Genomic DNA, 71,621 nt, shown 5'->3' with positions numbered 1-71,621 from the left:
AATAAATAAAATCTTTAAAAAAAAAAAAAAGAGGTCACAGGCAGTAACCTCTTTCACACTGGCCTTTACAATTTCTTCCTAGATATGTCTCCTGAGTCAAGGGAAACATAATAAAAAATAAACTACCGGGATTTCATCAAAATAAAAAGCTTCTGCACACTGCTCTACTGGGTATTTACCCCAAAGATACAGATGTAGTGAAAATAAGGGCCATCTGTATGCCAATGTTTATAGCAGCAATGGCCATAGTCGACAAACTGTGGAAAGAACCAAGATGCCCTTCAACGGATGAATGGGTAAGGAAGATGTGGTCCATATACACTATGGAGTATTATGCCTCCATCAGAAAGGATTAATACCCAACTTTTGTAGCAACATGGACAGTACTGGAAGAGATTATGCTGAGTGAAATAAGTCAAGCAGAGAGAGTCAAGTATCATATGGTTTCGCTTATTTGTGGAGCATAACAAATAACATGGAGGACAAGGGGAGATGGAGAAGAAAAGGGAGTTGAGGGAAATTGGAAGGGGAGGTGAACCGTGAGAGACTATGGACTCTGAAAAACAATCTGAGGGTTTTGAAAGGGTGGGGGTGGGAGGTTGGAGGAACCAGGTGGTGGTTATTAGGGAGGGCACATATTGCATGGAGCACTGGGTGTGGTGCAAAAACAATGAATACTGTTATGCTGAAAAGAAATAAAAAATTTAAAAATAAAAAGCTTCTGCACAGTGAAGGAAAAAATCAAGAAAACTAAAAGGCAACCTACAGAATGGGAGAAGATATCTGCAAATGACACAGCCAATAAACAGTTAGTGTCCAAATATATAAAAAACCTATCAAATTCAACACCCAGAAAATGAATAATCCAATTAAAAAATGGACAGAAGACATAAAACAGACATTTCTCCAAAGAAGATATACAGGTGATCAACAGACACATGAAAATATCCTCAACATCACTTGTCATCAGGGAAATACAAATCAAACTACATTGAGATATCATCTCACATCTGTCAGAATGACTAAAATCAACAATGTAAGACATAACAGTTCTTGGCAAGGATGTGGGGAAAGGGGAACCCTCTTTAACTGTTGGTGGGAATGCAAGCTGGTGCTGTTTCTGTTCTGTTACCTCCATTCTGTTACCATGGGAAACAGTATGGAAGTTCCTCAAAAAGTTAAAAATATAACTACCCCTATGATCCAGCATTTTTTTAACAGATTTACCAGAAAAATACAAAAATGTTAATACAAAGTAATATATGCTCCTTATGTTTATAGCAGCATTATTTATAATACCTAAATTATGAAAACAGTCCAAATGTCTATGGACTGGTGAATGGATAAAGAAGATGTAGTGTGTGTGTGTGTGTGTGTGTGTGTGTATACAATGGAATATCACTCAGCCATAAAAAGAATGAGATCTAGTCATTTGCAACAACATGGATGGACCTAGAGAGTATTATGCTAAACAAAATAATAGGAAAAAGACAAATACCATATGACTTCACTCCTATGTAGAATTTAAGAAACAGAACAAAGAAACACATGGAGAGAAGGAGGGAGAGAAAAAGAGAGAGAGAAAAGATAGAGAGAGAGAGACCTCTATAGTAAACAAACTGATGGTTACCAGATGGGATGTGGGTGTGGGTGTGGGGATGGGCGAAATAGTTGATGGGGAATAAGGAGTACACTTGTCAGGCAATGGGTGTTGTATAGAATTGTTGAAGCACTATATTGTACAATTTAAACTAACACAACACTGTATGTTAACTATATTGAAATTTTTATTTATTTTTTTTTTAAAGATTTTTATTTATTTATTTATTTGACAGAGAGAAATCACAAGTAGATGGAGAGGCAGGCAGAGAGAGAGAGAGGGAAGCAGGCTCTCCACTGAGCAGAGAGCCCGATGTGGGACTCGATCCCAGGACTCTGAGATCATGACCTGAGCCGAAGGCAGCGGCTTAACCCACTGAGCCACCCAGGCGCCCAATTTTTAAAAAAAGAATATCCCCTAGCAAGGGGCCCCATTACACAGTGACATATTGTGTACCAGTAGGTCAAAGGCAGACACTTTTTCCCCCCATTCTTTAAACAGCTAGTAACTTTAAAATGTTTAACTTTAAAGTAATTTAAATACTATTTAAAAACTTTAAATAGTTTTTTAGTACAGCACCAATGAAATACATGCCTGTATCTGGAATCCTGATGTACAAAGGGGGAAAAAATGTATCTCTACATGCTAAACTCTTGCATGGCATGTGAGGTACTCATAATTCATTCATTCATTCATTTATTCATGAATTTTTATCTCTCTCTGCTCCCTGTTGCTTTCTGAACATCTTTGATCACATTTATATAAACTAAAATTAAGGTGAATATATATACCAGTTTGTCCTGTATAGTCCCATTATTAGATTCCTTTTACTCTCAAGGTATATTCCAGTTTGATCTATGAAGATATAATACAATAGACATCCTCAGGATGAGGAGACAGCTCTAGAGTTCTTCTATTGGTGTTCATATATATCCATGTGGGTAACAGAGTATCATAAATTATACACAAAGAAATGATAATAATAATAATTATTATTACTAATGGTAATAATAATAATTCCAGTTCATTGTGATGTGCTAGTCAATTTCCTGGTTTTGTTAATGTAATCTAGTTATATAAAGTGGTACCACTGGAGGAACCTGGATGAAATATAAATTATCTTTCTGTACTATTTTTTAAATTTCTTATGAGTATATAATTATTTCAAAATAAAAATTTTATATATATCTAAATTCCAGTTTGGACAATAAATTATATGACCTCTCAGCTAAATGTACATAGTTTTGTCACACTTAACCCCCTTTCTTGACTTTACAGTTACTTCATGCAACTTCCCTGATAGTGCAGCCACTCTGGAAAACAGCATGTGGTTTCCTCAAAAAGTTGAAAATAGAGCTACCTTATGAACCAGCAATTGCACTACTGGTATTTACCACAAAGATACAAATGTAGTGATCCAAAGGGGACCTGCACCCCAATGTTCGTAGCAAAAATGTCCACAATAACCAAACTATGAAAATAGCCCAGATTTCCACTGATGGATGGATAAAGAAGATGTCACACACACACACACACACACACACACACACACACACGCATATACACATACATATATACATACACTGGAATATTATGCAGCCATTAAAAATGAAATCTTGTCGGGGCACCTGGGTGGCTCAGTGAGTTAAGCCTCTGCCTTCAGCTCAGGTCATGATCTCAGGGTTCTTGGATTGAGCCCCACGTCGGGCTTTCTGCTCAGCAGGGAGCCTGCTTCCTCCTCTCTCTCTGCCTGCCTCTCTACCTACTTGTGATCTCTATCAAATAAATAAAATCTTTTTTAAAAAATGAAATCTTGTCATTTGCAATGACATGGTTGGAACTAGAGGGTATTATGCTAAGCAAAATAAGTCAATCTGAGAAAAACAATTATCATATGATCCCACTCATATGTGGAATTTAAGAAACAAGGCAGAGGATCTTAGGGGAAGAGAGAAAAAAATAAAACAAGATGAAACCAGAGAAGGAAATAAACCATAAAAGACTCTTAATCATAGGGAAAAAGCTGAGGATTGCCAAAGGGGAGGAGGTGGAGGGATGAGGAAACTGGGTGACGGACACTGGGGAGGGTAAGTGTTATAATGAACACTGGTTATTATAAAAGACAGATGAATCACAGACCTATACCTCTGAAAAAAATAATACAGTATATGTTAAATAACTGAATTTAAAGTTAGAGAAAAAGAAATGGTTTTTAAGTTTTTGGAGTCAGGATTTAAACACAGATTGGATGGCAAAGCCAGTGCTCTTTGCCTTATGAGTGAGACCTCCTGACGACCAGCTTGGGAAACAATGGAAAGGATCCAAGAAACTGTATTTAAGTTTTGAAAATTAAAGTAACTCTATTCAAAAAGGTGCACCACTTTGGAAGACATTTTGGCAATTTTTAAATAAAGGCAAATATAGGCTTGCTATACAGCACAACAATCTTGCTCCTAGCTAGTTACCCAACTCATATGAAAATAGGTCTATTTGATTCTTTTTGATGCTGCATCAATCTTAAAACTTCTGCATGGCAAAGGAAACAACAGAATGAAAAGGTATCCTATTGAATGAGAGAAAATATTTGTAAATATTTAATGAAGTTACATATCCAAAGAAATGATATCAGGATCTCAAAAGGATATCTTCACTTCTGTGTTCATTGCAGCACATTATTTACAATAGTTGAGATATGGAAACAATACAAAAGTCCATCGACAGATAAATGAATAAAGAAAATGTAATATATACATACAATGGAATGTCATTCAGCCTTTAAAAAGAAAGAAACCTTGATATTCAAGACAACAGGGATGAACTAAAGGCCATTAGGCTAAGTGAAAAAACCCACTCACAGAGGGACAAATACTGCATGATTCCGTTTTAGATAGGAGGTATTTAAATAGCCATGCTAGCAGACAAGAAAAATTGAATAGTTCTTGTCAGGGGCCAGGGGGAGAAGGAAATGGATAATTGTTTTTTTCCAATGGGTATAAGATGTTTTTGTTATATAAGATGAGTAAGTTCTAAAGATCTGTTGTACAATATAGTGCCTACAGTCAATAATATAGTATTGTACACTCTAAAATATGTAAAGAGGATAGATTTCACATTAAGAGTTCTTATCAAAAAAGAAAAGAAAAACCACAAAGGAACAGAAGGAAATCCTTGGAGATTAAGAATATATGTAATATCTTGATTATGGTGATAGTATCATGGATATAGGGTAAGTCTATACTCATCAAGATGTATACATTAAATGTGCACAATTTTTATCACACTTCTGTAAAGCTAAAAAACAAATGGAGTATAAGGGCAGTGAAAGCTTGGGGATATATAGAGTTCATTTTTTTGCAGGTTGATTGAAGTTCTCATAGAGCACCAAGGGGAGGTGTCTACAGTGAAGATGAAAGTAAAAATTGGGAACTGGTGACAGATCTGCAGATAAGGATGTGGAGGTAAGCAGAATATATGAAAGGATTAAAATAATGGATTTAGATGCCATCAGCTAGGGGAGACAATAGGAAACAAATCATCAAAACTGGGTTCTAGACAATGCCATACATGGGGTTAAGACTGAAAAATCAATGGCTTTGTCCCTTATTTCTGAGATGGGGGGAAAAGGAGAAGAAACCCTAAAAGTAGACAGTCCAAGAAATTAAGCTCAGTATTGACCAATTCTGGGACTTTGGCAAGTCATCAAATTCTGCATTTTCAATCTTTAAGATGGTGATAAGATTCCTTTGTGGAATCATCATAAGAGTAAAATAAGAGCATGGATGTAAAACTTGCTTAAAAATTCCAAAATACTAAGCAGAAGGGAGACACCCTTAAACAGTAAGGCTGTTAACCAGGCTCTGAGTTTCCCATACCTGTGGGAGTAACCTGTAAGGTCCTAGGTATACACTAGCTCCCAGGTAAAGACAGACTAAACTATTGTAGCAAATAAAAGGTCCACTTTAGGTTCAGGCCAGGTCAGAATGTAGACCTGAAGATAAGTCAGAGGAGAAAAGGTTAAAAGACAGAATGATGTGAACTGTGTTTGGGAAGAGGTAAGTAAAAATCTGCATTCAATGATGAAAATCCAGTTTATCAGAGGTAAGCAGAGGGGCAAGATGCTTGAGTTTTAGTCAATATTGACCTGGGAGAGCAGGGTATTATTTAAAGCAGAGTTGTAGTTAAAAAAAAAAAAAATAAGCACATGACATATTAGTTGTTTAACAACTGGAGACAGAAAGATCAATTAAAGGCTTAAAAATAATGCTTCTTCAGTCACCTGGGAATAACAAAGAGAAAGACCTTGTTGGCAGGTCACTGAGACCCCCTTTTGCAGTGCAACTACATAACTCCACTTCTTTTATGTATTGAACCATTATTATGTCATTTTATTTTATTTATGTATTTTTATTATGTCAATTAGCTAACATATAGTACATCATTCATTTTTGATGCAGTGTTCAACGATTCATTAGTTGAGCATAACACCCAGTGCTCATCACAACACGTGCCCTCCTTAATATCCATCACCTGGTTACCCCTTCTCCCCAACCCTCTCCCTTCTGTAACCCTCAATTGGTTCCCAGAGTCCAGAGTCTCTCATGGTTTGATTCCCTCTCTGATTTCTTTCCATTCAGAGCTCCCTCACTGCCCACATGATTCTCCATGCTATTCCTTATGTTCCACATACAAAGTGAAACCATATGATAATTGTCTTTCTCTGCTTGGCTGATTTCACCCAGCATAATCATTTCCAGTTCCACCCATGTTGATGCAAATGGTAGGCATTCATCCTTTCTGATGGCTGAGTAATATTCTATTGTATATATGAACCACATCTTCTTTATCCATTCATCTGTTGAAGGACATCTCAGTTCTTTCCACAGTTTGGATATTGTGGACATCACTGCTATGAAAAATGGGGTTCATATACCCCTTCTTTTTCACTACATCTATATCTTCAGGAAAAATACCTAGTAGGGGAATTGTTGGGTTGTAAGGTAGCTCTATTTTTAACATCTTGAGGAACCTCCATACTGCTTTGCAGAGTGGACGTGCCAGCTTGCATTACAACCAATAGCATAAGAGGGTTCCCCATTCTTCTCCACAGCCTTGCCAACATTTGTTGTTTACTGTCTTATTAATTTTTGCCATTTTAACTGGTGTAAGGTGGTATCTCATTGTGGTTTTGATTTGTATTACCCTGATGGTGAGTGATGTTGAACATTTTTTCATGTGTCTGTTAGCCATTCGTATCTTTTCTTTGGAGAAGTGTCTGTTCATGTCTTCTGCCCCATTTCTTGACTGAATTTTTTTCAGGTGTTGAGTTTGACAAATGACATTACAGATAAAGGGCTGGTATCCAAGATCTATAAAGAACTTATCATGGCTAACAGACACACGAAAAAATCACTACAACATCACTAACCATCCGGGGAATACAAATAAAAACCACAATCACATACCACCTTACACCAGTTAAAATGGCAAAAATTAACAAGATATCAGCCCTTTATTTCTAATGTCATTTGCAAATATCTTCTCCCATTCCATAGATTACCTTAGTTTTGTTGATTCTTTCTTTTGCTGTGCAGAAGCTTTTTATCTTGACGAAATCCCAAAAGTTCTTTTTTGCTTTTGTTTCCCTTGCCTTTAAAGAGGTGTCTTGAAAGAAATTGCTGTGGCCAATGTCAAAGAGGTTACTGGCTATGTTCTCCTCTAGGATTTTGATGGATTCCATCTCACATCAAAGTCTTTCATCCATTCTGAGTTTATCTTTATGTATAGTGTAACAGAATGGTTCAGTTTCATTCTTCTGTGGCTGTACAATTTTCCCAGCACCATTTATTGAAGAGACTGTCTTTTTTTGCATTGGATATTCATTCCTGATATGTCAAAGATTAGTTGACCATAGAGTTGAGAGTCCATTTCTGGTATCATAAAAACCATCTATGAAAAGCCCACAGTGAATATCATTCTCAATGAGGAAAATCTGAGAGATTTTCCTTAAGTTCAGGAACACCACAGGGATGCCCACTCTCACCACATTTGTTCAATGTATTACTAGAAGTCCTAGCATCAGCAATCAGACAACAAAAAGAAATAAAAGTCATTAAAATTGGCAAAGAAGAAGTCAAACTCTCTCTCTTCACAGATGACATGATACTTTATGTGGAAAATCCAAAGACTCCACCTCAAAATTATTAGAACTCATACAGCAATTCAGCAATGTGGCAGGATACAAAATAATGCACAGAAATCAGCTGCATTTCTGTATGCTAACAATGTAACTGAAGAAAGAGAAATTAAAGAATCAATTCCATTTAAAATAGCACCGAAACCATAAGATACCTAGGAATAAACCTAGCCAAAGAGGTATATACAGTAGAAACTACAGATCACTTATGAAAGAAATAGAGAAAGACACAAAGAGATGGAAAAACTGTCCATGTTCATGGATTAGAAAAATAAACATTATTAAAATGTCTATGCTGCCCAAAGCAATCTATACTTTCAGTGGAATCCCTATCAAAATACAATCAACATTTTTCACAGAGCTGGAACAAACAATCCTAAAATTTATATGGAAACAGATAAGACCTCAAATTGCCAGAGGAATGTTGAAAAACAAAACCAAGGCTGGGGGCATCACAGTCCCTGACCTCAAGCTATATTACAAAGCTGTGATCATCAAGACAGCATGGTATTGGCACAGAAACAGACACATAAATCAATGGAACAGAATAGTATGTCATTTAAACAGAAAATGTCATAGTGAAAAAAGGCCTGGGTCAATATTCTGATATTAATAACAATGTATCTACTTGATAAAACAATGTAAAAGTCCCTGGCTTTGCCATTATACAGGCAAGGTAATTTTTTTCTTGAAAAGAACTCTTCCCAGGGCCCCCTTCATGTCTCTGTTCCTTAGGCTGTAGATGAAGGGGTTCAGCATGGGGGTGACCACAGTGTACATCATGGCCATGACAGTTTCCTTAACGGTAGAACTATTAGTTGATGGGCACAAGTAGAGACCAATAACTGTCCCATAGAAGAGAGACACGACAGAGAGGTGGGAGCCACAGGTGGAGAAGGCTTTGTGAATACCCCTAGCAGAAGGGACCTTGAGGATGGAGGACACAATCCGTGCATAAGACATGATAATGAGCAGGAATGGGATGACAAGAATGAGCCCTCCCATGATAAATATCACCAATTCATTAACTCGAGTGTCAGAGCAGGCCAGCTTCAGCAGAGCAGACATATCACAAAAAAAGTGGGGGACTTTGTTGTCTGCACAAAACCACAATCTGGCCATGAGCAGAGTGTGTAACATAGCATGGAACATGGTCAGCACCCAGGACAGCACCACCAGGGAGAGACAGAGCTTGGGGCTCATAAGGCTGGTGTAGTGCAGGGGGAAGCAGATGGCCACATAGCGGTCATAGGCCATGGCCACCAGAAGGAAGCTCTCTAGATCTGCAAAAAACAGGAAGAAGTACATCTGGGTCAAGCAGCCAGCATAGGGAATGGAGGAGACTTGGCCCTGCATGGTTTGTAACAACTTGGGAATGGTCACAGAAGAGAAGCAGATATCAGAGAAAGACAAATTGCTGAGAAACAAATACATGGGCGTGTGGAGGTGGGAGTCCAGGCGAATGAGGATGATGATGATAAGATTCCCTAGGACAGTGGTAACATACATGGCCAGGAACAGGGCATAGAACAAGTCTCGCTGATCTGGATCAATGGGCAGGCCCAGGAGGACAAATTCTGAGATGACAGTTTGATTCTTTCTTGTCATGCTCTGTGTCCAGTATCTTTTGTCCATTATAAACCTGAATAAAAATTAACAACTTCTATGATACAAGATAAGTTGTTCTGCAATAATTGATTTCACTCTCATTATCCAGAACAGCATTCTGTAACCACAATATAACAAATCACTAAATCCAATCACTTTCAGACTTTTTGCATTTCTCACTCCTTACCATTTAACAATGGTTGTTAAAATGTCAAATGTTTGACTCTTCCCTCTCTTCTGAAACACTCTTATCTCTTATCTTCTGTGTGATAATCCTGGTTCTCAGCCCTTCATTCTCAGTAACTGTGATTGGTGTCCTCTATAACAGTATCTTATGTATCGGTGTTTTCTTGGGCCTTTCCCTAAATACTGTTCTCTCTTTTTTTTTTTTTTTAAAGATTTTTATTTATTTATGTGACAGACAGAGATCACAAGTAGGTAGAGAGGCAGGCAGAGAGAGAGAGGAGGGGAAGCAGGCTCCCCGCTGAGCAGAGAGCCCGATGCGGGGCTCGATCCCAGGACCCTGGGACCACGACCTGAGCCGAAGGCAGAGGCTTTAACCCACTGAGCCACCCAGGCACCCCTAAATACTGTTCTCTTATAACACCACATATACAGCCCTAAAAGAATGGCCTATTCCCATGGCATAAATTACCATCTAAATCTCATTGATAAATCTCTATCACCTCAGAAACTATATCATCAATCTCTTCATATACAATCACAAGCATCTTTGGTTCAGTAGATCACAAATAAAACTCATGATCTCACCCTGCCCCCCTCCCAACCTGTACCTCTACATCTCTCACGTAAAAGAAATCCAGGCACAGGTCATACACATGAGAGTTTTCTTTCCTTCCATCCTCTCTCATCCTCAATATCCAATCTGTCAACACATCCTAAAGATTCAGCCACATTAAACCTCTTTCTCATTCATCCATTCCTTATCTCAACCTTCACTATCCTGACTGGGCTGACATCATGTCTGGTCTGTACTATTGGAACAGCCTCTTTTCTCTTCACTTTTCTCCTTGCTTCCACACTTGAACAGTTTCTCCTTCTGGAAGCCTGAGTGGCTCTGTCCATTAAGCATCTGCCTTCAGCTCAGGTCATGATCCCAGAGTCCCAGGATTAAATCCCACATCAGGCTCCCCACTCAGTGGGGTGTCTGCTTCTCCTTCTGACCTCCCCCACTCATGCCCTCTCTCTTTCACTCTCACAAATAAATCTTTATGAAAAACAATCTGAGGGGTTTGAAGTGATGGGGGAGTGGGAGGTTGGGGGGACCAGGTGGTAGGTATTGGAGAGGGCACGGATTGCATGGAGCACTGGGTGTGGTACAAAAACAATGAATACTGTTATGCTCAAAATAAATAAAATTTTTAAAAATGTTAAAAAAAATAAAATCAAATCAAATAAATTGGAGGTGGAAAAAAAATAAATAAATCTTTTAAAAAACAAACAATAACAAAAAAAACACTCTCTCCTTCAATATCCTTCATTAATACTGTGGCATTCTAAGATGAAAATCTGAATCATCATTCTCCCTAACATCTTCATGGAATTCTCATTGCTCTTAAGATAAAAGTCAAGGGATGCCTGGATGGCTCAGTCAGTTAAGCGTCCACCTTTGGCTCAGGTCATTATCCCAGAGTCCTGGGATTGAGTACTGCATCAGGCTCCTTGCTCTGCAGGGAGCCTGGTTCTCCCTCTGCCTCTCCCACCTGCCCATTCTCTTTTTCATACTCTCTCTCAAATAGATAGATAAAATCTCATTTTAAAAAGATAAAAAGCAAAATTCCTCTCAAAAGAATTGCACAAAAGATGCTTCAACAACTTGCTGACTTCAACAGCGTCACTTGGCCCCATAGTGACACTCACATTCACCTCTCCAGAAATGCTGGGCTTGAAAGGCACAATTTCTTGCCACCAGTCTTTTCTACTTGCTGTTCCCCCTGCCTAGCATCTTCCTCTCTCTGCTCCCTCTTCATCTGGTTTGTTCCTACTTACCCTTCAGTCATATTACATGTCATTTACTCAGCTGTATCTCTTCTGGCCCCCTTCCCCAGACCAAGTAAGAACCTGCTACTATGTTTTCCAGGCATCCCATACTTGCCCCTCAAGCACTGAATGCCTAGGAGATTGGTTACAGCTGTTCTCCCTATTGGATGGTAAACATACAGGAGAGGCCACGTCTGCCTTCATGACTGCAGAAGTGTCAGCACCTGGCACAGTGCCTCGATATAGCCAATGTTCCGTAAATATCCGTTGGCTGTGCTTCAGGCTGAGACATGCATTCCTTCAACTTTACAGACAGCAAACTTCTATTAGAATATTTACTTCTACCAAATCATCTTATAACAAAAATTAATAACTTCCAGCACTTTATTATAGAATTGCCTGACATAACCCTGTTACTCATGGAAAATTTGAACTTCAACTATGCTGCTCTTTAACCAAAATAGCTGACCCAGTATACATCCACACCGTCACTATTTCCTTTCGCTGTATCCACAAGATTCAGTGATATTGCTGTAAAAAAAAAAAAAAGAAAAGAAAAAAAGAACCTGATGGATCTCGAGATTTAGTAACTTGGGGATAAAAGGAAGAAATACAGGTAATTTCTGGATTTGAGATCTTATATAGCAATATTTATGAATATTATTATTAAAAAAAGACAAAATGTAACTGGTGAACTGATGTAACTGGTTTAACAGGTTACACCAGTGTAACCAGTTATGTAACCATATGATGGTGTAACATCAGACAAAATATTTCTAGGGAAGTCTCAGGAGGCAGGGAGATGAAGAAGAGGAGGATTATCATACCTGAAGAACCTATCCTGAAGAATGTCATACAACATGGAAAAACAAGACTCTTGGATTAGAAGGACCCTAATGGATCAGCTCATTCACCCTTTGCCCAACCTACCCAGTATGCCTGAGGGTGACACCAGCACACTGTTTCCCTTTGTTTACTAAGACATGTTAGTGCCAGCTTTTGTAGTCATCACCTGTGTCTGCAACATCCCTTCTCAAATCTCCCATTCTATACATCCCTAGGCCTAAGGGGCCCTAGATCCCAGAGGAGTCTAGATCCTAAAGGAACTCATTAAAGACACAGAAATTACCCAGGACCCTTGCGACAAATGCTCTGAGTCCTGGAGCAGTGACTGATTACATCACTGATCATACCTCACTAATCTTTGGGGGAAGGTGGGGAAGGAGAGAAGTTCATAATATGGATGTTTAATCACTCCCTGTTTAGGGAATGGATAGTAGTCCCATGGGGCTGGAGCCTTCCTTTTGGAAGGTGAAGGAGGATGCTTGGAGAAGCCATAGAAAGGAATAGGGACAAGGCTATGAATTCCTAAAATATCTTACAGGGTAAAAGGCCTTATTGCGGGCAAGAAATCGTCATCAGTGGTCTTTGAAGAAAGTGCCATGAAAGACATATTTTGGAAAAATTCCCAGGGTGGCATCACCTCTCACTACAACCCAGTTTCTCATAAACATACTCAAGGGGAGAGATAAACCTGCAGCTAATAAAGATTAGATCCCTAAGACCCAATCATATGCAGATGCATAGGAAGTACTGGAATAAAAGGTAACTCTCCCAGATCATTTCAATTTTTCCTCATGCAGTGATGGAAAAGAAACCCAGATTTTCATTCCATTGAGGTATGTTTAGCTTCTTACAACTGTAGGAAACCTTAATAGCACCCTGCCACCACTATCCACATGTGTCAGATTACCTCCTAGTTTCCAGTTGTTTCTTACTCTGTATTGGTCATAAGGCCATAGCTAATATTTATAACTCCTTCTTCCATATTTCTTCTATGTGTATCACTGTAGCTATGTGGTTTCTTCACATTCAACTTTCATTCCTTGCGAGTCCAAATCCTCAGTGTTGATGTCTTTATTGGGTCACTATGGTTTTCCATTATCTTTTACTAAGTAGTACTCTAAAGAACCTCCTGGATATCAGGCATGGTCTTTCCTCATTGTGTAGAGAAATCCAATTTTCTATTGTTAATTTAGACTTAATGACTCCCAGACAGTATCATAGCTCCTTTCTTTGCCTGTTGGTTCATTAACACAAAAAAACCTAAAATGGCCAAGCGGCAGTCTCAGCTTCCCATAGAATAGAACCATTAAAGCAATCCTGGTAGAAACATTCTTTAGGAGATGTACCAGAAACTTCTTGTGCAGCACTTCAGATTCTCTCAGACATCTTTGATTCCAGCTACAGCTGCAGTAACTAGTTCCGCAGACTTTAACCAGCTTCACAGAGATATAATCTAACTATATTACTTCAGGCCTGCTCCACCTGATTATTGCATCTTGTCATAGGGTTTTTCTGCTTCCACAGAGTAGAATATCACAGGTAGCCAGTTTAATACTGATAATACTGATGTCAGGGAATCCAGGACCCATGTGTCAACCCTTAAAAAAAAACAAGTGGTGGGAGGTAAGGAATATACGCTTCCCATTTTCACTACGCTGGACAGTTCTATGATGCATTTCAACAAGCCTTATTCACCAGTAGTGGTCAACTTAATAAGCCACCCCACCCCACTTATTGGTTGTCCTTTCTTCATTATTTATACCCTTCTGTCTCTTCCTGTGAGATAACAGTACCAAAAAAATACTAGCAAATAATAAGATTTTGTTTGCATTTTGAGCAACCCAGACTATAACAGAAAGTAAGATCACTAAACCAGAAGCCTAAAATTGTCGGGGTGGGAAGCAAAATTTTGTGAGGTCATCATTTGGTGTAATAATGACAAAAGTCAGTCCTGCTACCACCTCTTGATTCCCAGACCCATATATCATGGCTATGGGAGAAGTAGCACCATGTGTGGGTTCCTGGTTCATATTCCATACAAGTATACACCAATCATTTTGGGATGTGATCTCCCAGCTGGCATCACAACTTCGGTATAAGGCAGTAACTGCGAAGCCAGACAAGAACTTGCTATCATCCTCTGCATCCCCCTTCCATGTACCTTCCAAGGGATTTCTCCATCGTAACTGATTGCTTTTGAAGCTGGAGACTATTACTCCCCTCCACTTATTCGTTTTATAGAGTGGTGAGCAATTGCGATCTTAAACATGAGGGCAGGGAGAGGAGGGAGGGAGGAAAGACCAGAGTGCAGATGCATTTTAGAAGGACAGATATAGGAAAATAGAGAATTAAGTGTAAATTATATATGAATATACAAATATATATTACATATGCACACTAAATATTTGAAATAATTAAATAAACTGCATAGACAGTTCTTACATAATTCTTTTTTTAATCTAGTATCTATTTTATTAGCATTTTTGGAAATCCATTTAAGACCAGTTTTTTTTTTTTTTCCTGCTTACATTTTTTAAAAATTTCTTTTCAGCATAACAGTGCCCCAAGGCACCTCTTGATACACCCCTCCCTTCAAAGACATCTTCCCAAGGGCTCCAGCCTGCCTGATCTCTGCCTGTCCCTGTCTCCTCCAGGGGTCTGTCTTGTCTGAGCAGCTCCCTTTGATCTGTTAGGTCTTTATCTCAGGAGCTTTCACACCTGCTGACACAGACCTCCTCTGTCTCTGGCCTCCTCTGGAGTCCTTGCCTTTGATGCTGTATCTCTATGTTCTCTACCACCCACTTTCTTTCTTTCTTTTTTTTTTTTTAACTTTTTCTTTTCAGCATATTCATTGTTTTTGCACCACACCCAGTGCTCCATGCAATACGAATTCTCCCTAATACCCACCACCTTGTTCCCCCAACCTCCTACCCCCTCCCTTCAATACCCTCAGGTTGTTTTTCAGAGTCCATAGTCTTTCATGGTTTACCTCTCCTTCCAAGTAACAGTACTGATAGTGGGCACCCTTGTCTTATTCCTGATTTTAGTGGAAATGTCCCTATATTTTCCCATTAAGCTTGATGTTGGCTTTTGGGCTGACTCAAATATATTATTATATCATGTTAAATAAGCATCTATTCCTACTATTTTGAGGATTTTTACCTAGAAATGGTTGTTTAATTTTAGCAAATGTATCATTTTCATTTAAAAAAAACTCCACATTTAAAAAGATTGAAATGTTTTAATCAACAAATGAACTTCAAAAAACAGCAGCTATAAGTATGGAGATGATCATTTAAACAATAAGAAAATGCTTTAAATTATAATATTTAAACTTCCCTTATTACTATTTAAATTTCATTCATTGTATCAGTATAATATTTCATCTCAGCATCTACAATTTTAACAAAGGCTTGGAAAGTTTTTTGTTCAGAAACAGATGCTGGTCTAACAGAAACACATTTGAAAATATTTTTTTTCTGGTCATAGTTTCCAACACACCTATGAACTCGGCCTCTAATCAGTCTTGGAAGTTCACGATCCTGTTTTTTAAAAAATAAATATCAAAGAAGTTATTATTTACTTCATCTGAATTTCAGTTTTTTAAAAAACTAATCATATGACCAACTAAATATGAATCACCCCAAAAAGCTGTAATTCCCTCAACCTGATTTAGGGCCCCACTGCCTGTAAGACCAAGATAGCTAGGCATATATGGGTGTCCTGCCACAGAAGAAAGACATTCACTTGAGTAGGGCTTCTTACAAGCTGGTAAACTATTGGTCTTAAAAGACTGAATAACTCCCAATGTAATGGCACATGAATTATTCACTTTATTAGACTGCTAGAGTTCCACTTCCAATAAACAGCAGATCAGGTAGTTCAGAGCAACTCTCTAGCTAAGAACAACTCAAATAGGTGGATGAAATATTTTTAAATCTCCTCATAGACATTAGAGAGCTACCAATGCAGTGAGGGAATAGAGAGACTCCCATCTGGGAAAAGACAGAAGTGCAAAGTGGGGCTTGACATTTAGGAATGTTTCCCCTTGAGATTATCTGTCAAGAACAGCCAAGGCAGTTGAGAGTCTAAGAAACTGAGCAGAGGTTTTGACAGTCTCCTAGGACTGGGAGAGAAAAAAAGGAATCAGAGGCTCCCAAGGAAAAGAGATTCTGGTCACCATTCTCACTCTCACCCTTGGCCTAGGGTTGGTACCCAAAAGGGCTACACCTTTCATGGGATTAGTAAAATGGAAAAAGACCAGCAAGCATCAAATCTTCTGAATCATTAATTAAAGGTGAGTATTCTGGAATTCCCTTCACCAAATGGTCATTAAAAACACTGGGTATAAAAGGTAGCATTGATAATTGCTAAAAAGGCCTTATTAAAAAGCAGAATTTCTGTTCCTCAACAGCCATCACTATAAAAAGCAGCCCCCCCCCCCCCTGTGTGGCTCAGTCATTAAGCATCTGCCTTCAGCTTGGGTCATGATCAAGCCTGGCATCGAGCCCCACTTGGGCTCCCTACTTGGCGGGAAGCCGCTTCTCCCTCTCTCACTCCCCTGCCTGTATTTCCTCTCTCACTGTGTCTCTGTCAAATAAATAAATACATCTTTAAAAAAAATAAAAGACTGAAAAAGCAAACTATGGAGTATGAGAAAAAATTTGCAATACAAATAATGGACAAAAAATTGTACCCAAAATAGTCACACACAAAAAACCTCTGATAAATCAGTAAGGATAAAACAATAATTCAATAGAAAAGAGTAAGAGGCCTGAAAAGACTTTACAGAAGAAGGTGTCTAAGTGGCCAGTAAACATACAAGGTGTTCAACCTCATTAGTTATCAGGAACTGCAGAAAAGTAAGGTAGCACTAAAAACCTACATAGCTGAAATAAAAAAGACTGACAGTACTAAGTGTTGATAAGAATGCAGAAAAACTTAATTTGTCTACACTGATTGTGAGAGTCTAAATAAGTACAAACCTTTGGAAAATTCTTTGGTAAATAACTACTATATTGGAACATACACATGAACTATGATGCAGTGATTTTACTTCTAGGTATATGCTCAACAGAAATATGTGTATATGCACAAGAGATATATACAAGACTATTCATAGAATATTATTCATAACAGCAAAAAATCTGGAAACTTGGATATCACCAACAGTAGAATAGAAAGCTAAATTGTTTTACAACAGAATATTGTACATGGAAATATAAATAAATAGACTATAGCTACACAAAATATCAGATGAATCTTACAAACATTGTGTTGAGGGACAGACTTTAAAGACATACCATATAATACTATTTATATAAGGTTCAAAACTAAACAGATTTATTTTGTGATATTAAAAATCAGCATAGTAGTTGCTTTTAGGTAGGAGAGAGGAGGTAGAGAATGGGAGGAGACACAGGATGCATGGAGTGACAGCAATGTTCTTTTTCTTAGCCTTGGTAATGTCCACTTTGTGATATGTCATAGGCACATCACAGAACTGTACAATTATGATTTGTATACTTTTAGGTATATGTTCTACTTCAATAAAAGATTTTTTTTAAAGATTCTATTCATTTATTCATGAGAAACAGAGAAAGAGGAGGCAGAGGGAGAAGCAGACTCCCGGCTTGAGCAGGAAGCCTGATGCGGAACTCAATCCCAGGACGCCGGGACCATGACCTGGGCCGAAGGCAGACGCCCAACCAAGTGAGCCACCCAGGTGCCCTCAATAAAAAATTTTTAAACTTAACAGACTAGAGAAAAATAAGCATTAAAGATATTATAGAAATTAGTAATATACTTACTTTTTTTTATCTACTATGTGTCAGAAAACGTACATTCATATATTTTATTATCTAATCTCCAAAACAACCTTTCAGTAGAAATTGTCTTCCCATTTTACAGATTAAAAAAAACTCAGGGAATTTGAGCAGCTTACTCAAGGTCATAAAGCTAGTAAATAGTGGGGTAAAAGTTGGAATCCAAATCTGATTTCAGAATTAATACCAAACTCTTCTACAAAGTATCTAAGTTTTACAAAATCTCCAGCCTCCTTTGTCACCTGCAGCCTTATTCGTCACCAAGAATCTTTCCTAAATCCCAGCCCACTCCCTGCCTTCCTCCAACTTCAGAACCACTGTCCTTCCACACTCTGTTGATTATAAACTATGTGCAGTTTCCTCTACAATCCATGCTCTCAGCTTCATGTCCTTGCATATGCTGCCCTCTTACCTAAGAATTCATTCCTCCCACCTCCCACACACTTTGGCTTCATTTATTACTCTTTATTTATTTATTTATTATATATTATTATTATTATTATTATTATTTATTACTCTTTAAACATGTAAGATAAGTTACTACATTCTTGAAAAGTCTTTCTCTGATCTGCCCCATCCTGTCTATTTTATAGCACACTGTACATACCTCTACCTACCACTTATACCACAATGTAATATTTATGTACCTCTTTCTATCTGAGACTACAATAAATTCTAAGAGAAAGAGCTGTTTAGCACCTGTACTCTACTTTGTATCCCTTGCATCTAGTACAGCACCTGGCACACAGTAGGTTATCTCTATTAGCTGAACAAATAAACTTTAAAGTCAGAATTAGAACCAAACAAAATGTTGAAAGTAATACCAAATTGTTAACAGAATTTCTACTATGACGGAAATGTAGCCAGCCTTTGTATGTTTGGTTGGCACAAGCTTTGCAAAGAATATTTAAACAAATACTCACTATTTCATAAAATACACAAGGCAGAGTGTTTTTCCCATCTCTCATAAGGAAGGTCTTTGAATAATATGGACCAGGTGTAACAGCTGAATCGAGAACAGCTAAGCAACATTAAAATAGGGGAGAAAATCAGTGCTGGTAAAATGCAAGCAAATAAAATTTAACAGTGGGAACTAATATTTAAATAACTATTCCTACACAAAGCTCTTCTAGTTTTATTTATACAATAATACAGACTACATCTTAAGCAGGAACAATATCTCTGAAACTGTTAAATATTAAGGAAAACTAAATTTCTGGCCCTATTCAACTCAGGAGTTAAGACAGAGCCCCTGTAACAATCTTTCCCGTTTTAACATTATGAATCAGAAGAATACTATCAAAAATAACTAAATACGTCTTAAGTCACACAAATCAATAACAAATCTAAGAAATGAGGAAAATCCTAATAAACCTTAATATCCTTTTCCAAATTTTATTTTTAAGATCCCCTAGGTATTCCTATAGACATTTAAGACTATTGTCCAAATAGTTTGAGGTTTTCCAAAGTACTTTACCTACCCAATATTTCAAAAAGAAGTACAGTTTTCTGTGCACGTTCACGCCAGTACTTCATGCTTTCAATAACTGCAGATATAATTCTTAAAGAATTATCTTTTTCCTTGAGCTTTAACTGATAAAATGAGCTTTCCTTTTGAAAAATAAAAACATAGCATTAGAAAAACCTTTTTTTTTTTTTTACACTTATCTTAGCCAAAAGGCTGAGAAGCTATTCATTTTTTTTTTTTTCTTGTCATACTCCTTCACTTTCCATGTAAAGATCCTAGGTCCTTATGTATAGAATATATAAGAAAATATTGAAAATTTTAGTAGTTACTCCTTAAATTAAAGATATCATTAGCAGTTTATAGGAGGAGAAACTAGGATATACTTGAAGACAATAAACCAAGAAGAAAATTATCTGTATGGACATCCACGCACTCATTTATTTATTCACTGAATATTTTTAGAGCTTTGTGTGCCAATCCTCTGATAAACACAGGTGCATAGAACACAGTTCCTTTCCCTAATGTGTTCATACTCTAACAGGGGAGCCAAACACACTCACTTGTTCATTCCAAAAGTACTTACTGGCATTAACTATGTGCCAAACACAGCTAATGAGGAACCACCACTGAACAAAACAGACAAGATACCTCACCAATATTGCCCTCTAATGGAGTATTCAGAAAATACACAAATAAAAACATAATAGAATGTCAGAAATTAATATATCCTATGAATTCAAGAAAAACAGAGTAAAAGGATAAAGAGAAATAGGAATTATTATTTTAAATAGGTTGTTAAGTGAGGGTGGAGGTAACAACAAAATATAAAGGCCCTAAGATGAGAATGTATTTGGCATTTTTAAAGATCAACTAAGAATAAAGTATGTCAAGTACTAATTTCAGGGGGCAAGAGGGTACTTTCCCTCGTGAGGGTGGCAGTACATCAAAGAACACTTGATGGGACATTTTTTTTCTAACTACAGTTACCTTCCCTCCTCCTCCCCTTCCTAACCAAGATACGAATACCTCCCATTGAGAGCTACTGCCATAATGAACAATTGTTACTAAGGTAACTATCATTCTTTTGTACAAGGAAATATAAGGTTGAAAGCCACTGTGATATAAGCTACATTAGTCAGATTTCTAGCAAAAAAAAAAAAAAAAAATTACCCTAATTGTTGAAAAGACTTCTTAACAGGTGTATGGGCAAAACAAACAGGGTACTGAAGCCCTGAAGACTAACAACAATAAGAGACTTCCATTATTCTTAGGCTGAAAGGACAAGGGAAAGAAATAAAATTATCACACCTGTGAAAGCTGGACTCATGGAAGAGCTGTACCATTTGGGGACAGCTACTGCCCACAATACAACATTTAAACAGGGAGAAAATAGGAAAACCCAACCTCTCTCTCTCCCTCTGATTTCCGGCCAGTGACTACCATTGGCTGACCCCTAACAAGAGCTAGCCTGGGGACCTCAGGAGGCTACACTACGTAGGACAACTCAGCCTTCCAGAGCACGGAGAGTGGAGAGTAAAGAATCTTTTTTTTTTCCTATTTATTTATTTATTTTAAATTTTTCAGCGTAACAGTATTCATCATTTTTGCACCACACCCAGTGCTCCATGCAAACCATGCCCTCTCCAATACCCACCACCTGGTTCCCCCACCTCCCACACTCGCCCCTTCAAAACCCTCAGAGTGTTGGGCCAGGGTACAAGGAAAGGAAGGTAGTGAACAACCAGCACACAAAATATATAGAACAATTAGAGCAAAGGGTGGTGAGAGGAGGAAGTAAGGCTGATGTATAGATATGGAAAAAAAATAAACCAAAGCAGAGTCATATTAGAGTGCATATCCTGTTGAGAATTGTGAAAGGTCTGAAATGGCTAGTATATATTTGTAGATTATAGAATATGAAGCTGAAAAAGTAAAATAAACTCTGGCTTGCAGTCCAAATCGAACCTGCTGTCTGTTTTTTGTAAACTTTTATTGGAACACAGCCAAGTCTATTATTTATGTATTGTCTATGGTCGCTTTCAAACTACAATGGTAGAGCTAAGTGGTATACTTGAGACAATATGACTTTAAAGTAAAAAAATATTTACTATCTGGCCCTTTAAAAAAAGAGTTTGCTGACCTCTTACAAAAAATTAGACTGACACATAAGGAACTGGGAGAAATTTCTGTAAGTAATGGATAAACTCTCATCATCTCAATAATGAGTCAACAGTGAGATTCAGAACCCGTAGGACACTCTAAGGCAACTATGAAAAGGAACACTCATTCATAATCACAAAGAAAATATTTGAAACCTTTATCTACACCAGGGACCAGGTATTTGTGTTAATCATGTAATGCATGCCATGAGATTGATTTTTAAATGCTCTTATCTCTGTAATTTAAGTATTTATCTCATATTTTTAAATGTAAATGATCCATATTTATAAAGTTTACCTTAAGACTACTTTTTTCTGGAATATCATCCAACATTTTCTTCTTAAATAAACTTTGTTGAAAACTTGGTTTAAATGCCTGTAAAGCACTGCTTCTGTCTAGACCTCTCATTGTGGAGCCAGGTATTTCTGACGAATGTGTTTGTCTGAGTACTTTGGCTTCTCTTTGGTGAGATAAGTTAGGAGGTTCTGATATTCTTAATTGTTTCCCTTGCTGAGCTCCCCAACAGGAATTTATTCCATCATTTGCCACCAGGTTTGTTCTTTTGCATTGAGGCCTAACATCATTTCTGTCCGATGGTTTCCAGCTGGTATTTTTGCTGCCATCCTTGTAGCTGTAATAGATTTTTTTAAATTAATATTGGTTTTTTGTTTCTATATACATCTTCTTTTAAAAAATTAATAGTGAAAAATTATGATTTATAAAGTACTTTGTAACTATTGATTAGTTGGAACTTCCAAATACATTATCACAACAACTCTACAATAGATCATACCTCTCTTTTTAGGTGATGAAACCTAGGAAGTAACTTGCCTGAAGTTATACAGCAAGTTATTGTCAATCTGGAACCCAGAGAATCCTAGTCTCCCAACTCAGAGCTTAGTGTTATAAAGTATATTTTTTAAACTATAGGCTTTCATTTGACAGTGGTTGTCTCTGAGTGGTAAGATTCTGAGGATATTTGCCTGCTTCTTTATGCATTAATTTTTTAAATTTTCTACAATAAAATTTTAACAAGTTAAGTTATAGCTTATAGGTGATTTTAAATCACAAGGAGAATAAATACAAGCAGTGTAGATAACTTTGATTAGAAATTTTATGCTTTTACTACATAGCTTAAAAGTCCAATTAATCAATCTGTTGCAACATTTTAGTAACTACATTAATCTAAGTGAATTATATTAACTGATGAGAACATGATGTTAATGAGGCCAAAATCCAAAGTATAATTTCTAAGCAGACCAGTTAAGAGTTCAACAGGGAGAAACTAATCCAGGTCACAAATTCTTATTTCTGGGTAATTTTCCTGAAAATATCACTGGTATTACAAGGGGGCAAATAATACAACTCATCCCTTGTTAGAGAAAATAATAGAGGCTCCACAGTGACCAGGCACAAGTCCAGATTGTATGGGGCCTGAAGCTTGTTAATGTGGGCAGCCTTCTTAAGTAAATTGGGTGCAAAATTAGGTATGAAAATAAGGACAGGAGAAATCATGAATAATTTCAAACCTTTAAAAGTTGATAAATCTCACAAACTTCAAAATATCCAGAAAAAAATTACTTGTGTTTTTATTAATTAACTGTCTGATACACCTCTTTAAAATTTTTTCTACATTCACCACCTCTTCATATGACAGCAATTTTATTTTCAGTAGAGAGAACAGAAACCAAACTTCGCCTGTCTCCTCTCATGGCTATAAAAATTATGTTTATTATTCAATTTAGAAAAGCTTCTTTGTTTCACAACTCCTTATTTTTTTTTTTAAGATTTTATTTATTTATTTGACAGACAAGTGGGCAGAGAAGCAGGCAGAGAGAGAGGAGGAAGCTGACTCCCTGCTGAGCAGAGAGCCCAATATGGAGCATGATCCCAGGATCCGAGCCAAGGGTGGAGGCTTTAACCCACTGAGCCACCCAACCACCCCTCACAGCTCCTTATTAATAATGCATTTTAACTTCTTCCCACATTTTTGTCTAGCAGGCGCTCCTGGCCTGGGAACAAGCCCTGGAAGAACCACAGTCCTTTGACCTTCCTGACTGAGCCCACACAAGGATGCTGCTTAAGCAGCCAATCTAGCTCAGCCACGTCCTCAAATCCCAACCAGACCATGAAAGGTACTAAAGCTGTAGTGGCTTCTAAAAAGGGAAGGGTAGTGTCTGCTTTGGATCCTTCTCTTTGGATCTAGGTGTTCAATGAGATCCCAAGAACAAGCTGTTAACGGGGGCTACATGGATGTGAAGATAAAGCAGAGATTCTAAACCTAAGCAGAGAACCAGAGCTTCAGCAGATTATCAGCCACCTACCTGGGTTTTCAAATGGTTTTTGCTCCTGGATTATCTGTTGTTATAGTCCAACTGTCTGATAGATTATCTATGATTTCAAATTGGAATATCTAATACTGACTGCCTGTCCATATTACAATGTTACCTAATTCTCAATTGCCAGTCAGAAGGCATTTTCTTACAGCATCTGCAGCTGAAACTGTGCCTCTGAGGACGATCTCAAACCACTGAATGGCCTAGGTAATAAGCCCTGGTTCTAAAGAATGTAACTAACTGGTTCTGAGGAAACCAGCATGAGCAAAACTAATTTTAAAATATATATATTGTTTTGATGTACTTATTAAGTATTTTATTAATGTTTCTCCCCTTTAAAAAATATGGTATCTCGAATAAAAGTGAAGGTAAGGTTAACTTTACAGGATTGCTGTAAGGATTATTAAAATAATGTACCATAGCACTAAACAAGACTGATAGAAGATATATGTTTGATGTTGTTTCTCTAATATTTTGTTCCCAAAATTATTTCCTTCGGTAGTTACTAGTTACTCAAGAATACTAAAATCCTCAACCTAACAAATAACCCATGTCCTTTCCCTAACTATTTATTTTTTCATCATATTTAGGGATTAAACTTAGACTCTTACAGCAATAATCCAGGAGCATTCTCACCATCTTCCTTAACGGTCATCTTCATTTCCTGAAAACCTACCACTGTTTATGTACACACATTTTGGTCATCATCTTTCTTTCTTACTCTGTTCTGTTTATGGAGCTGACTGTCTTACTAGGGTGAAATTCACCATTCTATTTGGTTGGCAATTCCTAAATATATCCAACACTAAAATACAGTTATTCCTGACTCTTTACCTACTGCCAATTAGATTATTAATGATCTGTAGCATGATGACAAATATAGGCATAAATTTCGATATAACGTGAAGAACGCTTTGGAAACATATTCACTGACAAATCTGCCCATTTTTTAAAAATTTGCCTATTTTTAAAGTCTTATATAGCATTTTAAAACTTCTTTTATAAAACGTAGCTAATACTGCTATGGGGTTAGTTACTATTTAGCTTAAAAATTTCCTAAATGTAATTTTGCCTGAGGAAGGAAGAGGGAATGGAGGAGAGAAAAAGAGGGGAAGGAGAAGGATAGAAAAAAGAGAAATCTTAAGTAAACTCACCTCCAGTGACTCTTGCTTCTTTCAGTATTTAATTGAATAGACTTAGACACGGAATCTTGACTTCTCGGAGGATGAGAAACTGAATGTGGTATTTGCCTTTCAAAGAAATAGGTCTTATTAAATATTAACAGTTTGTTTCCAAACTGAGAAATGTAAAATATACAATGAAGAATAACATCAGTCAGTAACAGACACATATAGTCAGTGGTATATATTTTTCCACCTACCCTGTGTTCACTGTTTTCACTGAAGGAGGAAACTCTGGATTCACAGCTTCCCAAGCCCAATCTCAAAAGATACAAATAGCATAGACAAAAGTAAGATATGTATCATTTTTTAAAAATAATCACTTCATATTTATTTAATAGGTGGAAAACTAAAAGCCTAGAGAAGAAAAGGACTTGGAAGATATGGGTATGTTCTTCAAACAGCACTTTATTGTGGAATTTGTTACAGCCTGCCTTATCAATTTTCATAGATGTCTTCCTTTCTCATTATATTTTAAACAAAGGTAGTAGTTTAATCTGTATCTTTTCCATGATCAGTTCTAGTGTAGTACCTTGTACTTTGTAGCGTGAATTTAGTGTAATCAATGTTTCTTCAATTTTTTTGAACCCAACCCACAGCAAAAAGTACATCATAGCCCAGAATATATGCACACACACACAGACATACACACATGCATGGTGTACATGAGAGAGAGAGAGACAGAGAGAGAGAGAGACAAAGGAGAGAGAACATAACAAAACTGAAATATCAATTTGTATCCTTACCATGTGTGATGCTCCCTGACATTTTCTATTCTACTCTATTCTCTTCTATTTCCTTCTTTAAAGATTGTTTCCCATCCAAACTAATGGATCAAGATGAAAATTTGAAAAACACTGAGCTAGCCATATCTCTTACCCAATATAAGAATCATATTACATCTCTGACAGATTTTAATCCTGCTCAGAGCTTGGACAGTTCAGTATTTCAGGAGGATGAACATTTCCCTATGGAGGACTACATTCATGCTATTTATAAAAATACTTTAAATGTCAGAGAATTTTTTTAGATGGCAGACGATAATCAGATAAATGCCAATTTATGCACATCCATATGGATTTTTTTCTTTTGTCAATAAAAATGAAAATAATATAAAATTCCTACTTTGAATTCCTCAAATGTGGAAGAAAAGAAAATAATTATAGATTTACAAGCAGACAAAGGCCTGGAGGGGTGAGGGAGAGAGAGGAAGGGAGAGAAATTTTAAAATTCTAGTTGCAAAATATCTTATTAAAGATTTTTAAGGTATCCTCAAAAATATATAAATGTATACAATCAGCATATGCCAAGTATATTGCAGAATACCTGCCTGGCCGTGCCTTTTTCTGAAGAGGAATAAAAAGTCAGCAAACATTAAGACCTCTCAGCACCCACCACCACAGCTAACTGTTGCAGAGATGAGAGGCCTAATCATAAAGCTAAACCAGAATTTTAGTGACCTTACTTAAAAAGATGTGCTGAACCAAAGGCTGTCTTTAGAATTTAATCAAAAGATACAGAAGGCAGTCAACAGTGGACTCTGGGAACTAGAAGTAAAAGGCTATGTTAACTTCCAGCAAAGATAATTTAGTTCATGGGCTGGCTGAAGTTATAAGGAAGCCAACTGGATGAGAGAAATAAAGTAACAAATGAAGAGAAGCAAAAATGCTCAGAAGAGAAAAAAGCCAAGCAGTAGAAATTTTAGGCTTCTATCCTTCCTAAAGTCTAAATTTTCTCCCGTTTTTCCTGTGTTCATGTGTACACAGATCCCAATTCCTGAGGCAACTTGAGTTTCACCACTCTTTATCACCACATGCCTAAGTTACAATATCCATAGATCTTGAAAAAGAAAAAAACAAATCTTTACAATGTGGGTTACAAGTTCATTAGAACAAAGGCTTCAGAACTAAGATACTCCATTTAAATGCTAAGCCACCCTTGTAGACAAGGAAACTCAAACTACTGTACTGGAATGTTCAGAAAGAGCCAAGTAATTCCTATATTTGGATAGGGGAAAGAAGAAAAAAATAAACTTTCTATTTCCATTGTAATAAAATTAAAATGTTAATTTTCTATCATCTTAATTCCTATTTTTTTTTAATTTTCACCATATTTCCTTACCTGGTGGTAAAGGAGGGAAATCATAACTGTCAGAAGCAGTACTGCTACTTGGATCATTTGTAAGTGGATTGGATGTTAATGGCTGTCTATTCCTCTTCTTCTGATTGAACAATGGTACAGGCAAACAGCCTAAATTGAATGTACCAATAAATTAGTACATAATAGGCAGATAGATCTAGTTATAGAATAATTGTGTATAATAACAACTTTGATTTGTCTACTTCTATATGTTAATTTTATACTTATTACAGATCTATTTCTGTATCTTTGCATTGATTTTTACATTCTTTTTAAGGTCCCAAATAACCTCATTTGTCTCTATTAAAAACTCCTTTCCTGTTCTACATTAACTCTGATTTAATTTCACTTGTTTGGAAGTAATTCCCATCTCCTTCCTCACCCCCCAACCCTTTCCAAATCCACTTTTTGTTTTCCTTATTTCCTTTCTGTGCTTCTTATTACCATGTCAACTGGAGGGGGGCCCTTCAAATACAATAGAGGTGAGGGAGAACCAAACTCTGACCCATGCTTTCCAAAACCCTAACCACTCTTTGGACTGTGACAGCACACCCTTTAGGGCCATGGTTCTCCAACTTTAGTCTGACTAAGATTTACATGGAATTTTCCTTAACACGCCAGTTCCTAGACCCCACTCTCATGGATTTTATTTCAACAGATTTAGTTTGGAATCCAAAACTCTGAATTTTAACATGCACTCCAGGTGTCTGTAATGCATATTTTCTGGGATCATTTTCTGAATGCTTAAAGTGATAATATTCAATCCACATGAGGATAAATAAATATTACGTCCAAGCCCTCTAGCTGGGAGGCCTGGGATCTCAAGTCAAGCCAAAAGTCAGAATTTATAAACACTAAAACTAGAAGAGATCTCAGACAAAAAGGGATCTGAAAAGCTTGCATAGTGCCTAGATAAGGCCCAAGCTTCCTAAAACTCAGTTCAGATTATCTTGCCACTAGAACATACCCTAGCTGATCTATCAACACGTATACTATGGAGAAAATATAGACTCTATGATAACTGTATGCCAAAAGGCTGGGAAACTTATGTGAGCTCTGAAATCAGACTGCCTGAGTTTGAATCACAACTTCCAAGTATAAATTTGGGCAATTTCCTTAACTCATTCTGCTATTATGACATACACAGAGAAGGCGGGAAATATAGTAATTAAGAGCATGAACACTAGAGCCAGATTCCTAGGTCCAAATGCTGGCTGGCTCTGCCACTTCATTAATTACTTACTTAACCTCTCTGTGCCTAAGTTTCTCATCTGGAAAACAGGAATGATAATTATAATGCCTATCCCAGAGGGCTGGTGTAAGGAGTAAATAAATTAATACATATAATTAAATGCTAGAATACAGTACAGCTATCATAAATCGCTATGACTGTCTTCACTGTGCATTATCACTACACTCCTGGTTCTCTTCATCCTTATCCTCTATCCTTTTACTAACTAATAAATCAGGAAAGCAGAAACGGTAGGGGAAGTTGTTAGGGAGATAGAAATATTTCAAATAAGAAAGTCACAAATACAAATAGAATAATAATAGAAATAAATCTATTTCTATGTTTTCAGCTTAAAAGTGAACAACAACTCAAGCACATAAAGTTTGTAGAAAGAATGCTAGGGTAAATCCAGGAATGTTTCATTTTACTCCTACCTCTGCCACTGAAAGTTTTGACTAAGTTATTTCATTTCCTTGGACCTAAAAAGTAAAGAGGCTAGACTATATGTTCTTTACCTAAAAGTAAAGAGGCTAGACTATATGTTCAATCTTTTTTAAAAGTTCCTTCCAAAATGTCCCATCTATAAACTTCACAAGGTTTACATGGTATATAAAGATATACAAAATTTAAAATAAAAATTCAATAAATAAAATTGAATATAATTGTTCAATACCTGCTGTACTTCGAGTTGAATTTTCACTTAGGTTTCTCTTCATTTTTTTCAATATCAAAGTCTGTAACGTTTCTTCAGCATTCCAAATTTACAAATGAAGTTGTTTGACTAAATCTTCAAAGAAAGAAATTTGCAACTCAAATTGTATCAACAAAAAAATCAAATTCTCAGCCTAGTAATTACTGAAATTAGGATTTAACACTATGATTTCAAACCTGATAAGGGAATCACTTTACAGCACCTTTTCTTCCTGCATAAGAATTTGTAACAATCTGCTTTTCCAACTCTGTTCGAAATTGGTTAGGACTAAGGTGGCTATTCCGCTCTTCCTAAACATGCACGGATTTTCACACACTCTACATAATGTATTCTAGGGCCAAGGACTCATAATAGCACCAGTTCTGAAACAAATTTATAAAGAGGGAAATGGACTACAACACTGACAAACTGGTATGCTTACAAGGCAACCAAAGAAACAAAAACAATTGAACTAACCGCATGAGAACAAGCTCTATCTCACTTTAAAACACTGTGGAGATCACTTGCTTTGGCCACTAATTTGAGACCCTGTATTATATAATATCAAAGACTAAAGCCACAAAATCCAGAATAATTATAACGGTAAGTTTCTATTCAGTGTCTACATAACTCCAACAAGTGAAAGAAGGTTTTTGTTTTTTCTTCTACAACAAAGTATGCTGTAATTTTTTCCATGTTTAGCGTCCTAATATATTTCAATCCCAATTGAATTCAACAAACACTTACCTATTACATGAAAAGGCAAAACACAAATGTAAACAACGTAATTTCTGTTCCTAAACTCACTATCCAATGAGGAAAACAGACATGAATACAACAATGTAAATCGTACTGAGATAAACAGGAATGTCCAAATACCACTTATAGAAATAAAACTTGGGAAACATTAAGTGCAGAGACGGTTTCTGCTTTGTTTCCACATCCAGGGCTTGAAGCCGGATATAGCAAGCCCTTTAGAAAACATTCTTGATGTCATTCTAGGAAGAAAACGAGAGGTTGTGCGACTTTTTCTCCTCACAGAAATACCAAGGGAACTCACACACTGAACCAGAGAGGGGCTTACAAGGGCTATCACATTTCCGAATACCACGCAAACAAAATCAGCATCCTCCCCCAGACCATGGAGTCGGGAACACCGAGTTGCTCGACCCTAACTTCTAACTGGACCCCGAAGGCGGTTGACAGCGTCGATGAGCAAAAAGTATGTCCAATGTACACACGCGCGCACGCGCACACACACACACACACACCCTCCCCCCAGTTCCCCCCGACAAAGCCCACTGTCTCGTCTCAAATGGCGACCAGGAGGCCCTATTACGGCTCCTCCTAGGCGGCCCAGTCAGAGGTAAGTTTCTCTTCCAACGACCTCTACTGATCTGGGGACGGGGGGAGTTTGGTAAGTAGGGATAATACAGTCTTTCCCTTCTTGACCCTCCAGCCAACAGGACACGCAACTTCAACCTTCAGGTTCCTACGCCTCGAAAAACCGTCGTCTTCGGCCTGTTGCGTCCCGCGACACACTCCAGTCAGCTACGGCCCACTTCCCGGCCTCCGAAAAAGCGCGAGAAGTCGAGCTTTACGCAGACGCGCCGCCACCCGCGCCTCCAATTGCGCAGGCGCAGAGGTTAGCTGCGTTTGGGTCATTGGTGCAAATGGTGTCGTCTGGCCCGTGGGCGATGAGAAGGACACATGCTCGCTATCTTGGGAAGGAGAACGTTAACGCACCTCCCACTCACAACTGTGAGGTACGTAGCACAGGAATGGCTGTAGGGACACACCTGTTTCTGTTCACTGCTGAGGTGAACCCAGGACTAGTGGCCCAACACACCCTCCCCTCCCGCCCTCACGCGCACGTATATTTTAGGTTCTAGACATCAATTTGTAAGATGCTGGGAGTTCACTTAGAAGAGAGTAACTCAAAGGCCACAGGCCTCAAAACCAGGTCATGGGGTTTGTTTCAACTCCCTTGGTCATAGCTGGGAATTAAAATCGCTTGGCAGCCAGTGGGAGAGCTGAGGCTGGTTTGAAGAGGGCCCTGCAAATCCCAGTGGAGTCAGTAAGGCTGGGCCTGTGCTGTGCAAGCTCGGTGGAGAACTAGCACTTGAGACCGGGGGGAGGAAACGGGATGGTGCAGTGAGGGGCTCTGACCCTCACAGGATAGACGGTCCCTGCCTGGCCTCTGGTCTTGGGCAAGTTATTGACCTCCTCTAAACCTACATTTCGCTTCCCAATATAACTATTTAATTAATTGTCCTCAAAGTATTAAAATAGAGAATGAACAGTCCTGGCACACAGTAAATGCTCAGTAAATGTTAGCTTTTATTGGGTAACAGTTGCTATTTACTGAATGTTTACTAGAGGCCAGAAATAGTAATCCTAGCTCCACTTGGAGTCCAAGACATGTTTTGTTGTTAGTATAACTTCTGACCATTTGAAGACTGGGATAGGTGAACAGAAATGTGCAGAGGGTCTAGAGATGGGGGAAGGTTATTGGTACAGGCCTAGGACTATGAAACCATGTGACATGTACAGTTGACCCTTGAACAGCACAGGTTTGAACCATGCAGGTCTAGTTACACATGGGTTTTTTTTTTTTTTAAGATTTTCTTTATTTATTTATTTGACAGAGACACAGCAAGAGAGGGAACACAAGCAGAGGGAGTGGGAGAGAGAGAAGCAGGCTTCCCACCAAGCATGGAGCCTGATGTGGGGCTTGATCCCAAGAGCCTGGGATCATGACCTGAGCTGAAGGGAGATGCCCAAGGACTGAACTACACAGGAGCCCCTATATATGGATTTTTTTAGAGTATGATATTGTACATGTATTTTCTCTGCCATGATTTTCTTAATAACATTTTCTTTTCTTGAGCTTACTTTATTGTAAGGAGACAGTATATGATACATACACAAAATACGTGTTAATTGTCTCTTGGTAAGGCTTCTAGTCAGCAGTAGTCTATTAGTAATTTAAGTTGTTGGGGAGTCAGAAGTTATACAAGGATTTTCAACTGCTTGGAGGTCAACACCCCTAACCCCTGTTGTTGGAGGACCAACTCTTGTAAGATTAAGTCAGAAGAAGAATGAGGGGCACCTGGGTGGCTCAGTCGATTAAGGCACGGACTCTTGATTTCGGCTCTTGTCATGAGCTCAGGGTTGTGAGATAGAGCCCTACATCAGGCTCCCCACTAGGTGTGGAACATGCATATGAGTCTCTCTCTCCTTCTCTCTCTGCCCCTCTCCCTCCTTTAAAAAAAAAAAAGAATAAGTATGAATGCCAAACTAAGGAATAACTTTGAAGGAATAGTGTCTTCATTTAATCTGAAAAAGATTTCATACAATAAAATGTCTGAAAAGATTTGTGAGTTGTCATGGTTCCAAAAAAGAGACCTTTAAAAATGACTACAAGCTTTGGGGAAACCGATTTTTACCTTACACACACACACACACACACACACACATACCCCACACACACCCCAAAAATGGATTTCTCATTAAAAACAAATACTTTAAACCCACTATGAGCAACATGTGTGTTACGTCTGTAGGGCTACTGACATGGTCAATGTGGAATCTTTACTAGCAGTGTATAAATTACCTGTATTATACTGATCTTGTTTTGGCTACACTGATTTGTTTTCATCTGGAAAGTTGGTCAGAATGCGTGACAGCAAGAGGGCCACAAAGGAAGGAAAAAATTTAAATAGTGAGTTTGATTAATTACATGACTGCTGGACAACTGCATTATGAATGAGATAACTTCCTTATATGTAATATTGGAGAGAAGACCCTCCTTGTCCTCCAGTCATACTATTTTGTAAACAACAACTTAAATGTGTCTCCTACAAAATTTTTTGCATGCATTTATTGGATGACCAAGACTATGAAAAATTTATTCTCACTTTGTTTTATACTACATTATTTTACTAATAAATCAGGCACCATCACCCCTACAAAACATTTGTAGTGCTGGAAATTACTAGGCTTATTCTTTTAAATACTTCCGAACATTACATATTCAACCTAATAGTGAAATGGTGATAACTAGAAAGGGTTCCACTTTGTATATCATCAGTTCTTTGAATTTTCAAAAAAGAATTAGACTAATAAAAATTTTTAGATTGTAGAGTTCAAAAATTGGGTGTGCTTTGGGAAACAGGGAGTTAAAAATCTTTCGGAAGTTAACTTGGTATAAGAGTATGAAAAGCCTCTGTTGCTCTAGTTCTAAGGAAATGCTCTCCTTTTTTTCTAATAAAGCTTTCCGCAGAAGACGAACTGTACACAATAAACAAGGTAAGTATAGGACGGAATTGCTGTAATTCTTTAACTCTCAAAAAAGTTATTCATTTTGACATGTAACGGAAACTTCATTTGTGAACGTTAAATGTGCTTCAAAGTGTTGATCTGTTAAAATTCCATAAAACAAGCCTCGAAATGCCAGTCATTTGTGCCAGCTACGAGTAAATAACCAAGGCAGCATTTCCAGAGAGACTAGGGCAAAGGACAGAACTAACCACAATCAGCAGAAAAGAAAGAAAAACATAACCAAGTGTTAATAATTCACCATAGTTACAACGCTTAAAACAAAAGTAAACAATACAACTATCATTTGTTAACATTTAGGCTTGTTTTCAGAATCTCTACACTGAAGTGTTCTGTGTAAGTTGATGTGGATAGAAAATTAAAGGCTACAGAGGCATTTTCTTAGGTTAGAATGGTAATTTTAATGTGTAAATTTGGATTTCATTATTTTGCTTTCTCTAGCTCTGTATTACAATTTTTTAAAGGAAGAACATAGGTATTAGTTTATTAAATATTATGAAACAGTCACATTTTATGTTCTCCAACATGTGTTTTGTTTATATGCTTGTTGTTTCCTGAGCACACTGTAGTAACTGCTTATGTGAATTCCAAAAGAACAAAATTAGAACTTTGGGAAAGTCCAAAAATAACAGGAAGCACCCTGTTCTGTAAAAAACACTGGGCTTACAATCAGAAAACTTGGGTCCCAGCTCGATTTTCTCCTGGTAGCTGAGGGACTTTTCCTTTAACACTGCAATGGGAATGTCAATACTTCACCCACCCTATCTTGTAAAGTGAATATATGAATAAACTGAGATAACATGTGGGAAATTTCATTATAAATCAAACTTTTCTTTGGTTGTAATGAATTTCTCTTGTTGTACTCCTATCAAACAATGTGGCATTACCAGTACATAATATTTCCAGTACTTGAACGTATTTGCCTTTCTGGATGATTGAACATGAAATCAAATCTGATTTGGTTCAGAGTCATTTTTCCAAAGGAATGTAATCATCTTAGTATTCTGGATAGTTTCCCCTAATAAGGCCGCCTATTGAGTAACACATTCCAATGAAAAGTCTGTGCTGCCAGTAAGTTAGACTGTGTATTACAATAAACTCCTAATTTAGTTAGTATATATAGCATGCCACCAAGACATTTTCAAGCATTACAAAGACTTGAAAATTACCCCCAGTTGCTTTTCCTTTAGAATTAAGGCAAAAAATGAGGATGATTCCTAAAGAAATTGATGGAATTATCAAAAGCTCAATCAGAAAGAAATAAAAGCATATTTTAAAGTAGCTTTCTAAGTCCCAGGGATCATTTATTAGGTTCTTGTTGTCTCTGACCATGAAAAAGCTACTGAAAGAATACTATTTCAGTAGAGGAGAAGGTCTCTTAGGATCTGTCTTTGGCTGTTTTTGGAAATGAGATTCAAATGTCCTCCGATGATGAAATGGATTTAAACTTATTTCAGAGTAGAAATGTTTTCAAATGTGAGTGGAAACATAAATATCAAATAATAGCATGCATATTATGAACCACTTCTTTTTTATATATATTTTTAAATTCTTCATATTTTTAAGAATTAGAAAAATATAAACTATTTTTACTATCACAAGTAATTGTAGAAGCACCAATAGGTGACCTTCTAGCTAAAAGAAAAACAGAATTTTTGTATTGGTATGAGATTCTAATTTATTATTGCATTTAGATTGACTGACCATGTGAGGGAGTCAGATGTTAAACAGTTGTGTCTAGTTAATCTCTGCATATTTTAATCCAAATATGGTAAAGGGCAGGGCTAAAGAAGGGAGTGTCCCTACAATAAACAGGGCTCTGAACTTGTAACAGAATATTAAATTATACTCCACTCAGGAGAACTCTGCACTTTGCACTTTGGTTAAAGTCTCATTTAAAATTTAAATTTCTAAACTTTTCTTAAGAAATTAAGTTTTATTTGATCTCCTCTTTTCTGAATTGCAGAAATCAGATAAAACTACTTGATAAACATGACTTCTTGTCATGTTACTAAAGATCCTATAAAAAAGGTTGCTATCTTTGGAGGAACTCATGGGAATGAGTTAACAGGAGTATTTCTAGTCAAGCACTGGCTGGAGAATGGCACTGAGATTCAGAGAACAGGGCTGGAAGTAAAACCATTTATTACCAACCCAAGAGCAGTGAAGAAATGTACCAGATATGTTGACTGTGACCTGAATCGAGTTTTTGACCCTGAAAATCTTGGGTAAGACTGTATTTTGTGTTGTATGCATGGGAACATGTATGGGTGTGTGTGTGTGTATGAAAAGTGGTACATGTGAGAGAATATATATGTGTAGCACATGATATACAAATCCGTACATATAATTGCTGTTATGAATAAGATCACTTTCACTTTTAATCATACTATACTATGAATTTCTCTGTGACCTAAACTGGGCATTCACATGCTCTCTTATAAACTTTTGAAAGCATCAGGCTGTTCTTAACTGATTTTCTTTTTAAATGCATTCTGTAAAGACTGAGACAAAAAATAACAATGGTTTTTATTTTTAAGCCATATCTTTAAAGAAACAGATTTAATGGTCTTAAAATTTATTAGTGTTTGGCCACTACACTTGCATACATATTTGTTAGTTTTCTAGGTGGTTCGCCACTATGTGTTTATACCACTACGTTTATGGTAGTACATAAACTTCTAATCAAGAATATTGTAACATTTCAATTAATATTTAATGAAAAATGTGAATAAATGCCCATCATCAAAAAAAAAAAAAGATCAGGCCACCCTGTGAAATGAGGAGTAAATGTACTGGCTTCAGTGGAGGATCACTGAGAGTTAAAGATACTTCACCTGCATGTTCTGAATTTAAATTGCAACTGGCTTATAATACATTGCACACAATATACAATAATAATACTCTAGGTATTCGTTATGATACATAATATAAATAATAAGTATTTTGCCTTTGTTTACATCTTTGTAGGTCCTAGTGTAGATATAGATATATAAGCCTCTTAGTATAATTTGCTTCTTATCACTTTCTTTTATTTACCTAAAAATATTATTAAACACCTACTCTTTATGGGGCACTGTGCCAGGTACCGTGGGAGTACAAAGCTATGTACAAAATGTTTTTGCCAACATCAAGTAAGAAGACTACTAAGATAGAAGACATGCAAAGGAACAACAAATACAGCACTGATTTATGTACTCATTTTCTAATAAAGACTAAATTCAGTTTAGAGTTTCTTAAATTTAATCTCACAGTCAACCAAAAGATGGTTATGACTTTTAGTTCAAGTATGCCTCATTTTATGAAATAGATATTTTCTTTTTTTTAAGGTGTTTTTTTTTTGACAAAGAGATAGCATAAGTAGGCAGAGCAGCAGGGAGAGGGAGAAGCAGGCTCTCCCTGAGCCTTAACCAACTGAGTCACCCAGGAGCCCCAAGAAATAGATATTTTCTAGGGAAAATTATAATTAGCTATGTTCTGTGAAGCAAATAATATTTTTTACTGGCATATATTTTAATTTCAGGAATACTTTATCTTCATGACTGAGCTTATGTTGATACAAATAAGGTTTATCTAGTCACCTAAAATAGCTTTTAACTAACTCTTATAAGAATTTGTTGAAGAATAACTCTTTTAGGCAACTTCTCAAATAACTCTGAAATGAACAGGGGTGAGTCTTATTATTATGACCACTCGATAGTGTACATTTTTAATGAGAGCAGTCTTTTAAATTAAATTCATTTTCTAGTTCTTATACTTGAATATTCCTCAGAGGCTAGACAGTTCTCTGTCAGGGTGGTTATAAAACTTATAGATAAGCTAATTACATTCTCCAGTCTTCCCGCTCCCAAATCTGTTCCTTTTCCTGTATTTACCCTCTCAGTGATGTCACCAATACCCACCAAATCCCCTATGGAAATCAACTTGGAACCTTCCCCATGGAAGGAACCTTCCCCTTCCTCAAGCCCCTTGTCTAGTAAGTCACTAAATCTTCCCATTTATTCAAGTATTGAATATTTTGCAAATCTAATCTTCCTCTGCATTCTCACTTCCTTAGTTTATTTCTTCTGTGGACAGTGAAAGTAGCCTCGTAAAGAATCTCAGCATCTAGCCCTACTCCAGTCCTTCCTGCTATTCACTCATAGGGATGAACCTGATTGGCAAATCATTTTTTTTTTTTAAAGATTTTATTTATTTACTTGACAGACAGATCACAAGTAGGCAGAGAGGCAGGCAGGGGGTGGGGAAGCAGGCTCCCTGCTGAGCACAGAGCCTATGCGGGGCTCGATCCCAGGATCCTGAGATCATGACCTGAGCCAAAGAAATAGTCATTTAATGTTGTCATATTTCTGGAGCTTCCTAAAACTAGAATTGGGCTACTTCAACTACACCAATTTAAACTGACTCTTGATTGAAGCTTAGGTCATGATATCAGCATTCTGGGATAAATCCCCACATCAGGCTCCATGCTCAGAAAGTCTGCGTGAGATTCTCTTTTTCTCTCTTTCTCTGCTCCTCCACCCTAAAATAAATAAATAAATCTTTAAAAAAAAAAATGCTTATCTATCCATTAGGAACTGTGTTTGGCTGCATATAAAAACCTGAAAACTGGCTTAAATAAATGTTTTCTTTTTCACAAATAAGTGAAGAGGTGGGCAGTCCAGCAATGGTTGCAGTGGTTCAATAATATCATTAGTGTCACAGGTCTCTTCTGTCTTCCCACTGTACCATCCTTACTATGAAGCTTTTGTCCTCATAGTTTTGGTTTATGGTCAAAAATGGCTGCTTTGTTTTTGACTGCTTGATTATATTTCAGGCAGAAATTACCCAGGTTCAAACTATAGGTCCCTTGATGATACCAACAAAAATAGTCAGGGAACAGAAATAGATGGAATTACAGAGAAGTGGTTGAATTTAAGCATTGTTTAATGAGGAATAATAAACTTATCATCCTGTACAGTAAGAAAAAAAAAGTATCCTAAAGAGTAAGAGGAGATACTCATTTGAGAATTCAATAAAAACTCATCCCAGAAAAAAACATATATATGCATATACCTGCAAAATTTTGCATTTTCTTAGAGCTTAACAGATGTTGTAAAGCTTGCCGTAGACCACTAGTGGTTCCCTGATCTCTATCCCTAATTAGATAACATGACCACCTAAGTTTGACTGTTTTCGTGCACTAGAAAATCAGTGAGAGGAAGAAGAAATTTAATGTGTGTTTAATGGTGTAGCCCCATAAAATAGCCCAGTGCACATAACTTTTTAAAAACTGTTGGTTAAATTAATGAATAAATTTTGTTCAACATTGAAGTCAGATGGTAAATTCTATTTGAAATGTCTTTTCTGGATCAGCCACATAAATGAACTATTATTTGTGAGCAGACCAGTGCACCATTACATAAAATCAAATGGAGGAAAATAAGGAATTTTTTTATTTATGAAGTTTTCAGGTAAGTTCCACTTCCCTTACAGATTTTTCATATTAAAGGTTTGGCAACTGTTTCCTTATACACTATGTTCTTATTAGATATTTATGTTATCTTGGTCACAGATGATGTTAATCTTTTTCTTTCTGCTAATAACAGCAAAACAATGTCAAAGGATTTGCCATATGAAGTGAGAAGGGCTCAAGAAATAAATCATTTGTTTGGCCCAAAAGACAATGAAGATTCCTATGACATTATTTTTGACCTTCACAACACTACGTCTAACATGGGATGCACTCTTATTCTTGAAGATTCCAGAAATGACTTTTTAATTCAGATGTTTCATTATATTAAGGTAATGTCAATGTTATTAATTTATATGTTAGCATAGTTCCTGAACTTTTAAGCCAGTCATAGGTATAAGACAACCAGAAAAGGATCAGGAGATGAGGGAGTGTCCAAGAGAGAGGAGGGAATGAGAAGGACACTAGAATAGAGACAGTGTTGACAAGCAGGACAAAAGGTGAGGAAATGAGTAAAATAATAAATACAGTGAATAAAATAATGAGACCGTTGTAGATACATGTGTCTATAAAATTATAAATCTTTTATCCAGACAGCCACCAAGTCATAGGCTATTTGGTAAAATTAATACCAACGTTTAAATTGGTGTGGTTGAAGTAGTTCAATTCCAGTTTTAGGAAGCTCAAGAAATAGTCATTTAATGTTGACTAAAGGTCAGTGTTAAAAGGAGTGGCTCTTTTTATTTCTGCCTTTGTCTGCATTTGATTCAGATACGCCAGCACACATCTGTTCTTCTAGTACTTGATAAAGTTAATCATTTTTTTTGTCAATCCTGTAGCCCTTTCAGTTAATAATTCTTTTATTCCTTTAATAAAACCTATCTTTCTTAACTAGTTTTACTGTAACTTGACCTAGTTATTAGTTTAATAACCAGGAAAAGTCGATGCCAGATCTTGAGGAAGAAAATTACCAGTTTACAAGGCAAGTAGCACCATTGAACCTTTCATATGCTCCTCAGTCTACCCTATCCTTGCTGTCCCAGAGCAGTTGATTCTAACAGACCAAGAGGGCTCTGGGATTCAATGTTCTTTAGGGAATCTACTCAGATAACCCTATCCCAAATCTCAGAGTTTTACTTAAAGTTAATCATTTTAAGGCTCAGAAATTTACAGGATGAAAAATTCAACAATCCAGTGCCTATAGCTAGAGAATTGCTAAACCACAGCAACACCAGAAATAATAACCTCTAATAATAAACTCTCCGTGTAATGGGTACTCTTCCTTCCAGAGTGCTAGTATGATCTAGCAAAAGAGTTTGACGCACAGAGCCGGGAGAACCTAGGTTTATAAGTGTCTTTTTTTTTTTTTTTTTTTTACAGATAGAGATCACAAGCAGGCAGAGAGAGAGAGAAGAAAGCAGGCTCTCTGCTCAGCAGAGAGCCCAATGCGGGGCTCGATCCTAGGACCCTGGGATCATGACCAGAGCCAAAGGCAGAGGCTTTAACCCACTGAGCCACCCAGGCGCCCCAGAACCCAAGTTTATAATCCTTGCTTTCTTACTCACTAACCTTGGACAAGATACCCCACTCCCAAAACTGTGCTTTCCTTGTTGTATAAAATGGGCATGACAGCAACACTTACCCATATGGCTGTTAAAGCCTTAAATGAGAAGTCTTTAAGTATTTAAAGCATTTACCCTCAAACCTAGCATACAGTAAAGAATAATTGTTATTTTCATTTCCCTTGAGTTTTTGATAATAAGTAGATAGTAGTTCTGGATGGAGATCATAATGGAGCAATTCTTTAATGCTTATTGAAGGGAGAGTCGAATGCTCTGGTTGCCAAGTGTAGAAGCAGCATGGCTGACATTGTCATCAAAACCTGGAGGAATTTCTTGAATTCTCACTCAGATAAGTGGAGGTGGGGGAAGTCACCCAACATCTACACAGACCTGGACTGTAGGGGTGGAAACAGAATTCATTATGTGATCAATACAAAGCTAAATAGTAACTGTAGCCAATGGTTTATCGATCTTATTGAATCTTTCAAAAAACCAGCTTCTAGTTTCATTGATATGTTCTACTGTATCTGTGCTTCCTACCTCATTGATCTCAGCTCAAATCTTGATTATTTCCCTTCTTATGTGTGTAGTTGCTTTGACTTGTTGTTGATTCTCCAGTTCTTCAAGGTGTAGAGACAGCTGGTGTGTTCTGGATTTTTCAGTTTTTTTGAGGGAGAGTTGGGTGGCTATGTATTTCCCCCTTAGGACCACCTTTGCTGTATCCCATACGTTTTGGACCGAAGTGTCTTCATTCTCATTGGTTTCCATGAATTGTTTAAGTTCTTCTTAGATCTCCTGGTTGATCCAAGCATTCTTAAGCAAGGTGGTCTTTAGCTTCCAGGTGGTTGAGTTTTTTCCGAACTTTTCCTTGTGATTGAGCTCAAGTTTCAAAGCATTGTGATCTGAGAATGTGCAGGGAATAATCTCAGTCTTTTTATATCAGTTGACCATTGGCCACACTAATCCAAAAGAAAAGAGAGATATCCCAAATTCATAAAATTGTGAATGAAAAGGGAGAGATCACAACTAACACCAAGGAAGTAGAAGCAATCATCAGAAGTTATTATTAACAGTTATATGCCAATAAGCCAAGCAACCAAGATGAAATGGATGCATTCCTGGAAAACTATAAACTCCCAAAATTGAACCAGAAAGAAATTGACAACCTGAATAGACCAATAATTAGTAATAATTAAATGGGGCTGGTGGTAGGGTGATATATGGAACTCCACTATTTACTCATTTATTTGGTAAACCTAAAACTGCAGCAAAAAAAGTCTTATGAGTTACTAAAATTACTTAAAAATAATTTTTTTCTTTCAAAAGAATATTTTTTAAATTTAAGTTCAGTTAGCAAACATATAGAACATCATTAGTTTTAAATGTAGTGTTCACCAGTTATCCCAACCCTTCACTCCCCTCCCTTCTGCAACCCTAGGTTTGTTTCCTGGAGGGAGTCAGGAATCTCTCATGGTTTGTCTCCCTCTCTGATTTTCTTTAAAATTTAAAAATAAAGTATAATTAAAACCAAAGAGACCTGAAACTAATATAACACTGTATATTAATTATCCTGGAATTAAAATTTTAAAAACTTAATAAAATTTTAAAAACTTTTGGGGCACCTGGGTGGCTCAGTGGGTTAAAGCCTCTGCCTTCAGCTCAGGTCATGATCCCAGGGTCCTGGGATCGAGCCCTGCATCAGGCTCTCTGCTTGGCGGGGAGCCTGCCTCCCACCCCCCTCTCTCTGCCTGCCTCTCTGCCTACTTGTGATCTCTGTCTGTCAAATAAATAAATAAAATCTTAAAAATTTTTTTTTAATTTTTTAATATTCCTAAAAGAAAGAGAGAGAAAATCCTATGGAAATAACTATTCCAGAAGGCTGAATTGAAACTATTGTGGAGTTGGTCATTATAGTGACAAGCCTGGAGTTCAGTGTCGTGGGGGATATAATGCCTTAATGTCAGATTGTGCACCCTACTTCAATCACAGGAATTTCTTTTCTGCTTAGGAATCCTTTGACTCCAAAGTCATAAAGACTGAAAATCAGATTTTTACCACCTTTGTCTGAGGACAGGGTCAATAGCATTGAATGGACCTGGTATCGGGAAGGTCACCACTAATTTACAAGACACCCTTCCAGTAATAAGTGTGGGACTGCAGGACATTGAGAAATGATGTACCTGGTAGAAGGCTACAAACCTGAGCGAAGAAGCATGGTTTCCAAATCCGAGTCCACAGAATCCTACTCCTGGGCTGGGAGTCTCCTCGCCGCCCCGTGGCTCCGGGACAGTTCAAGGACAGCTGCTCCAGAGCCGTTCGACTGTCTGATTGCTCTGCCATGTAACATTTCACTTGAGCAAAAGATTCTACAGTTCAGAAATGTTAAACCACTATAACTTTTTAGTTTGGTGGATTTTTAACTAACATGGAAAGAGCACAATTACCCAAAGAATGCTGACAAAGAGATAACCAACCACCTAGAGAAAAATCTCTAGAAATGTGCAGAAGAGCTCCGTCCTTGACTCTGTGCTACTCAAAATTGTCAGTAAGTTGGATAAAGATAGATGTGACATGCTTATATATAAATGAAAGGTGGCAGGAAGCTTTCAGGAAAATATTTGGGGTCAGGAGGTAGATCCAAAAAGTCCTGACAATCTTTAACAATTGTCTGAAGCAAATGCTTTAAGTTAAATACATTACAGGAACAAAGTTTGCTTTTATGTTAAAAAAAAAAAAAATCCAGGAGGTGATGGTCTCTCTCCTGCATTGAATAAATACCACTTGGGGAACTGTGAATAAATTCTGAGTCCATATTAGTGGTTAGCCAAGGAGTAAATTAAGAATGCTATAAGGTTTGAAAACCAAAATAGGAGTAATCCCCGAGACACACACAGAACTTGAGTTTACAAAGTACCTTCACATAGAACCTCATGAATGTGACCACATAGGAGTAGTGAATAAGAACATTTAGATCAGCAAAAGAAGACTTTATATTGGAGTTTTAGAAGTGTTATATTGGAAAGCAATTAGACTTGTTTTCTGTGACTGAGGGCAGAGTAGAATCCGTGGGATAGAGTTACCTACAGACATAAATTTCTAATTAACAACACTGGCCACACTTTGTGAAGCTGTCCGAGCTAGACTAAGATGACCACCAGTGGGCCAGAAAGAGATGGAGAATACTCAAGCACTGATGAAGTTAGGCATTTGAGCCTCCTTCAGACTCTGAGATTCAAAGTAGCAAAAACGTGCTACTTTATTTTCTACCACTTTTTCCTTTACTCCCAATGGACCTTCTGCTTTAAAAAGAGGACACCTGATAAGTTTCCATCTTCCCCTGAAAGGTGGGGTAGGTTGTAAAAATGGCCACAAATTCTTTCCTTCTCTGCATGTTCTCTCTCCATGTTCTTACAATGTGCTTTTTTAGATCCTTCTACCAAGAAATGGAGTCTATTTCCCTACCTCCTGAATCTTACATGTTTTGTGCCACAGAAGAGATTTGAAAGGGACTTGCCCTCTGGGGGTTGCTCTCTTGCTCCCCTTGCGAGTATGTGGATCAGCCTGGCCTAGTCTCTTAAATAATGGGAGATGATGAGGCAGAGGACTCAGACACCCTAGCTCTAGCCAATAGACCTGTCTAATGCCAGACATGAGAGTAAGACCATCTTAGATCATCCAGCCCCCAGCTGACCTGCCAGCTTGCCACAGTCCTTATTGTCACTGGGACACTTCTCAATCAGCGAGGCCAGGGCTGGGAGGACAGAAGAGGGTGTTCTCCTCTGGTGCTCTGGCTGCTTAATTACCCAACAGGCTCCTGCACATTTGCATGTACGTGCACGCCCCTCCCCCACACACCATGCAGGCCTACAGCCTCAGTGTGCAGACACCCCCGCACACACTTTTAGGTTATATACATTTTAAAGTACAACATATAACAAACACACAGGGCCAGCATCAACTCCTACACATCACTACATCATCAGTGATACAGACATGTAGATAAAAAGCTCCATTGCTTAGAACATCAGACGGTCTCCATGATTATAAAATATCCAATGAGTTAAAGTTAGGACACAGGCAACCTTGCTTTTCATGTGCAGTGAAAAGCAAATGATTGGGCGATCGATGCATTCTAAACTGAAGTGAGAAAGCACGATGTTTCCTTCCTTAACAAAACACCTAAGAAGCTGAAAAGCAGGGCAATGCATTGGTCCCTTTTGTCTTTACTAAAGCCAGTGGCTGAATAAACAAACGCTTCACTGGAATTCTCATATTTTCTCAAAGGTGGAAGACTCCCATGAGGGAGATATCATGGGGTCCAGCTACTCACTGCAGTATCTGGGCACCCCACTTGCCCACAGGGATGAAGAATTCCATGTATGCCTCTAGAAGGCAGGTGCATACATAATAAACACCTAGGTATTTGGAAACACTGGGCCAAGATTTAAGGTCCTATAGACCCAGCCTCCCTAATACTCTGAGGCAGGACTTTGGTGGGATCTGCAGAGACGAAGAGCCCAACGTACTTCGTTCCACACTGCAAGTCCCATTTCCTTTGCATGGCAGCAATGTTGAATCAGCCTCTGTTCCTTGAGAGACAGGTGTCCAATAAGCCTCTGATGTCAGCTCGTGACCTCATTCAGAGAGGCTGCTGAGCTGGGCTTCCTGGCCCCATGGTAACCACCCCTGCTCTAGCATAAGGTGAAGATGATGGGGTTGCTGGGCCTGGCTCAGACACCACCGAGGCTTGGTGTGAACTTGAGTAACTCATTTCCCTGCTCTGGCCTTTGGCTTTTGTGTCTATGGATGAGACTTGATGATTTCTCTAGTGCTTTCCAGCCCCGATCTGCCAGAGTCCAAGATGGCAAGCTCTAGACCCCACAAAACTAGGAGGAACTGGCCCAGACCATCTCTTCCTAAAGAAGTAAACCACTACTAAGCCTCTTCCTGCCTTCTCTGCCACACCTGCCAAGGTGGAGGCAGTCATCACTGCAACCTGATGGTGAGCACTGTGCTAGGCTCTTCTGGTCCTCTCCATGGGTGTCCATGGGCTTCTCCCACACAAGACTATGGCCAAATGACTGGGACATGGTGACATGGAAGTGTGGTTCCAGAGGACACAGCGGCCACCATACAGGACTTCGGCCCTGCCTGTGCAGTGGTGACCAAATGGGGCAGACCTACTTACAAGACAAAGTGAAACCAGGCATCAGAGAGAATGGACTGCAGATCTGAGGGTCTCAGCAGGAAGATCGCGATGCTCTGAGGCCAAAAAGGAAAGAAAAGCTGCACCCCTGCATGCCTCTCACTGGAGGATCTGAGGAAGGCAGTGTTTCCTCAGGACTGAGACTCGGTGAGGGGGAGGGCATGAAGGCCAAGCTAGAGCCCAGGTGAGAAATACAGAAGGGGACCTATGCCCGGGAGCAGAGGCATCCCAGGGTAGGAGTGGGTGTACCCCCAAATCCTCTCACATCTCTCACTCACCCCACCTTATCCTCACCCAGACCCTGCAAAGCAGCACAGTCACACAATTCCCTGCCATTGCCCAGACACAGCCTAGCTTCTAAAGCCAAAAACAAGAAACAACAGGTGTTGGTGAGGATGCGGGAAAAAAGGAACCCTCTTGCACTGTTGGTGGGAGTGCAGACTGGGGCAGCCACTGTGGAAGACAGTGTGCAGTTTCCTCATAAAGTTAAAAACAGAAATATCATCCAGTAATCGCACTACTGCGTATCTATCCAAACAATACAAAAGCAGAAAATCAAAAAGATACATGCATCCTCATATTTACGGCAGCATTATTTATAATAGCCGAACTATGGAAGCAGCCCAAGTGTCCCCTGATAGATGAACAAATAAGGGAGATGGGACATATATACAATGTAATATTACTCAGCCATAAAAAAGAATGAAATTTTGCCATTTTCAATGACATGGGTGGGGCTAGAGAGCATTATGCTAAGTGATAGAAGTTAGAGAAAAACAAATGCCGTATGATTTCACTTACATGTGAAATTTAAGAAAAGAAATGAGCAAAGTGAAAAAATCGAGACAGGGGCACCTGGCTGGCTCAGTTGGTAGAGCATGTGACACTTGATCTCGGGGTTGTGAGTTCGAGCCCCCCGTTGGGTGTAGAGCTTACTTTAAAAAAAAAAGAAAAAATAGAGACAAAGCAAGAAACAGACTCTTAACTATGGAGAACAAACTGATGGTGGCCAGAGGGAGGAGGGTAGGGTCTGGGGGAAACTAGGTAAAGGGCATTATGAGTACACTTGTGGTGAGTACTGAGTCTTGTACAGAACTGCTGAATCACTATATTGTACAAAGGAAACTAACATAACACTGTAAGTTAACTACACTGAATTAAAACTAAAAATTTTGATTAAAAGACAAAAAAAGATATGGATTAGCTCTCCTGCCCCTGAGCCCTTTAATGCTGCTCCCCCTGCCCACTCGGTAATGACCTTCTCTCCAGTGCCCTCGTGCCAAATCCTGCCCTTGCAGACTAAATACCATCTCTGCTTTCATGCTTTCCCTCCCTGACCTCTCCCCAGGTAAAAGTCATCTCTCTTCCTCTGAGTGCTGGTCTGAACCCCACACAGGGCCCTTTACACCATCCGTTTTAGGATCCAGATGTTTGTGCCCATCTGAAATCCCCCACAAGACTGTGAGGTTAAAGAGCACCAACTCCCTCTCTCCCTCTCACCTCCCCCAGGGCTGCACGTATAGCAGGTGTTCAGAATATACCTGTCGATTCCTCGGTTGGGTGGTTGGCAAGGGACTGACTGATAAACCCAGAGGAAGGGCTGGGTCAGGGAGAGAAGTGACCGAATGTGTGGATGGAGGGACAGGAGGACGGGTCACTGAGTGGCTGGGAGGGTAGATGGCTGATAGAGGGATCGAGGGGTGGATAGATAAAGTAGGTGGGACAGGCCTGCCTAAGAAACTAATTTCGGATCTACAAAATCTAAAGCTTAGAAAGGAAGTACTCCCCAGAACCCCCCCTCCCCATAGTCAGGCAGAGGAGGGTGCATCAAAGCCAGGCCTGTGGTCACTCTGCCTTGCCTTGCAAGGGGCTTAGTGGGCCACTCACCTCTTTCACAGAAATGCACATGGCCCAGATGAGCACGAACATCCTTCCTAACAGCTGCAGCCACCCCATCTTGTGCGTCAGGGCCAAGGGGTGCGGGAGGGCCTGGGAAGAAGGGAAGGAATGGATGGGAGCAAGACGGGGACTGAGGAAGACCCCTCTGCCTGTAGGGTTCACGCTCACATGCCAAGACCACTAGTTGAGTTGGAGACCAACGCGAAGCCCAAGCTCGGTACAATGGGAGAGAAGGAACGGCAGCTCTGTGCCCCTGTCCCCACCCACAGTGGGACCCAGAACTCAACAGTCCAATCCATGCTAACGACCCCTCACACCTCATGGCATTTGTTCATTCCAGAACCCATTCATATCCAGACACTTAGAGGACACTCAAAGCTAAACCTCTGCCCCGTGTCATGAATGCAAAATTGAGACCCAGAGTGGGGGAGTCCCCCCTCCCATTTCTGTGACCCTCATGGCAGAAACACCCAATGAGCTCTAGATTTAGGTGGAGCCTGGGTCTTCCAACCTTCCAGATTTCCCCACAATTGCTGAGGACCAGAGACGTATTCAATTCCCTGGAAGCTGTGAAGGATAACAACTGGGGAACGCCGTGCAAATGTCATTCTGGGCCTCAGTTTCCTCATCTGCACATGGGACTCTGCAAGCTCTTGGAGCTCTGACCACTTCACCCGCCTCCCTCCAGGGGCCCACGTACCTCCTCTTCCCGGAGGCGGTAATAGGAGACTAGAGTCAGGGTGATGTTGTAGAAGAAATAAAAGCAGAATGACAAGAAGAACATGTACTTGGCAAACTTCTTCCACTTCATATGCAGCAGCGTGTGCAAGGGCTCCAGGGTCAGCATCTCATGCCGGTTCTGGGGGTAGAACACCACCCCCACTTTCAAAGGGCCCTCGTTCCAAAAGGGAGCTCTGAGTCAGTACCACCTCTGGCAGAAGGGGCCAATCATTCTGTCCCATGAGCTGGTTTGGCTGGAAATGTGGGAGAGTCATTCCTGGCTCCTGTAGCTCCTTCCCAGTGCCCCCAGGCAGCTCCCAAACCCCACAGGAGCTGGGCTTCCAGTGGGAGGACCCACTGCTCAGTGGGGAGCAAGAGCCGCAAGGGGGAAGGACCATGACTGGAACCAACTTGGCCCCTTCACTGTGTAACCTTAGGAAAACCCCCAATACTCCCAGGGCCTCGATTTCCTCATCTATAAAACTGAAATCAACTAAACTGTCCTACCAACCAGTAGGCTGTGAGGGTTCAGGGAGACCACAGACGAGGCAGGCTCCAGTAAGCATGGCTCTTGGTAACATGGGGATGATGATGGTCTAATCTGCTGCCTCAATTCCCTCCCAAAAACTGAAAACCTCTCACTGCTGATCCTCTCACTTCCCCTCCAGCTTCAGTGATCTTTGCCCCAGCCCTTGCCTCCTCCAGGAAGGCCTCCCTGATTGCTGCAGCTGTGCCTTCTCTGTGGGTAGGGGAGATTATAGAACCATCAGGGAAGAGAAAGAGAAACAAGATGCAGAAGATCAACAGGAATCATCCCACCCGCCATCTCACGCTGCCCAGGATTCTGGGGCCAGGAGACACCCACCACAGAAGTTTGTAACGCAAGGTTAGCTAGGAACAAGTAAACACAGCACTGGCCCTAGCCCTGCTCTTTCTGTGTTGACTCTCCCCACCGAGGTAAAGAACTGGAGGACTACAGACATGTCCAGCTAGTGCCATAGGTCTTCCCATTTGGCCTGAGGCCCAGCCCCTCGTCCCCAGCCCCCGTGAGAGACCCACATCAAGGTTGGTGTTGTAGACGATGATTTCCAGCACCGAGTTGTCTGTCGTAGTGTCCACGTTGGTGAGGTCGTAAAGTGAGGACGACACAGGCCCATATGCCCAGTCCGTGAACTTCCTGGACAGACTACGGAGTAGCTTTTCCTTGATCTCACGACTGAGGATATACTTCAAGATCTGGGGACAGAAAGAGGAACAGCCATTGAACAGGGCTGGGAAGATGTTCCCACCTGGATGGATTGAGCCCCCCTCTGCACCTGCCACCGTAAGCCCCCAGCTCGGCTTCTACTGCAGAACCCCTGTGAACCTCACTGCTCTGCCTAGTTCACCAGGGACAGAGAATACAAGGGACAAAAGGTGCGGAGGCCCTTTGCAGGGTGCAGAAAGCTGCACAGTAAGATCATAAAACCTTCTACCAGTTGGGGACCCCATTCAGTGAAGCATCTGAGAACTGACAATTTTGAGAAATAATTTCTATTTGACCTGGATGGGAGAAGAAACTAGAAGTTTTTCCAGCTTCCCTAGCCTGGTCAAGACCATTCCAGCTGAGGCTCACTGTGGGCCATAAAAGATGCCATCCTGGCAGAGAGGCCTGAGAAATCCACTCTCCAGGTGACCCTCAAACTCTGGTGCACAGTAGAGTCACTTAGGGACACTCGACAATCCCACAGCACTGACTAATTCAGTCCAAAGCTCTGTAGGTGGGACCCAGATATCTATGTTTTGTAAAGCTCCATGGGCAGTTCCAAAGTGCAGGCAAGGTGGAGAGCCACTGCTCTCCAGTTCACTCCTTTCCAAAACTGGGGCGGGAGCTTCCTGGGGCACCAAACCAAGACCCAGGAAGAGGGTTCTGTTTGGGAGAACGGTGTCAGAGCCCTGGTTTCACACCACCCAGTGGGGTTCCCATCTCATCTCATATGGGAGCCTTGTCCTCACAGTCCAGGCAGAGAGCCTCCAGACACAGGGCCAGTCTCCCCATCCTGGGCCCCAGCCTCAAAGAGCCCCAAGGAACAGAGTCTGTGTCTAAGCATCTCTGCACCTTCCACTCCCAGCATAGTGGCCAACTTGGGCAGCATCCAGAAAGGTCTTCCGAAGAACACTGAATGAAGAAGAGAGAGGGCCAGGAATGGGGGTGTCCCTTCCCCAGGACTGGCCACGGGGGAGCACATTATCCCCCAGAGAGTCAAAAGGTCACGGGGCCACGCTCCAAGCACCACAGCGCATGCCACAGCAGCTATCAGGAAGCTCTGCTTGCAACCCTCATCTGACTCTCTTCAAAGCCCCCCACAAACCGTGTTCCTGGGGGAGGGTAGGAGACGGTAGGGAGGGTGGGAGGACACACAATTTCTCCTTTGTCAAAGCCAATCTCCAACCCTTCCTTCCCCCCCAAGAGAATGAAAAGGTCCCTTGTGGGCCCCAGCCCTGACCACTGACACTGGGCCCAAGGCCCTCAAGGCCCCCACCTCCCCTGTCAGCTGCCCTGAGGCGGACACAGCTGTGATTGTTCAATAGCCCCCTGCACCCACCCAGTCCTCTCACAGCCTCCCAGGAGCCTCAGGCCACTCCTAGGGCTTGGACACATGGAGGCTGAAGAGCAAGCTACGCCAGGCCTTACCCTCGGGCCCACCTGAGTCCTGACCTTGATCTCAGACCCAGCTGTGACTCCAGGCACCCACAGCGATGGGAGCCCGCCTCAACCCAAGTCTTCACCAAGGTTAAGCCTTGAGCTCCTCAGCCACTCCACACAGGGCACAAAGGGCCACAAGCCACCACACTTCCTGCTGGGGACCTGGCTCAGAGTTTCAACATGACAGACAGAGAGAGGTCTCTCTAGACTCAGGCAGCTCACTGGCTCTGGAGGCAGAGCCGGCATTCTGGGGCTCCTAGCCTCCTGAGAGAGGCTGAAGGCCCTGAGGGTTTTCAGACATAACTTTGGCTTGTGTGCCTGCCTCACCACACCGGAATCCTCTGTCACAAAGCCTGTGAGGTCCCACGTCACCACAGCCTTCAAGTTCCCCCACTCTGACCCCAGATGGGAGTCTCAGAGCAGGGCACAGAAACACAGAGTGTCAGGGACTAAAGTCCAGAGGGGGCTCCCATGTGACATATTTCTGTGTGGTCACTCAGAACAAACCCACCCCAGGCCACAAATGTACTTCCTAGACTTCAGGCTGACCTTTCCCAGGCCACGGTACAATCTGTGGGGTCCCCAGAAAGGCCAAAGCACCGGCCAGGAGCCTCCCTGCCCTCCTTCCCGTCCCCCACCCCGGGCCCTACCTCGGCCTTGCCCATCTTGGCAGCCAGCTGCAGTGGCGTGAGCCCGTCCTTGTTGTGCATGGTCTCCAGCTCCCACGTCCCGCTCCTCAGCAGGATCATGTCGTACATGCGCTTCACAAAGTCGTTCTGTGTCTTGAAGTCCTCAGCCACTGTCACCAACGCGTGTAGGATGTTGTTTCCCCGTGAGTCCTGTGAGGTGATGTCCGTCTGCCCATTCTCCATCAGCAGCTGCACAATCTCGGGCTGGTTGGTACACGCCGCCAGAGCCAGTGGGGTCTCGCCTGGGGCAGTAGGGAGCACTGGACCTCAGTTCTCTCCTAGACCTGCCCGGTTTCCGCAAGCCCTAGGACTGAGGCCCACGTCCTCAGTAGGACTGACACCCAAGCTTCCCTGTAATTCCCCCCACCTTCTGCCTTGTACGGGAAGAGTGGGGAGACCAAAGCTGGATCACTGCCATTATCTCCTAACTGATCTCCCTACTTCCATCCCAGGCCTCCATCACTATCCCCAGCATAGTAGCCAGACTGATCCTAGTGACACAAAAGACTCACCTCTCCCAGAATAAAAGCCCGGTTTCCAGCAAAAGCCCACAGGCCCTGCATGTTCAAACATCACTTCCTCTCCTACCCCCCACTCACTCCTCTCCGGCCACAGTGGCCTTCTTCCTTTTCCTAGAACATGCCAAGGCATTTTTCCTACCTCAGGGCCTTTACACAGGCTGTTCCCCTCGCTTGTAGTACTGTTTCTTAGCATCTGCCTTGGGCATCTCCACACTTCTACCAGTCTTCACTCAAACATCAGGTTTTTAATGAGTCACCCTAACTGCACTATTTAAAATTGAAATCCACTTCCCTGCCCTGGAACTCCTGATCCCCTTTCCCTGACTTGTTTTTTATATTTTCATAGCACTTATCATTTTCTAAGATATTACATAGTGTTATTTATTATGTTTATTATTGATCATTTTCCTCCAGTCTAGAACATAAGTTCCATGAGGATGGGAAACTTTGTTTCATTCACCAATACATTTCAAACACCTAGAATGGTGCCAGGAGTATATAGTAAGTGATCAATAAACGTTTTTTAAGAAAAGAGAAGGCAGGTGACTCATACATGGTCACACAGCAAACCTGGGATGGAACTAGGACCGGACAGGAGGTCTCCAACTGTTTCCCTTTCAATCTCCCTTCTGTTCCCTCTCTTCATCCCACCTGACAGACATTTCCCAACACTGGTTCCAACAGGGTCTAATGTTGGACAATGGACTGTATAAGACCCTGTCCTCATGGCTGCTCAGACCCAGCTAGTCCTACAGATAAATACCAACCAAAGAAACAAAAAACCACCCAGAAGAGTAAACAGGTCAGTGGTTGCAGCCAAGGGCTGGAGTGGGTAAAGGGGTTGGCAAATTTGTGGGGGCAAAGTTTCTGGTGTGCTGGGACTATTTATACCCTGCCCTCATGGTGGTGGTTAGTCAACTGTATACATTTGTGGGGCTGAACAGAACTATCCATTAAAACGGGTGAATTTCACTATATCTAAATTATGCATTACAATCTTTTTTTTTCTACCCAGAGTATCCTAACCCCAATTCCTTTTGAACGCCCTAATTTGTCAGTCAGGGAATCTTCCTCTCTGACTCTTGACTGCGTGTTTGCAGTCCTGGAAAGCATCGGGCGCAAGGGCAGAGGCAAAGCTGAGTCTGCTCACGCGGGTGCCCACTCGCGCCCCCTCCCCCAGTTCAGAAGGCTCTATCCCAGCGGCCTCCCCGGGCACTGTCCCTCTGGGCCTGGGGCGGGTCCACTGGTCCACGTGCCGAGCGGGCAGACACCGGCAGTGGGGGCTCCAGGCCAGCCCACCAGCACCAACGGGACGGGAGTGGGTCGGGAAGGCCGGAAGGGGCGGGCAGCACCCACCAAAGTAGAAGCCCTCGTGTAGGTACTTGGGGTTGAAGAAGACCCCCCTGGCGTGGGCGTTGACGTCGGCGCCCGCGGCGATGAGCAGCGCGGTGATGTCTCCCTGCCGCCGCTCGATGGCGATGTTCAGCGCCGTCTGCCCTGCGAACGGAGTGGGGAAGGAGGAAGGGGGCGCTCAGCGGCTGGGCCCTGGGGGACAGACCCTCCCTGGCCCCCGAACTCCCCGCCGAGCGACAGCAAAATACTAGCTGCCTTCCTGCTCCATGCTCCAGTGAGACTTCAGTGCTACCATACTGGGTGTCGCAAGGGCTGGGGGACCTGGGGCGGGGCGGAGAGGGGCGGGGAGGGGCGGGTGGGGGGCAATCCAGACTGCATAAGCCAGGTTAGAACTTTATCCTAAGTGCTGTGGGAAGTCACAAGTCATTGAAGCAGGCAAGGGACACGACCAGAGTTTTGAGTTTTGCACATGTGTATTTTCAGATCACTCTAGATGCAAAATTGGAGGATGCATTAGAAGGAGCCCAGACTTGGCAGGAACCGCCACTTCAGTGGAGAAAGAGATGATGAGAGCCAGAGACCCATGGGAGAAAGTGTCCTCAGAATGGCCTGTGGGGGCTGGGAAAGAAGGAATGACTGGCCTAGGAGCTGGGAGAGTGGTGCCACAATGACTGAGGAACAGAACAGGAGAAAGCAGCGGGAAGGGGCTGGAGGGACATTAACCCAGATGGTGGAGTCTGTGGACTCTCCAGATCGAAGGCTCTGAAAGGCTGGGGCAGGGGATAGGTCTAGGAATGTCCCACCAGAAACAGCATTTTCCAAGGAGCTGCCACCATCCCATATACAAAAATAAATTCCTGGTGGATTAAAGAAGTAGGCGTTTAAAAAAAACAAAAATTCATTGATTAACTAATCTTTTCATAAGGAAGAACTTCTTAAGCAAAACCCAAAAATGCAGAAACAACCACAAAGAAAAAACTAACATGTCGGCTCACAAAGAAAAAATTTAAGGTTTCCGCAATTTAGAAGACAAAGTAAAGGAAGTTAAAAGGCAAGTGATAGGCTGGGGAAAATATCTGAGACATAAATAGACAGTAGGTTTTGTAAAGTTCCTAATATATTAAGACCACTTACAAGTCAACAGACAACTTAAAAGAAAACTGAGAAAAAATTAACAAACACCTCACAGAGAAGAAAATACACATGGCCAAAAAAGAAAGTGAAACATGATTGGAATCACTGATAATTGAGAAAATGAAGTTAGAATCTAGCAAGTTAACACTTTTCTACTTTTCACTGACTAGATTGGCAAAACAAAACAAAAAACAAAGCAGAACCAAACAAAAATAATAATTTCCAGTATTAGTGAAAGGTGAGAGAATGAGGGAATGAATACTTGGTATTTCGAGGAGAATAAACTAGTATCTTTTACAAGCAAATCTGACAATTATCATTACAAATTTTAATGTGCATGCCTTTGAACACAGAAAATCCAATTCAAAATTTTCCTAAAACATGTGCCCTGAGCATGGGGTCATAGGCAAGAATATGTACTGTGATATTTTCATAGTGAAAATTGAAGGAAAATAATATATATTTATATATATACTCAACAGGGGAATACAGAAATTAACCACAGGATAGCCACACTCAGACTAGGCAGGAAAAAAGGAGGCAGACTCGCATATTCTGGGATGAGAAAGTGTCTAAGGCATAGAGTTTAAAAAAAAAAAAATGCAAGGTTTAAAACAATACAAACAGTATACTATTGTTCTATGGTAAATAGATACATGAATAAACAAACATGTTTCTATGTTCACATGTACACATGTGTAAAAAGCCTAGGAAAGTCCTCAAGGTGTACACAACATAATTATTTCTAGAGAGGAGACTGGAAAAACGGGCAAAGGGGTTTGTTTTAACTTAATTAAATACTTGAATTTTTTATGTTCTAAGGGTATTTATTTATTTTTAAATTTTAAAAAAGATTTTATTTATTTATTTATTTAGAGTGTGTGCAGGGAGAGGGGCAGAGGGAGAGAGAGAGACTCTCCAGCAGGGGCTGAGCCTAGAGCCCAATGTGGGACTTGATCTCATGACCCTGAGGTCAAGACCTGAGCAGATGTCAGTTGCTTAACTGACTGAGCCACCTAGGAGCGCCTTAATGGGTTTTTAAAATCTGGAAATGTAGGTCCTTCAGGTCTGTAAAATATTTTTGTATAACTCCTTTGACCATGGACTCCCTTCCATTTTCTCTATTCTATATTTCTTCTGTTGGGCTTCCTAGGTAGAACTTTTGCTATCCTTATTTTTTTTTATGTTCTCTTTTGCATACCTTATTTATTTATTTATTTATCTATCTATTATTTATTTATTTATTTCCTTTCTCAAATGTTTCCTTGACTCTATCTTCCAAACCCTCCTGTTGGCTACTTTTTTTCTGCTGCCATATTTTCTTTCTTTTTATTGGAATGTTTTACAATGAAACTCTATTCATGTGTTATTTATGTAATTAAAAATAATTATGTTGAATGGATACATTGATGGATATAAAATCACTCATTATATTAATCTCAAATGCATGTTTAAAATTTTTAATAATAATTTTTAGTTGAATACATTGCTTTAAAAAAGGCAAATTTCTGAAGGCCTTTAACAAAACGTTAAAAATAATATTTTAAAAGTTGCTTTTGGATCCTCTTAGCAGCATAGGAAGGAAATATTAGCCCCTGACAGATGGAGGAACGAGACTCAGAAAGGCAAAGTAACTTGCCCAAAGTGAGGAAAAATGACTCCCACTCCCCATGGTGTTGTAGCCCCTCAGCCCCCAGTGGCGGGGAGCACCCACCCAGACACTAGAGGGAAGGTATGAGCAGATACCATCAGAGAGAATGGGGAGTTGGCTTCTGAGAAGTCAGAAATAAATGGCTCTTCCCACCATGCAGAGAAAGTGCTCACAGCCCCCAACAAGGCCACCAGCAAAAGACAAAATCATGAAAGAAGGAAGTGATAAGGGAAGGCTAAGAAAGAAAAAAGGAATTGCAGCCAGGACAGCAACGCCTTAATAGTAACCTTCATTTATTCACTCATTCAAAAACCATTTATTAAGGATCTCTTATATGAGACACCAAGGGGCCCAGGGAATTCACTATGGGCAAGACAGACTCCATCCCTGGCCTCAAGAGATTTCTAGAACATGCTTCTAGAAAGAGGTGTAAGTGTCTATATACTGACAAGAAGAAAGAAGGGGAGAGAAAGGGACTGAAAGGGGGGAAGAATCAAGACAGGCAAGCTTGAGGCACTGACCTAAAACTCTTTGGCTAAGGACTAGTATCAGCTCCCTAGTGACAGGCTGAGAACATTATACACAGCTCATCTAGTTTCTCTCTTTCCTTTGGCTACCAGGGAGCTCAGCATGCAGTTCAGCACTCAGCTGTAGCCATCTTCCCTGGATTCCCTCTCTTCCAAGGAACGGTGTTAGTTTTCACAATCCTTTACTTTTTCTTGAATATAGCAAAAATGCTTGTGAACGTCTGGAGTATAAATAAATAAATATTTAAAAATGACTTTATCCCATGAGAAACGTTGAGGGCCCAAGACAGACCATCCCCTGCAAAGAGCAATGTTCAGCACCCCTTGGCATGTCAGCAAGATAGCATCTGGTCATTCCTGAGCTCATCATGTTTGCACCTTATTAGAGATGAACAGGATGTTTACTGAGTCCAAAAACTCCAGTGAGGGCATACCTTACTGATTATTCACAACAGATTTGCTGGGCAGGGAAACATTATCCCAAATTTGGTCTTCTGCCCCTTTCTAGTCCACTTAACAGAGAAGCCACAAAATTGAGACCCAAATGAGTGATAATGATGATGGTGAGTCTGACAGGTGTGTGGGCCTCGCCCAGCTATCCTACAGCATCTCTGGCCGGCTTCCCATTGCCCTGATAGGCCAAACTCGTTCCCATCTCGGGCTTCAGCCCTTGCCCTGCTCCCAGTCTTCCCCATCATGCCAGCCTCAGGTCAAATGTTCCCTCCCTGCGAACCCACTCTAAAGCTGCCCATACCCAGTCACTTCAGATCATCTTCCTAGCGTTTTCCATCTAAAATCACTTTATTTAAAGCAGTGGCCTGCATCTGTCTTGTTCGTCACTGCACCCCAGTGCTGAAAACAAGGCCTGCCTGGCCTGTGGTGGGCACTCGAATCGCTCTACAGAACCAAGGATGGAGGCGGGGAGGGCCTGCTATGTGGTACTGAAGCACGCTGCGTGCTTTGGGTCCACAGGGACAGTGGGGGGCTCCGCATGGCTTGGTTCCCACCCCAGCCCATGTCCACATGGCACCTCCCACAAGTAGCATACCTTCGTAGGCCTCCTCTGTGTATGCAGCGTTGATGAACCTGTCCAGGATGTCATTCTCCTCCGCGAAAGCCAGCAGGATCCGCACAATCTCCTTGGTGTTGGGGTTGATGTTTAACAAGGCCTTCATCAGGCAGGTCTTCCCCGTGTCAGAGGCCGTCAGCTTGTGCATGAGGAAGTCTGCAGGCAGGGTCATGGGGTGAGCCGTGGGAGGGGCCCCGGCTGCCCCTAGGCCTCCCAGCCCTGAGCAGGGGGGGCCAGGATGTGGGGGCTGCAGTCTCCGATCTTGAGACACCCATGCTGTGCCCTCCACTGGCCTCCTGGAGCCTGTGTTACCTGCTCCCCTCCTCCCTCTCCAACTCTTCCCCCCGTGAGGCCCCCGAAAGCCTTATGTGAGGCCTTCTGCTCTCTGCCTTCTGCACCTGCTAGTTGGAGGGGGAAATCTCACCCACTGCATGTCTTCCCACTGTCCACCTCAGTGCTGACGCCCGAAATCTCCAGCCTGCCACCTCCTGGCAGCCTGCAAATAAAGCTTATCACCTCCCTCTAACAAGCTACTCCCAGTCCCCCAGACAACGTGGGCCCCACCAGCCAGCAAGTCGCCAAAGGCACTACCTGGGAATGCTCCCTTTCTCTCACTCCCTTTGTCCTTGGCTCCAGACCAGATCCCCTGCTGAGGAGCTGGTCACCTTCCCCCGGGTCTGCTGCTGTGATCCCAGCATTGCCTGAATAGTGCCCTTCTCCAGTTTTACACCCGCCCTCCATGCAGTAGCCAGACATGACCTTCGCCTGTCTAAGCCCTTCTGTGGCTCCCCAATGCCCTCAGAGTCAGGTTCAAAGTCCCCAGCCCAACCTTCTGGGCTCCTCACATGCCCCCCTCATGGGTTGTTGTGGGGAAAGGTGAACAGCAGGAGGCAAGCCCCCAGCCCCACACTCTCTCTGCTAGAGCCAGGCACTGACCAGCCACGTCCAGGCCACGACGCCGTTTGCAAAGTTCCTGCAGCTCCCCCAGCAGTTCCAGCAGCTCCTCCACGCAGCCCTCTGACACGGCTGCAAAGATGCGCTGCTTCAGCCGCTTCTTCCTCCGCCTCTGCTCTTCCTTGGCCAGGTTTGCACTGAGGCCAGAAAGTATCTCCAGTTCACCACATGGGTGCCACCAACTTACTCTCCCCCTCCTCCTGCCAGGGCCGCTGTGCCTGCACAGAGCTGCACCACAGCCGGGTCCTTGGCCCCAGACAGCACAGCCGCAGCTCCACAGCCAGTCACCAGGCCCCAGAGTCTTCCATCAGCACCCCGGGGCCCTGGCATCCGTGTTGCCCCCTGCAGGCTTCCCTCCGAATCCAAATGCAATCACAGTTTTTCAAACTATATATTTGGGTACACATAGCAAAGATGACTAGAAAGGACAAATAATAGTGATTATCTTAAAAAATATGAGATGAAAGGAAGGAAAATCCCACTTTCATCTTTGGCAGTGTTTGAATTCTTAAACTCTGTCTCTCCCTGCCCCCACACTCCAAAGAGATAGCCATGGCAATGCGTATTTTTTTGTTTGTATGTGTTCTAGCAAAATGCACATGGTGTTTCATGGTTTGGGTGCATGTATTTTTAATTCACTTGTATGGGATTGTGTTACAGTTCTCGCTCTGCTGCAGACTGTTGTCTGAATATTTTATAATGAATGGGTAATACTTCTTAGAGTTTATGAAATGTAATTCTCCCCCCACAAAAGAAAATTCCTACATGCCACAGCCATGGGCCCAGACATTTGTCCCAGCCCCAGGAATGGAGGCTGCTTTCTCTTCCCTGGGTTGTGATGCCCGTGCCTCTGTCATCCACCTGGTGGACACAGAGGGTGGAAGGGAATGGCCAGGCTTACCTGGGGCTGTTGGGATTGGACGGGGTCTCTGTCACATCGTCCTGAGGAGACTGTGGTGAGTCCATGTCATCACAGTTCCCAGAGAGGCTGTGGGGGAGTGGGGAAGGAAGAGAGAGAGACAAGTTTAAAAGAGAGAGACAACCAGGACTGGCCATTAGGCCCCGGGTGAGTCACTGCCCGTACTGGACTGGAGTAGGGGCAGGCATGGGGGCCAGTACTCACCACTGCCGGATGTTGGAGTCCATAGGCTTGGAGAAGACCGGGGGAGAAGTCTTGGAGACAGTGGGGTTGGGATCGAACCCTTCTATCTCCAGGAAGAAGTGTGCACTATGGGGACACCCAAACAAGGCCATTAGAGCGGGACAGGGACTGTCCACCCACATGCCCTCCACCCTGAGAGTGACCTTCCACATAGCACACTCACTCTTGGCTGGCTCCACACTAGGCTCCATCCCTCATGGCTTCGCTCAAGCCATGCAGCTGCCCTCTCAAATGGGTACCATCCCAATTATCCACGCTTGACAGGTGGGCATGTGGAGGCTCTGAGGTGAAGCTACTTGCCCAAGCTCACACAGCAAGCAGGTGGCAGAGCTTGGATTCGAAGCTGGGTCTGGGTGACTCTTGTCACTAAAAATACCGGGAGACGAGCCCAGGGGTCTCTGCTGGGGTGGCCTAGCATCTGAGGGGGACTTTCCTGTCTGCAGCTTCCTCCAGGTGCGAGGACTCACCAGAGATGGGGGACATGATAACAAGAGCTACAATTCCCCGTCATCTCCCGCAATAGCCCCTCTGGCCTCAGGTCTGAAGAAGAGCCCTTCCAGGAGTCAGTCCCTCGATGCTGACATCGACAAAGGCCTTTCCTGGCTGCCAGGGCATATTCGACCCCCTTTGTGTCAGCACAGAAAACAGACCTAGAGCTAAGAGAGCACGTAAAAGTTCAGGGGACAAGACTAAGAATCCTCGTCAAGAAGGAAAACTCAGGAGACCACTTTGGACAGTGGACATGAGGAGAAGTAGAGGGCAAGTGAAGGGCACACTTTCTCCCAGGCCTGGAAGAGAGTTGTGGGCCCAGGGCCTGTGACCTGACTAAGCCCCAGAGAAGGGGACAGACTCACTGGCCGCTCAGAGGCAAGACACACATCCAAGATATGACTCCCGAGCCAGACACCCACAAACAGAGACACGCATGCTCACAGAACCCACAATCACACACTCAGGGACAAGCCCTCCCATGACAACAAGGATGATGAGCACCAGGACAAGGGCCGGTTGCTGCGATACCCGCCACCCCGTGGCTGCTGCCACGTACCTGCTGGCCCTGTGACCTGGCCTGGGAGAGTGGCCTCCTGACCAGCTGCTCTTTCTCCTAAGTGCTTTTGCTGCTTGTTTCCTTCCCACGCCCAGGAGGATCGACATGCCCCCTCCCTTTCTCGTAAGACCACCGAAGAGCTCCCAAAGTACAGTTCCAGCCATGTCAAGTTCAGAAGGGTAGCAGGAAAAGGACTTGGCCCCATTCTGTAAATGAGGGAACTAAAGCCCAGGATGGAGCAGCAGATCACGATGGATATCCTTTTCCCCAAGGATAGAAGCCACGTTGGTCAGAGAACTGACTCGTGATTCCAGGCTCACAGTTTATACCATTATCCGTGCTGCTCTCCTCTCGGCCCTCTGGACCTTCTTCCAGCCAACTGGTTCTAGGGATTAGCTGAAAGTGGACACTGCCCAACATAGCCACTTCCCCGGATGGGCAGGCATGAGCGAGTCCTGGGTATTCCAGGGTCTTCTAGGGTCTTCTGGGACTTTCCCAGGCAAGACCCGGGGCTCCCTCTCCTGTCCTCCAGAAACAGACGAGACTGGAAGGCTCAGAACCAATCCAGAACTGGGGCATAATTGGGGTGGGGAGGCGGCACTGACTGGCACATTGGCCCTCACCCTCCTGTCTTCCGCCCATCAAGAGGAACTTTCTGATCTGAAATAAAATCAAATCCTTCTTCCAAAAGAGAAGTACACCCCTGACTGGGAGCCCAAAACCTGGGTTCTAGTCTGGCTTTGCCTCAGCCTCCTGTGTGACCTGAGGATGGCGAGTGGTTGGGCCACATGATCCGGACTCTGCAGCCAGGACTGCTCTAAATCATCCACAAATGGACTGTGTAGCTAAAGTGGGCATCAGAGGTCATCCAGTTGGATCACCACTCCAGCATCCCTGAAGTGCCCCAAAAATGCCACCCTAAAGCTATTCTTACTTGTCTAGTCTCCTTGGTATACATCTACTCAACAAATATTTATTGAGCACCTACCGTGTGCCCAGCACTGTTCTAGGAGATGGGGATTAGATGGTGCACAAATGAGCAAAAAACCATTTGAAGAGCTATTGTTCCGGTGAACTGGTCAGAACCGGTCCCAAGGATTGGACCAGGGACCAGGGCATAACACAATGAGGTCATTGCTTTCCCTGCTCCAGACAACACACCGACCTTCAACTGTAAGATCCTCAGTGGGAGGAAATACACTTGCAGTGTCCTTAATTCTCCAGAACCCAATACTTGTTCCGACACCTGGAAGACTTAACTGAACAGAGGAGTAGAAAATGGATAGATAATGTGTAAAAGGAAGGGAAAATGGCTCATCAGATAGATGGACAGATAAGTTGGATGGATGAATAAGATGGTTAGAAGGCTGGATGGATGCATGAACGGCTAAGGAATGAGTAATTGGGTGGGCAGATTGGTGGATAGATACGGAGGTGGGTGGAATGACCCAATAGACTGACAAACGAGTATAAACCTCAGGTGACTCCTACTGGGCTCTCTGTTGCCCAAAGCTCTCATCTTTTTCTCAGTCTTTCCCAAGAAGTTCAGGAAGGGTCCTTTGCCTTTCCTCCAACTCCTCTCCTTCTCAAGGTCTCCTCCCAGAGTCGATAGGGGGGCCCCAGGGTGGACCAAAAACCAAATCATGGCAGCATCTATCTATTCCAGGCCTGGAAACCAAAGGGACAGAGGGAGTGGAGGAAATGTATCCTCATCTTACCATGAAGTGTCCTCAATTGTGCTGAGGGACTGTGCTGAGCCCCCAGGACACTTACTCATCAGTTCACCCACTCCGTCTCTCTTGCACCGACCCACCTACTTAACTCAGAAACTACTAATATGCTCCATGTAGGAAATGTGGGAAACAGGAAGGAAGAGATGACCCTTCCAGGAACCTTGTCCTCAGAGACAAGGGAAAATCCCCAGAAGCAGGGAGAGCAGGTAGAAGAAAAGCTTCTACAGCAGAAGGTGAGGACTATGTCAGAGGAAGTCTTCAGTGGCTAGGAAGGAGAGTGGTGAAAGTCAGACTGGAAAGATCCCTGACTGTGAGCAAGGACCCAATTCCTGGGACAAGGAGCTATAGACCATGACAGTCCATCCCACACATGCCCTAATTGCCAGCGCACATACCACATCTCACCTGCCATGGTGACAGATGGTGATGTCTTGGCCATGTGACAGCCTGGCTTCTAACCCGCAGCATATGCTGTTTGTTTATTCCTACCTTTGATCCAGACCAAAGGACACCTCACAAGTGTTGTTAACTCAGGTGAGCACATAGCTCTCCACCATCTCTCCTTCATTTCTGTCCCTTTGAAGACGGTGAACTATCCCCTGAGCATCTCCGGGGCTGGGAAGGAGGCTGTGTGACCAGCTACTTTGTACCCAAAATTGTCCAAGTGCTCTTATCTCCAAAAGGCCAGCTCCTCCATAACCTTCATCAGCCCATGTCTACCTCAGGGCATTTGCCTTGCTCAGGATTCAGGAAAGACGCCACAGTGGCAGCTGCTCATGAGAAATAGCATGATGGCTCAGGAAAAGCTCCGAGTCCAAAAATCTCTCCCTACTTAGATTACTTGGTATCTTCAGTTCCACCATTACTACAGATTTCCTTACTGGTCAGACTGGCCTTCTTTATTTACATTGAATTTTTTCTTTTCTTTTCTTTTCCTATCTAGGCTGAGTCCTATACTCAGTTTTGAGGGAGATGCTCAAACCTTCAGGGAGAAGTAGGCATTTGAGGGTCCACAAGGAGCCCTTGGGTAGAAGGTGCTACTGCTTCATGAGATGAAATTCACATCTCACACCCAGGCCATTGGCTGTGTGAGGTAGAGCTGAGTATGAGGCTAAGTTCATGAACAGGGAAAGGCTCAGAAAAGGCAGCTTGACTGTGGGAAGATCCTGGGATTTTCCTGAAGCCGTGTTCACCATCTTTCCCTGAGGTCCAAACCTCCCCTAGGAATGGGAGAAGTCAGGGAAAGGGAAAGAGAGGCAGGAGGGTGGTGCTTCATGGCTTGGATCTGGAATCTCTGCCCTTATCTAGACAACTAAGGCTGCCCTCATAGCCCCAGGTCTGCCCAGTTTTCTCTCCTGCACTCCAGGATGGAGCCTCCACCTGCACGTTCCTCGGGCACTTCTCAGACAACATTCACACCTGAACCTGGCTTGTCTCTCCTCATCTTGCTCCTCCTCTGACGTGCTCATGTCACAGATGGCCCCATCAACCCTCCCATCAAATGAAGGGGATGTCTCTTGTTTTGCCTTGTCCCTCCCTTCTCATAGTTGGTCCTGCAGACCCCATGATCCTGATAAATTTCTGACCTGACCCCCTCTTCCCCATCCCTGGTCACCCAGGTTCAGACCTTACCAGCTGTCACTCAAGCTTCCCAAGAGCCTCCTTGTCATCTTCTTGCTCCCAGTCTCCCCTCTAATCCATCATCCACATAGATCACCCAGACTATCCTTTCCAAAATGCAAATCTCACCATGCCCTCTATCTCACATAAAATCCCTCTGTGGCTCCTGACTGCCCTCAGGTTTGTCCGAACTCTTTAACCAACCTCCAAGACCCAGCCCCCATGGGACTCATGTTCTCCAAGATTCTACCACCCATCCAGCACTTCAGTTACACATTTCCTCACTGGTCCCTGCCCCAAGCCTCCATCTGGGGATGCTGTTGCCCTTCTTCTCCACCTGCCATTACCCACATTAAACCAACTCATCCAGGAAGTGCCCTGAGAAGGCCCACAGTCTTCTCAGATCCCTTCTCAGAAGTTGGGACACATCTCACATTCTTCTGGGTGCCCTTCTCACCAGACTGTGAGTAGGGATGGATATTCTTTCTCTCTGTGTCTCAGCCTCCCCAGCCTGGGCCCTGGTGCACAGAAAACTTCAGTAATTATTACTCAAAAACAACAGACAGAAGGGAAATCACTGTTCTCACCTCTGGCCCAAGCAGGGGCTGGGGCTGGGGCCAGAGGAGGCAGGGCAAAGAAGCTAAATCACATCCGGGCCACCACGGTCCAGTGAAGACACAGCTTGTGGTGAGGAGGGGCATTTGGGCGCTGAAAGGTGTTGGGCAACTGCCACGGAAGCAGCTCAGGCGCCAGAGATGACCCTGGAGAAACACTCCCGCGCTTTGCTTCCTCCACATCCCCAGCTGGGAAGTAGTCGTAACCATCCCAGTCCTAGTCAGCTCCCAGGGGCCCCTTGGAGTGACAATAACAATGACCGTGATGAAGATGGAGCTCCAAGTAACAAAAACACCATCAGCACGTGTGTGCAGGATGCCAACTGCTTGCGGACAACCCCAGCAAACCATCACCCTATGAGGAGATGCCTTTGCTTCTTGCCCGTTACACAGGTGGTGTTTAAGAGCTTGAACACCCTGGATGGGAAATGGATGGGATGGGAAAGCAGTTGGCTTATGTGAAGAAAGCATTCATTTGGGGATCCGGGTTGCCTGGAATGTCCATGCCTCTTTCTACTCCTTGTCTCAAGGATGGCTCCAGGGATCCCTTGCCTCCCCGAGAAGCCTTCCTGAATATTACTGCCTCAGCACCTCTGATCCCTTCAAGGAGGTCTCCCTGATTATTCCCATTGAGAATGGCTTCTCTAGCTCAGTCCCTGAATATGTAGGGCTGTTTCCCCACCCTCCCCCATTTATACCTAGCCGGATATCAGGTCACCCCAGATGAGACAGTCTTGTGTCAACCCCAGGCAAGGGCTGCCTGAGGATGGGCATCAGAATCCCTCTTGTGCCCTCACAACACAGTGCCGAAGCCTGCCCGTCCTACCTCTTCTTGGTGGGGGTGATCTCTGCTGGCCTCTTCTCCTGCAGGACGGCAGGGTTCCCACTGGGGACAGCAGCTCTTCTGCCCATGAGGGGCACCATCTCCTTGGGGTGGGCATTCATGGCTGGAGCAAAATCGTAGCACAGGTGCTTAGGTTGAGTGGGCATGGGGGAGCTTTAGGGGGCTTCAGATGCCCATGTGGCACCGGGTGGTCCCTACTCATACCCACAGGACAAGGAGCTCACTCTCTACCCTCCAAGCCTACCAACTTCGCTGCAATTCCTCCTGTTCCCTGCTCCAGCACCTCTGCCCTTTGCATCCTAGGAGAGCCCAACAGAGTTTCCAGGCAGAGACCACCATGCCCTTAGCTTCTCTCAAGACATCATCTCCACTCACAATCTTCAGGCAGACAACTAAGAATTAGCTCTGCTTTTTCCATTTCCCCATCAGATGTTGTGTTCAGTGATTTCCTCAACAAAACAGGACTACCTTCTCCTTTGTCCTAGACACTCTGCTCCTAGTAATACAGCTTCAGGCCTCTTTGGTGCTTTGGATTTCTTACTACCCTGGTGGTCTCTGCAGCTGACACACTCATTATCTTTGTCTCATCCCCAAGAGCTGAGTGCCACCAGCCTTGTGGCTATCTGTCCGTTAGATTCCCTTCTCACCTGAAGCGAGCAGCTAAGCTCCCTTCCCAGAGGCAGGCAAGGCAGCCCCTCAGATGTGCTCAGTACAGGCTGGACCCCATGCTGGGCTCAGAGGGATGTGCTGGGGAGAGGGACTGATATGTCTTTTGAGAACTCTAAGGGGACCTTAGAGGTATCTGTGTAGAGGAAGGACAATCTGGACAGAGGGGACAGCCTTAGCAAAGACCACAGGTCAAGAAAGATAGCAAGTGGCCAGGAGCTGGTGTGGCTGCAGAACCTGGGGAGTTCTGGGGACCACTGATGTGAGAGGCTCCAAAAGCAGGGGGGGCCATGTTATGAGGGCCTGAAACACCAGTGAGGAGTTGTAGTTGGTCCCAAGGGCAGCGGGCATGGGAGGGTTTACACAGGAGACAGACATGTTAGCGATAGCAGACTATGAAGGATGAAGAAGACTAGCACATGGAGCTAGGTGTGAGCTAGCTGGCAGAAGGCCGCTGTGGGGGCGGTATATGCCAGCACCCATGGAGAAGGGTGGGCTGGCCATATAGGATAAGATGGACAGGACCAAGGGTTCGTGGATAAGAGGTGACTCTGCAGTCAACAGGGGGCCATCCTCAGCTTGAGCAGCCCTCAGAGAACACCCTCAGGGTCCTGGAGATAGGAACAAGGGACAGAGTTCCTCTAAGAAGAGCTTAGCTAGGCGGAGTAGAGCTGGGGCCACTGGTAATCCTGGCCCAGATAGGAAAGCTTCCTGGAAAAAGTATCCAGAGCCGTTCGTTATCAGTTGGCAGTGAGGTTTGGAAATGGGACAGCTGCCCTCCCCAAAGTCAGCAGCCCTGGGAGAGGAGGAGTTATCCAGGGGAAGGCTTTGGCCTTGGAATGCAGGGAACTTGAGGTCAGAGAGATGAAGTCTCCTACCGAGAAAGAATCATGAGCATGTAGGTCCCTGACTGTATCCACAGTCACAGGATGAGGAAGGGTGGGCTTTAACTCCTTCCTCAGCCAGGACTGGTCTATGGACAGATAGGGCTAAAAAGCCGAGCTAAACCGAGACTGAGGCAGGGGGTTGGGAGGGGGGTGGAGGGCATGTCTCTTACCCTGGGCCTCTGTTTTCCCTTCTGATGAATGAGCTGAAAGGACCCCAGGACCCTAGAGCGCTCACCCATGACATCCAGCCGCTCCATCCTCCCAGCACTGGGCCCATGAGTTGGGGCAGCCATGGGGCAGGAGAGGGTCAAGAAAACTCTGGGTTGGAGCTATAATTAGTGGAGATAATTAGCTCCCTGAGTCACCCCATAAACTCGGGATTCTCACCTGTGGGACTCTCTCACTGCCTTGCCTTCCCTCCCTGGGTTTGGCCTTCCTCACCGGAGAAGTGCTCCCAAGCCGTGATACTGACTGAACGGCCTTTCCCGGGAGACAGGCCAGGCCTGGGGCCCACAGGGAACCCCTGGAGCTGCAGGCTCCCCCTCTGAGAGGTGCCTGGGCCTTGTCTCTCTCAAGCTCTGGGCTACCTCATCTCATCCTGAATGCCCCCCTCACTTTCCTGCACTGGAGAGCCACATCCCGGGGCCCACTAGTGGTGACAAGAGTCTCGCCTTTGCCCCTAGGTGGTTGTGAGCCCTTCCCCCTCCCAAGATCTCCAAACCTCAGGGAAGTTTCTTGGGTCCATCAGAACCTGGGCTCTGCACTTACTCCCCAGGCCAAGAGCTCACACCTCACTTTGTTTCTCCTGCTAGAAATCCAAGCTTCTTCCCAACCCTTCTCCCAAGGCCTGTCAGCAAAGGGCAGATGCGACCTAAAGGACCCCTTGGGTTCTCACTCCGGGGTCCCCTAGGACCTTGGAGAGCGCTGGCTGCCATGTGTGGTGAGGACTCACCTGGTGAGGTCTGGGTGGTGGTGGCTGCCTTTGCTCTGAGATCATCGCATGCCCTGGGCCCAGGGACCCCCGGAGGGACTGCGGCTGAGGCGGCGGGAGGCTCTCATCCTAGGCAGAGAGAGGGTTGAAATGAGGCGTCAGAGGCAGAACTGGCTGGGCCACCCGCCCTAGGCGTCAGGCAGGCCACACCCACCAGCCGTAGCTGCAGCGCCTGCCCACCCACACGCCCTGCCTGAGTCACCCCACACCCACACAGCAGCCCAGCCTAGGAGAAGGCAGGGGAGGCAACAGGTGCCAAGGCCAAAGTTTTGGTCCCAACTCTTTTCTCTCTTGTACTTGATGCTTCCCATCACGGGCCTCAGTTTCCCCAACTGGGAAATGGGAATTACAACTGCTTTCCAAGGATGCTGTGAAGAGTCAAAGAGAACATGTTGGTGGGAGAGCCTCATGAATGGTCAAGGGCTCTGCCCTGAGCCCTGGGAGGAAAGGCCACAGCTGAGCACTGGCTCGGTCGATCCCAGGGTAGCCAGGACCAAAGCTTGGTATCTGTCCTTCAAAGTCTGGGATCAGATCCTTGTAGAAACAAAGAAAGTCCCCATTCAAAGACTACCAGCACCTGGGTGGCTCAGTTGGTTAAGCGTCTGTCTTTGGCTCAGGACATGATCCTGGAGTCCCAGGATCAAGTCCCACATCAGGCTCTCTGCTGAGCAGGAAGTCTGCTTCTCCCTCTGGCCCTGCCCCCCCAACCCCCCACCCCATGTTGTCTCACTCTCTCCGTCTTTCATTCTCTCTCTCTCTCAAATAAATAAGCAAAATCTTTAAAGACAAAACAAAACACCACTTACCACCAGAAACTATTCACTTCACACCTTGGTGTCAGACAACCTCACCCCTCTCTGGCTCTATGATCTTGAGCAAGTCATTTCTCCCATTTCCTGTCTGTGAAATGTGCATAATAAATCCACTTTGCAGGGACACCTGGGTGGCTCAGTCAGTGAAGCGTCTGCCTTTGGCTCAGGTCGTGATCCCAGCGTCCTGGGATTAAGTCCCACATCAGGGTCCCTGCTCAGTGAAGAGCCTGCTCCCTCTGCCTGCCACTCCCCCGACTTGTACTCTCACTCCCTCTCCCTGACAAATAAATAAAAATCTTAAAAAAAAAAAACCTCAAATCAATCAATCAATCTGCCTTGCAGAATTATTTGAGAAAACGCATAGAATGGACTTCAACAAGACCCAGAGGACAGAAAGAACTCAATAAACAGCAACAGTCATTAATTCTGACTGGTTTTGTCATCCCAGTCCCCTCCCCCCAGCAACCACCTGGGCCACCTGCCTCCAGGCCAGATGTTGGGGAATATTCTACACCCTCCCTCCTCAAGCAGGCCAAGGCTGTGAAGGGGGCCGAGCGAGGCTGGGGCAGCCCTGACTGTCTCTTGTCACTCAGGAATCGCACACCTGTCCCCTTGGGCAGACAGGATTGGGAGGGAGCAGGAAGTCTTGCTGACAGGGAGGGCGCCCATGACTGACGCAGCAGGGATTTCCCCAGCTGCCCTCCGGGGCCAGTCACTCCATCCCTCATCACCACAACCTTCCAGCCTGGGCAGAGGACGGCGGCAGACTCAGTCCTCTGACCATAGGGCAGCAGGACCTATGCCAGTAAGGGACAGGAAACCTGGCTTCAGGACCAACAAATGTGGGCTGCTTTGGTGGTTTTACATCAAGTGGTCCTGAAGTTCCCACAAAGATTGCCTGAAACTCCATCATGATAGCTTGACCTTGGATCAATCATAGCCTTCCTTCTAATACTCAATTAATTTCCCCTTCTGAATCAGCCCCTTGTCCCTCTTAGCTCTACTTCTCGTGGCCTCAGAACCCTAGGGACGCGGCTGTTGTCAAATTTCAGCATTTACATGTTGCCTGGTGTTGGCACTTTTTCTCAAAGGCCAGGCTGGAACCTCTTTAAAAGACCCCTGTCCCCACCCAAAGTCTCGCACTGTGCCCAGCAGGGAGTTTGCTGTTTGTGAGATCAGGGACCAGATTGCAGCAGTCAGAGCCACTACCCACCCCCGACCCTGCTCCTACCCCAAATACAAGGAAACAGCAGCTCCTGCCCCTTGAGCTGTCCTACCTTCAATCCCATTTAATGCAGCACATCGTGGGATCCCACAGTAGGATACAAGGCAAGCAAGCAAGGACCAGCACAGGATTCAGTACTGGAGAAAGTGGTCTCCACCCTCAAGAAACTGTGGGCCACACAGGACACAGACTCAGGCAAGAACCATAACCCCACTCAGCAAGTTGTAAGGACAAAAAGGGCTTGGGTCACTGAGGAGGAAGGAAATCTGGCCCATGGGGTAGTGGGGGATGGGCTCAGGGAAGGGAGAGCATTGGGGCTACACTGGGAATGAGGGAGGACCTTGTACATGGGGAGAGCAGCAGGAGGAGAACTGGGAGGCAAAAGATCCTGGCACATTCAAGGAACCATGACGAGCTTGGGTGAATGATGCACAGCCTCAGTGGAGTGTCAGACAGGAGCTATGAGTCGGGCCACAAGCCACTGAGTCAGCTCTGACCTTTTCATCACAGGAGGCTGCACCCGTCCAGCTTTATGGGGTGCAGGGCCCTGTTGAAGATGCTCGTACCCATGTGGTCAGGGAGGGAAGTGCCCCAGCTCAACCGAGTCAGCACCTCAAACCAAAGGCAGCATCTTGGCCAGTGGATCCCCTGCCCACACTTGCCAGGGCCACAGATGAGCTTGATCCCCACCCTGTGTTTGGGGTCCACATGGCACAGTGGCAGGAGTGTGGATCCAGGAGTCCGGCCTCCTCCTGCCAAGCCTGGAGCCCCATAGAAGCCAGCATTGCCCGCTCAGCCCTGGCCGCCACATGGGTGACTTCCAGTGCTTGGTCGCAGCTGCACCAGTGCCTGGGCACCCAGGAGGACAGACCAACTGGCCTCCAGCGTCCAGCTCCTCTTTCCCTGGAGCAGCCATGGGCCCTGCTGTGCCCACCCTTCCTCCGTGACCTCAGCAAATTCTGTGACCATGCAGAAA

At 42.7% G+C, this 71,621-nt stretch overlaps 3 protein-coding genes and 1 long non-coding RNA gene across 8 annotated transcripts; 1 reads left to right on the top strand and 3 right to left on the bottom strand.

Moving 5' to 3' along the window:
- Positions 1-8,456: 8,456 nt before the first annotated feature.
- LOC131816239 (olfactory receptor-like protein DTMT) lies at positions 8,457-9,401 on the bottom strand. The gene has a single exon (XM_059148779.1). The coding sequence runs from the start codon at positions 9,399-9,401 to the stop codon at positions 8,457-8,459; it is 945 nt and encodes a 314-aa protein (XP_059004762.1).
- A 6,085-nt stretch (positions 9,402-15,486) lies between these two features.
- LOC131816313 (spermatogenesis-associated protein 22-like) lies at positions 15,487-42,941 on the bottom strand. 5 transcript variants are annotated; one of them, XM_059148936.1, is made up of 10 exons: positions 42,834-42,941; positions 41,175-41,593; positions 29,262-29,375; positions 27,340-27,468; positions 25,419-25,479; positions 25,192-25,287; positions 21,999-22,332; positions 19,555-19,684; positions 18,997-19,094; positions 15,487-15,790 (listed from the first exon to the last, which is right to left on the bottom strand). In XM_059148936.1, exons 3-10 carry the CDS (start codon positions 29,302-29,304, stop codon positions 15,599-15,601), a joined length of 1,083 nt encoding a protein of 360 aa, XP_059004919.1. In that variant the 5' UTR covers positions 29,305-29,375; positions 41,175-41,593; positions 42,834-42,941; the 3' UTR covers positions 15,487-15,598. The 5 variants fall into 5 exon arrangements, with proteins under 5 accessions (XP_059004919.1, XP_059004921.1, XP_059004920.1 ...); XM_059148938.1 differs by having other exon boundaries at positions 41,175-41,536; positions 42,834-42,937; XM_059148937.1 differs by lacking the exons at positions 41,175-41,593; positions 42,834-42,941 and adding an exon at positions 30,762-30,865.
- Positions 35,440-47,036, top strand: LOC131816314 (uncharacterized). The gene is made up of 3 exons (XR_009348008.1): positions 35,440-35,848; positions 39,209-39,404; positions 42,643-47,036. It is a non-coding gene; the product is annotated as an uncharacterized LOC131816314 (long non-coding RNA).
- Positions 47,035-66,165, bottom strand: LOC131816312 (transient receptor potential cation channel subfamily V member 3-like). Its single transcript, XM_059148934.1, has 10 exons — positions 66,047-66,165; positions 60,167-60,271; positions 59,945-60,031; positions 59,026-59,180; positions 58,069-58,245; positions 53,712-53,852; positions 51,796-52,076; positions 49,519-49,695; positions 48,440-48,598; positions 47,035-47,829 (listed from the first exon to the last, which is right to left on the bottom strand). The coding sequence occupies exons 1-10, from the start codon at positions 66,163-66,165 to the stop codon at positions 47,686-47,688; spliced, it is 1,545 nt and encodes a 514-aa protein (XP_059004917.1). The 3' UTR covers positions 47,035-47,685.
- Between the last annotated feature and the right edge of the window lie 5,456 nt (positions 66,166-71,621).

This window comes from Mustela lutreola, chromosome 15 (genome assembly GCF_030435805.1).
Source record: "Mustela lutreola isolate mMusLut2 chromosome 15, mMusLut2.pri, whole genome shotgun sequence".
Classification (NCBI taxonomy): Eukaryota; Metazoa; Chordata; class Mammalia; order Carnivora; family Mustelidae; genus Mustela; species Mustela lutreola.
The sequence above is the reverse complement of the archived record's forward strand: the minus strand, read 5'-3'. Positions and strand labels throughout refer to the sequence as shown.

What these genes read in the sequence shown, in the direction of transcription:
- LOC131816239 (XM_059148779.1), bottom strand. Translation starts at nt 9,401, where the DNA reads ATGACAAGAAAGAATCAAACTGTCATCTCAGAATTTGTCCTCCTGGGC.
- LOC131816313 (XM_059148936.1), bottom strand. Translation starts at nt 29,304, where the DNA reads ATGAAGAGAAACCTAAGTGAAAATTCAACTCGAAGTACAGCAG. An exon ending in TTCAACTCGAAGTACAGCAG is followed by an intron (nt 27,469 to 29,261) that starts GTATTGAACAAT and finishes CATTCAATTTAG; the next exon opens with GCTGTTTGCCTGTACCATTG. An exon ending in TTTCCCTCCTTTACCACCAG is followed by an intron (nt 25,480 to 27,339) that starts GTAAGGAAATAT and finishes GTATCTTTTGAG; the next exon opens with ATTGGGCTTGGGAAGCTGTG.
- LOC131816312 (XM_059148934.1), bottom strand. Translation starts at nt 66,165, where the DNA reads ATGAATGCCCACCCCAAGGAGATGGTGCCCCTCATGGGCAGAAGAGCT. An exon ending in ATCACCCCCACCAAGAAGAG is followed by an intron (nt 60,272 to 66,046) that starts GTAGGACGGGCA and finishes GTGTCCCCATAG; the next exon opens with TGCACACTTCTTCCTGGAGA. An exon ending in CCAAGATGGGCAAGGCCGAG is followed by an intron (nt 49,696 to 51,795) that starts GTAGGGCCCGGG and finishes TTCTGTCCCCAG; the next exon opens with ATCTTGAAGTATATCCTCAG.